The 72089-nt window shown below is 38.5% G+C and overlaps 1 long non-coding RNA gene and 1 pseudogene across 6 annotated transcripts; one reads left to right on the top strand and one right to left on the bottom strand.

Moving 5' to 3' along the window:
• Window positions 1-24961: 24961 nt before the first annotated feature.
• On the bottom strand, window positions 24962-26254 carry LOC135320771 (diphosphoinositol polyphosphate phosphohydrolase 2-like; annotated as a pseudogene).
• A 346-nt stretch (window positions 26255-26600) lies between these two features.
• LOC135320772 (uncharacterized) lies at window positions 26601-64885 on the top strand. 6 transcript variants are annotated; one of them, XR_010380100.1, is made up of 12 exons: window positions 26601-27001; window positions 27971-28095; window positions 28811-28921; window positions 29308-29452; window positions 43388-43528; window positions 46449-46622; window positions 51663-51756; window positions 53418-53530; window positions 58877-59231; window positions 59330-59452; window positions 62219-62319; window positions 64272-64885. It is a non-coding gene; the product is annotated as an uncharacterized LOC135320772 (long non-coding RNA). The 6 variants fall into 6 exon arrangements; XR_010380102.1 differs by lacking the exon at window positions 51663-51756 and having other exon boundaries at window positions 26603-27001; window positions 29323-29452; XR_010380099.1 differs by lacking the exon at window positions 51663-51756 and having other exon boundaries at window positions 26603-27001; window positions 29279-29452; window positions 64272-64884.
• The last annotated feature ends 7204 nt before the right edge of the window (window positions 64886-72089 follow it).

Raw genomic sequence — 72089 nt, 5'->3', positions numbered from 1 at the left:
CTGCAATTCATTGGCTGGGCACTGAGTCTGGGTGGGCTGAGCAGCTTTCCCCTGTGAATTTCCTCAAGTAAATCCTTTGCAATTGCCTATAGTTGGACTTAAATTAGACATAGGCTTTTGGCCTGGAGCCTGACAAACTCAATTCTGTCTATGTGAATGATAGTAGTGATAGGACATTAGCCAACTAGTTTGGATGCTTTCAAAAAGAGCAGAGACCTAAGATTGATGTGCTGAATAGATCATGTCAGGGAGGGAGTCTGTGTGTAGGGGAGAGCATTGTCTAACTTACCAGCCAGTGAAAGTCCCCAAGGGTCAAATGTAAAACTGCCAGTGAGGAGGAAACAGCTCCCTATTGAGTAACTTGGCTGAATAGAATAAATATTTCTCACCACATAAGGAAGAGGTGTTAATATACAAGTGGTTTGATTTAAGGAAATTAAAGCAACATAATATTTCTTAACCTGAAAGATATTCAGCAAAAATATACCCATTATACAACTATAAAAATATACCAGTGAGGATTGTATTCAGCAGAATATTACAACCTCATGTTCACCACAAACACAGGACTTTTTTTTTTTTTAATTATTTAACATCATGCCAAGTGATAGATTTTACAAAGGGGACCTAATTTATGTTATCCCAGAAGGGACTTAATGTCTCAAGGATATGTAGGAGATATTCTGAAAAGTGTATCCCAAGTGACAAATATGTGGACCACAAGATACCAAGGATCCTGGGCTGCTGGAGGGTCTGGATGAGGCCTCCCTGGGCCAAGTCTGATGGCAGGAGATAAAATTGGAGAGGCAATAAGATATTCTTTTCTGATATAAATTTAAAACTCTCAAAAAAAAAACACTCATGACATTTTCTTTTATTGTACCATATGTCTCCCCCCTTATAACTGTTAACCTAAGATATGAAATATTTTTTAGTGATATGTACTAATGATTTCCTAGAAAGGCATTATAATATATTCAGTCTAGAAACCCATTAGAATTGCTCTTTTAAGATTTATAGTCATGACTTTTTACTGTATGATTTTTCATGATTTTAGAAATGTGTCTAAATTTTCCAAATTGTGAAAATAGCTTGATTTCCAGTTGTTCTTTTCCTTCCTATTTTTCTCTGAATGTGAAGCTATCATCTGAACAATGAAGCTGTCTGATCCCTCACAGCCAAAATGAAAGAGACCCTTAGAAAAGTAGTCCTTCCCTGAGAAAGCAAGAATATGCAGCTTCACTTAACAGTCGAGCGCTGCGTTCTTAAATTTACCAACCTCACAAAGAATACAGGGATGTGATATTGGAATGAATGGCTAGAAGTAATTATAAAACTTTCATCCTTACAACCCTAACAGGTTTACTCCCATTTAGAAATCTCCAGTTCATGAGAAATCAAATATGTCAATTTATGAACTTTTAATTCCTTATCATTAAGAGAATATGCTTCACATTTCATTGTAATTTACTAAGTTCTTTCTGAAACTGCATTTCATGTTCTCCTTACACCTATCTGTGAGATAAAGTGAGCAAATGCTTTAATTCCAATTTTGTACATATGGAAATCAAAACAGAGAGAAAGGAAATAATTTTCTCCAATTTCTTGAAACCAGTCAGTGACCAAACTGGGTTTCAAATCTAAGTCTTCATTTTTCAAACACTTAATGTCCTAAATAAATAATTGGATCTGAAGGGCTGTAAAGTTAACCCAAGCAACAATAGATTTTCTCTAAGAAGCTTAATTTTCATGGGAAAATTATTGCACACATGTGGGTAGATAATATCATCCAATGTAGCTCAAAGAAGCGAAAGGATAGGTCAAAAGAAAAAACATTTAGAGATGATAAATAATCATCATCCAAGAATACTGTAAGTATCTTCTTAGCTATATAAGCAAACATAAAATTGGAGAGTTGAAATTATTTAAGATTAGAAGTAGAATAAGAATCAGATGGCTTTTTTCAGGTCCTCAACATCAATTATATCTTTTTCTTTGTGATTAGTTAAAAGGAAACTATTTCTTCCCATTCAACTTCTGAAAGGAGAGTTAGGCAGTCTTTGCCTTTGACTCATAGTAGCTGGTAAAGATGAGGTGCTCAATAAACATTTCTCAAAAATATAGTCTTACAGAATGTTTTTAGTGCTCTTCATTTTTAAAATTCTTGTTTATTCTTGTCTCCAAAACAGACAGACAGTTTAAAAGTAATAAAAAAAAAAAAAAGAGTCATTGTTTTGGAATATAATGTATGTTTTAGCTGTGGTGTGTGCAATTAGCAGAGCAACGCTCCCCATTCTCTCTTGACTCATGAATCACAGCTGAGCCCAACACATGGCATCAAGTGACACACATACAAATTTTCATAAAATATAGTAATACATTTCTCACATAAATTATATTTATTGGCTATTCGTCAAGTCACAGGTTCTTTCCCTGAGTTTTCACAATGATTCAGGACTTAGGACAGTTTGGTTTTGGCAGCTGTTCTCATAATTGCCTGATTGTCAGTCATTAAATTTGCCCTGTTTTTTTAATAACCTATGGGTTCACACACACTTGGTGTAACAATGATTAAGCCTACACTTATTCAATTATCACTTTTTTATTGTAAAATATTTCTAAATAATTTTGAAAAGAAATTCACTTAACTCTTGCAACATCTGTTAATGAGGGAATCAGATCACCAGTATTGTCTTTTTGGTTTTATTTTTGTTTGCTTGTTTTTGTTTTGCCAATGACCAGCACCAAGAGGTTGTTGGCTTTATTTTATTTTTTTAAATTAAAGTATAGTTGATTTACAATGTTGTGTTAATTTCAGCTGTACAGCATAGTGATTTAGTATATATATATTATTTTTCAGACTCCTTCCCATTATTGGTTATTACAAGAGATTGAATATATTTCCCTGTGCTATACCTTGTGCGTCTGTTGATCCCAGACTCCTAATTTATCCCTCCACTGCCTTTTCCCCTTTTGTAACCATAGTTTGTTTTCTATGTCTGTAAGTCTGGTTTAGTTTTGTAAATATGTCCATTTGTATCATTTTTAGATTCAGCATGTAAGTAATATGATATTTGATTTTCTCTGACTTCAGATAATATGATAATCTCTAGATCCAAAAATAATTAATAAAAACCATTCTTAGTTTCTAATCAATTCTCTCATTTGGTGGACTCAACACTTGTAGATTTTAACTTTAAACTTTTAACTCTTCCCAAGGAACCCTACAAGTTCATAGCTTGTAATATTTTGTATCTTAGTTATAGTGAAATTTAGATTCACAATTTCTCTTGCTGGGATGAAGAAAAATGTTTTTGAACTATAATAAATTCACATGACCATCTCATATAAGAATATCAGTGCTTTTTCTGGTTCTTAATTCCTTGTCAATGCATAAAACTCGAGAGGAGTGCTATGAATAATATTTCCTAAGGAACAAAAACATTGTTTTTAAATTTTAAAACATTGAGTGAGAGAGAAAACTTCTGCCAGAAGTGAAAAGTTTTGCTATGTAGATATTTTCCAATGACATATCAAAATATAGTGACTTAAAATCACATCTACCTGTTATTTTTTGCAAGGTTTTGACTCAGTTTGGAGGTCTTGCTAATCTGAATTGAGTTGGACTGACATTGCTGAAGGTTCTTTCTCCTGTATAATAAACTTATGAGTCAGTAGTGAACTGACCAGACTTGGCTGGCTTCAGCTGGGGTGACTTAACCCTGCTTGATGGGGTCTCTTAGCTGCCAGGAAGCTAGTCTCAGCTCATTCTCAGGTTGATGGTGAGGATTCAAGAGAAAGTAGGTCATGTCATGAACAGGACAATCAAAAGTGCACTCTTCTATCTTCAATTAATTTTCAGCTTATATCACAATTGTTAACATTGCTTTGACCAGAGCTTGCAATGTAGAAAAGTCCATTGTCAAAGGGAAGAGCAGAAAATTACAAAGTAAATAACAGGATTTAGAAAAGAATTAATGAGACCATGAATGAAATTAGCCTACCACAAAAGGTGATTCACTTGTTAATAACACTGTTGAAGACCTGTCTTCTAAGACAGGGACTGATTCTCCATTGAAGGGTGAAGACAGTAGTAATAATAATAATAATAATAACAATAACAATAATAATAATAATAATAATAATAATAATAATAATAATAATAATAATAATAATAATTAGAACAGATATAGCAAAGCAGAAACAGACTCACAGATACAGAGAATGGACTGTTGGTTGTCAGGAGAGAGGGGTGTGGGGTGGGGCAAAGCTATTATAGAGGATTATGTAATACAAGCTACTATGCATAAAACAAGATACAAAAAGACCTAATGGATAGCACAAGGAAAATAGTCACTATTTTATAATAGCTTTGTATGCAGTATAATCTATAAAAATATAAAATTTCCATGCTGTACACCAGAACTAATATATTGTAAGTCAAAAATACTTCAGTTTAAAATAAAAGAACTTAGTGAATGAAATGAGGGTCATTTGGTTTTTTACTATAAAATAATTACCATACAATAATTACTAGCTTCCTGATGGCATTTATAATGACTATAACTTTCAGTTAGAGGCAAACTAGGAACCTCTAAGAAGTCAAAGAAAACACATATTTTGCATGATTGACAAGTCTTTCCTTCCAAAATACACTCATACTTCAATTTAAAAAAAAATCTTTATTGAGAGCCTGGAAATACCGTTATGTTCAATTCAGAGTCCTTGCAGTTGAATTGGCAATTGAAATATAAAGAAATCCATGTGCCAATAGAGCTAAATACATGAATTCTATGGAGTGCTACATAATCAAAAACTAAACTTTGCCACATATATGCTTTACTCTAAAAGTCTTTATTGAAATATATAAATGATAAGACAAGTGCATAAAACTTAACTTTAAAGCTTGATGAGATTTCACAAATTGAAAACACTGACATAACCAGCTCTGGGATGCTTTTGAATGTTTTCTCTGTGTTGTCTCTTTCTTTCCCCTTATTATAGGCAAATACTTAGAATAGCAAGTGCGTGTAGTGCAAAATTTGTGGCTCAAACTAGACCAGATAGCTGACCATGTTTTTTTTTCCAGATGCATTTTTCTTGAGAGACATTAAACTGTAATATACTTGTTATCAGTGCATTGCCTCTCTGCTGCAAACCACCCTTAAATGACTGCTCTGAAATAATATATTTGGACCCTGTAGATGTTTCTCCTGTGGCAGATGGCATTCTTTGTTAGTAGAGAGTACCAGAGAGACACTAGAGTAAGAAAGGGGTTTCTCTTCCAAGTCTGCTGTGTTTTCCTAGGCAGGCTCCTGCACCATGTCAACTTCCAAGCTCAGCAGAGGGCATAGCTCCTCCAGTCCCTTGACTCCAGAAGTACCTGACTTATAAGCAGCTCAGGATATTCCTGGGGGGTAGATTTCTCCACCAACTCCACAGTGGCTTCTTAGTGGGGATTTTCCAGCAGGGTACCTCCTATTAAAAATTTCTTCCTGTACTCCCTGGGAGGCTTGTGGCCTCGGTGAACTTCTCCACTCTCTCATGAGCCATAGATATACCCACCCTCTAAAAAGAGGTCTGGGTGTTCTCCACACTTCAGGAAATGAGTCTCTCCCTGTGGTTCATGATCTTATCTCTAGGAGATCTGGTTGTTATTTTATCTGTTATTTCTAGATTTTCTATAGGACCCTTTACATTCTAGTAGATGTTTCCCTGTTATAGTTAATACTTTTAATTAAAATGTCCACATTCAAGGTACCACATGGTTCCTGCCTCTGGATTAGTGCTTGACTGATGTGCTTGCTTTCTTCAGGGTCCCAGAGCTCTTCTGATTCAAGACATGATTCACAGTAGTAAAGTTGGGTGCATTTTGCATAGTATTATTTGTCAGTTGAATCTATGAAATTTAAAATATCTGTCAATGAATATTAAGCTCAACTTAGTAGAATATTAAAATCAACCTGAGATATTGGAAAGGTAATTATTGAAATTACATTGAAAGAAAGAAGCAAATGTTATTGAAAAGCAAATCAAAAGGGAGTGGGAAGGAATAAATTGGGAGTTTGAGATTTGCTGACACTACTATGTATAAGATAGATAAACAACAAGCTTATACTGTTTAGCACAGGGAACTATGTTCAATATTTTTCAGTGACCTGTAATAAAGAATATGAAAAGGGATATATGTATGTATATGTCTGATTGAAATATTATGCTGTACACCAGAAATTGATACATTGTAAACTGACTATACTTACATTAAAAAAAAATCAGAAATGTATATTATTTGAGTACAAATACCGAGACATATTTTGTTTTATCATTTGAATATATAATAGCATCAGAATATAATTTTAAATTGTCTTTATTAGTTATTTATATATGTTCATACAGTTAATTAATTGATTCATTGATTTGTACACTATATATGACTGGGTGATCCAACTTCTAGCCAGGAAAAGCATACTTTACACGGGATAACTGACCTTGTTACCTCCCTTCTCTGATTTCTCTTAACCCCTTTGGCGGATCATTCACTCCTCTAAATTATACATCATTTTTTAGGCACGTTGATAACTTTATTCTGGTTCCACCTGGTCTCAAACACCTGGGAGACACCCCATTTCCTAAAGATGATCATGTAATTTTCTCTGACAGAGTTTAATGCTTCCCTTCATCTTTGGCCTTTAGCAGTATGAATTTATTTCTAGGTTGTTTTTTAATTCATTATTTGTTGAAAATTCTTGACCATTCATTTTGCAATTTTTTTTCCTCATTCTTTTACTTTCTTTTTCCTTCTGGGACTTCAATTAAATATATTTCAGACTGATTGGCCTACATCTCTTGGATACTTTGTTCTTTTAAATTTAAATTATTAAAATTTTCCAAGAATTTCCTCTTTTGTTTTCATTTGTGTAATGTCTGTTGACCTATATTCAAGTCCACCAAGGCTTTCCTTGAATGTGTCAGGCCTACTGATGAGCCTGTCAAAGACATTCTTCATTCCCTTTGCTGGGCATGTGTTTAAATTTATTCCTAGCCTGCTCTTTGACATTTTCTTATTGTTTCCATTTCTCTGCTGAAATGACCCATCTATTCATGAATGTCTTCAAGTCTTTTCACTGGAGCGTGTGATGTATTAATCATAGTGATTTTATATTCCCTGTCTGATTTTCACTTCTATTATTTGTTTTATCTTTCAACAGTGGATTCTTTTTTCTTTCCATTTCATAGGTCTCATAACTTTTAGTTGAAATCTACATATTCCATGTAGGGGGTCAGAAGCCTAAGTAAATAATGTTTAAGGCTGGAAATAGGCACGCCTCTTTTCCTGCTAGGCTTTCATTGAGGAGCTGAGCTGTGTTTCTGTTTTGCTGGTAGTTTCAATTACCTGCCATGCATGGCCAACCTCAGGTTCCTTCAGTGTCACCTTGTGGTTAGGGCGGGAGCTAGACTGATAGACTATCTGAGTTTTATTCTGGAATGTGCTTGGTCCACCTTCAGTTGTAGATGTTCCCTGTGACCCTGCATCTTGGTCCCTGTGTGCTCTTATCCCTCTGCTGGGGGTTGGTCTGCTGTTGCTTGTTTCTTGGTCCTGGTTACTCCAGGTGGTGAGGAAGAAAGAGGCTTTCCACATTTTCCTCATTTAGCATCAGTCTTAGGTAGCTCACGTGTCTCTGAGCCAAGTTTCCTTGGTGATCCTGCCCTGCCCTCCATGGTAAAAAGAAATCTTTAATTTTCTGAAACTAGGAGGATGTCTGCCTGTCTCCATTAACCAAACTCTGAGTTTTCAACCCCCTGAAAGTGACAGGATTTACTGCCCTTTATTTTCAGCATCTTAAGACATTATTCCACTGGGGAAAGCATCCAGGTAAGAATTGTTTTCTCCCTCAGCAGTGCCATCCCAGGGCAACAGGAACACACCAAATGTGGGAGGCTTTCTCCACTCTTTCCTGCCCCCAGGCTTTTTCACAAGCAAACAGTGAGGTCCATGGAGAAGGGGCTGTGACCATCTGTGCTCCCAGGACTCCATACTCTCCCAACTGGGAGTGCTCAGCTTTGAGCAGTTCATTAAGGAGTTAGTTGATACTTTTGTATCTGTTTGCATAGCCACCTTGTCTCCTTCTGTTACCCTAAAAGGGGGAAGGAAAAGGCCCCAGTTCTTGACTTACTCAAAAGATAAGAATTCACAAGGGAGATGAAAGCATTGTGCAGTGAAAGATTTTATTAGGAAAGGTGAAGTACCCCTCCAAGAACAGGAGGCAGGCTGATCCAAGTGCAGACAGCAATGGTCTTTGCTCCTTCCTCTTGTACCCTCACTTAGAGGTGGTCTTTTGATTGATTGATGGCTCTTGCCCCTGGAGTGCTCAGTCATGTTTGTCCCCTTTTGTGAATGCCCTTATCCATGATAAACACAGAAAAACCCATGGAGGGGCCAGAACCTCAATGCTAATTATATTACAATGAGAACTGGGTCATGTCCGGTTAGGTCCTTGTCACTACCATTAAGTTCCAGCCTTTTAGTTCTAACTGGTTTCTTGCTGACACTCACTTAAAAGAAGTAAAGCCCCTTTATGCTGGAGGCAGGCATGCCACCATCATCCAGACCATCCTCTCTCTCCTCCACCTGTCTGCCTGGTACCCCCACTTATCTAACTACCTAACACTTCCAGTGCTCTGGGACAGGTGAGGGATTGCCAGTGTCTTGTCTGTCTGGAGGCTCATGCCAGCGTTCCTCAAATTTTACCCTGATGGTAGCCGTTCAAAGTCAGCACTCTGATGGGTTCAGCAGCAGTGTGATTTTGCAGATTTCCCAGCTTCTTCTTATGGTTTGATAAGTATGACACTCTTTCCATGTGTCTATCCTTAGATGGAACCAGGTCTCTGTAATACATGTGATTAAATCACTAATTATTCATGGTTACCAAGATTCCAGGTATTATTGGTTATTATGTTATTAATATTTCATGATGAAACCAAAATAAAGTTGTGTTCTCCTTTGAAATATGCCAAAATATAGCTTAAAATCTAAATGTTTTATTTTTATTCCATTAAATTAAAAAATACAGTTCCTGTCTATTTAAAGCAATAAGAAAGAGATGTGGGATTTTCTATGTATACTTAGGGGAACCTATGTACTTTGAAATATGTGACAATTTTTATTGAATTTTTTATACGTATTGCACACATGAGGGTATCTATAAGCTACATACGACTTAAAGTAAAATAATACTCTGATAAATGTAGAATTAATAATCATTTAAAAATATACAATGGCAAAGACACTTGAAGCCCTTGGAGGCTCCTCCCTACTAAATTCTCCTTTTTCTCTAGAGGTAACTCCTACCATGAGTTCTATGTTAACCAGTTCTTTGCTAGTCTTTGTATTTTTACTGTAAATGTATGTATCTGTAAAACATGCCATTTGTTTTTGCCTGTTTGGAATTTTACATAAATTAAGCCATACCTCATACATGTATGACAGAGTCTGGAGTTCCATCTGTGTTAATATCTATGTCTATAAGTGTGGACTTTCAGAACAGGGACTCAAGAGCCAGAAGGCCTTGTTTTGAATATTATATCATTAACTTAACAGCCTTCATATAGAAGTTCCTTAATTTTCCTGTCCTGTTTCTTTGTGTGTAAAGCATATTGTCATATTAATTAAACAAATTAATGCAGTCGATTCATATAGCTAACTAATACAGCTCAAGGCTATATGACCCTTTAACTTTTAAAGCCCCTCCATTTTGAAGCGGCTCTATTTAAGAAATAGAAGACAAATTATAAATAACTATCAGTCACAAAATAAAATATTAATTACAATAAGAAAAAAATCACAATTATAAATATATTTCTAAATGTAACAAAAATAACTGACCATATAAACACATTCTAGGACTGTTTTCAGGTCCCTGGAACGGTTTGTACAAATGAGGTGCTCGGAAACAAATTCCATCAGCTTCATGGCAAGTCTGACTCCGCATATGTAAAACACTTTGAATAATAGTTCTGTAAAAGTGACTGATATTTTTATGTATTTTCATTATGCATGTTAATAGAAATTTTTTACAGTATTGTTTCCTTATGTGAAATAAAATTAATCTAACTAATTACATGTACCATCAAATAATATTGTCACATAGAATTTTCATAATTTTAGTTTTAGTTTTCTTTTGTTGTTGTTCTCAAAGTTTATTGTTGCAGGGATTAAAAAGAAATTGAAACTAATGCTGTTATTCACTCGTGCAGTTAAATACCTTCAGGCACATATGAGACACGGAGTGAAAATTTGAAGCTTATCTTTCTGCAGTCAGGGGTTGGGGACGAGGGAGGGAAGCACGCTCCAGTTCCGGGGGAGGGGGCTGTTTGCGAGTGTATGCGGTGCGCTGTCCAGATCCGGGGATGCCCGCGGGCAGCGGGGTTCCCGAGGGGCGATCACGTCTCCCAGGTGCCCCCCTGGGGCTCTAGATCCCGCGCGCTTGGCACGACCAGCAGCGCTCCAGCCCCTCCCGCTCCAATTCGGACTCGCGGTTGGGCGGCAGAGGACGCACATCTGTCCCGCTGGAGACATTTTCTCTCTCTGACTTGGACACCAAGCTGGGCCCAGTCAGCCCAAAGTCCCAGCTCCGAGAGCCAGGCTCTGACCCCGGATACCCGCCGGCCCTGCACTGAGGCCTGCGTGCCAGGACCTGACCCCCAACCTACCTGGAGAGGTTCTACCCGGGGCCAGGGCCGGCCACGCGGGCAGTCCCCTCTTCCACGCCAGGCCTTGATGCTGGATGTCCCCGCACCGCGTGTCCCGCCGCCCCTGCCCAGGGCCGAATCCCGGCTGGGCGACTTTCTGGGCGTCGCAGCCACGTTAGGGACAGGGGTGCGCATCGCTGAACGGTGGCGCCCGCGCCGGGCTTACGTTGGATCGGGAGCGGCGGCACAGGCTCGGGCGCAGCCACGCCGCCTGTGCCCGCGGCGCGGGGCGCTCCGGTCTCGTCCTGGAGTTACTTTCTCTCTCGGTCCCAACCCTGCCAGCACCCCCCGGCCTGGACCCAGCTCCGCGCGGCCCCTCCCCTCCCCTTACCCCCTCCTCGCCCTGCTCTCCGGCTGCCCTCCCGTCGCTCCCACCCCCTGTCCTCCCTCCCCTCTCTCCAGCGGCCTTCCCCGATGGCCTGCGAGAAAACCAGCCCCCACCCCAGCCGGTAGCTGGCGCCCCACGGCGGCCAGCCCAGGCGCGAAGGGCAGCGGTCCGGCTCCCAGTCACCCAGCGCGGCGCGCGCGAGCGGGAGCGCGCGGCCACTCCTGGCTGGGGGCTCAGCTGCGCCGCCTGGTGATAGCTTTTCTACCAGATAACGCATTTGCTTCACTTTTTGTTTGCTACCAATTTGAAATAAGAATTTTAATTCCTGTACATTTCGGTTTCTGCTGTGTTTCTTTGAATTGATACATGAAATTATTTTACTTTAGGAAAGAAAGTTGTTAAGAGTAATGTATCTATCAAATTCCATTTATATATTTAATTTATATTTCACTGTGCTATTTATTGATGAAAGATTAAATATCTAAGTAAATAGGCCAGTAAGAAATTGCCATAATTTTTAGAAAATCACATAAATTTTTAGATAATAGTATTTCTGTGACCTTCAATAATTAGAAGCTTGCCTAAATTACTTTTATTGCTATTTTATAAACATATATTTTGCGCACATTAAAAGCTAGGAAAATAGTTTTCACAATATTACAAAGTAAAAAGCATACTGACATAATCAAACTTAGAAAGGAAACGACTTTAATGTCACTGTATATGAAAGCAATGCATGTTACATAGAAAACTGCATTTAAAGTGTACTAATATGTGGAGACCATGTAATTTAGAACCGTGAGTACAAACCTAATATGAAATGGGAAAATAAACTTAAATTTACAATTGACCACATTGTAACAGACAGAATTTATCTTTTACATCGTAACAAACGCCTATGGTTAAATACAGGTCTGAAATTCAGCTGCTGGAGTCCGGTGTAATCACACCTGATGTTCACTGCCTTGTACATTCTGACTGAAAAGTGCTCATCACCTACAGGTTGTCAAACCTTGTGATTATTATTCTCACACAATATATTACAGTCAATTAGCACTAGCCATATAATTTTCAAAATTTTAGAAATGTACTACAAATTTTCTTTCCCCCCCCACCAGTTCCCTTCTGTGCTGTCTTGAAAATAAAATTAGCAATCAACTCAGTATAATACATTATTTTAGGTATTTCCTATTGACTTTCCAGATATTAGCACCCTGAGGCAACTGTTTAATAGTGTTGAGGCCTATAAAGATTTAATCACTGAGAAAATATTTATGGAGTGTCTATTAGCAGCAAGACTATAGAGACGTAATAAGGGTTCTGAATAAGTCAAGATTTTGTCCCTGAATATAAGAAGTGTCGGTTCTAAGGCCATAGCTCTCCCTGGTGACTAAACATCACAATCACACATTTGACTTCATCTGTTTATGATTGGGAGAATGCTGAGAAAATCAAAGAGTAAAAGATCAGAAATGCTGAATCAGGATGGAGGTAAAGAGTAGAACTGATGTATCTGTGTTAAAGAAAAACTCAACAGATGATTTTGATGTTTCGCTAAAGTAGTGGAGAATTGGGAAAGAGGAAGATGGGTTAGTAATTGTAATATCACAAGAGCAGGTCAGTTCTAGAGTCTGACTGGTTGGATGCCAATCTTAGACCATTGCTTTGACTTATGTCTTATTCTGCTGGGCTGCTGTGACAAAATCCTACCACATTAGTGACATAAACAACAAAAATGTCTTTCTCACAGATCTGAGGCTAAGTCCAAGATCAAGGTATGAGCACGTTAATGTCCTGGGTGAGGGCCTCACCTTATGGCTCATAGCCAGTCTTCTCCTGTGTTCTCAAATGATGGAATGGGTGAGAGATCTCTGTGGGGTCTCTTTTCTAAGGGCACTGACCCATTCCTGGGGGCTTCACCCTCACAACCTAATCACCTCCCACAGGCACCAGGATTTCAACAGATGAACTGTGGGGTGGGGCACACATTCAGCCCATAGCGGTCGATGACCCCCAAACTTAATTTAACATCAGTATATTTCAGTTTTCTTGTATATAACATGGGGCTAATAGTAGTGCATTTTAAAAAGATAGTTTAAAGGATGAAGTTTAATTATTTATTTAAATTCTTAATCACAGTGCCTGACATATTTAAGTGATCAATAAATATTTATCGAGTTTTACTTTAAATGTAGTGAAAAGATCCATGCTTTATTCAAAGTGGGGAGGCAATATTAAAATATGACTTATTCAGAAATGCTGTCTGGAATGGTGATTGTAAAGTTGAGTCTGGAAGATTCTGCTTCCACTTAGAAGAAAGAGAAAAAAACATGGAAAGATATATAAGTTAGAAGTGATCACACAATATTCTGATTGAGACAATATCTAAATTAAAGGGATTTCCTGTTGCAGAATGACACAGATAGCAAATTAAGATACTTTAATAAACATTCTCAAGGTTATATTCTTGGATAATTTTCACTTCACTGGGTGAAGGGATCTTGATTATAGCAGATAGCGAAGGGCTGTGCTTTCTAGATAGCCATATAGGAAAACGGTGGAAAACTTGTTTATTTCAGGTTTTAAGGGTTATTTTTAAAAGATTATTTGAAAATAGACTTTAAAAACATGTATGCAGTTTGGGATAAAAGAATATATAAATGTAATTACAAATATCAGATATACTTTGTGTTTGGATGATCGTTTCCAGTTATTCTCATCCAGCAAAGGGGCTCATCTTTGTTCTGATGTGGTCCCCTGAGCTGTTCTGCTTGTGAAAAAGCTTTCTCATACTTGCATCCCTGTGTGCTTGTCTATCTTACACACACTGGTTATCTTACTGTTACACTTCAGGTCATCGAGAATTCTTTTTGGCTTGTGAGATTTTTCAAAATATTTTTAACTTGAATCATCCTGAATTGGTATCTGCAGAAGTTTGACCTCTTCCTTATGATACCCGGCCATGTGTCCACTACCTGTCTTGGTGTTAACTGGAGGGATGGCTCTGGCCTTTCTGTTTGGAATCTCTGTTCTACTGCCTAAGTGCTCGCCCAGGAACCCTGTTTTTCATGATAGCCTACGGTGGTGTTGGGGGTGTTATCACACAGTAGTGTTACACGGTGATGTCTTTGTTAGGGTCTAAGCCCCAGATCTTCTCCCATTGTCCAGGTCATGAGGCTTTTCCTGTAAGTCCACAAAAGCTCCCCCTGGGAGCTGCAGAAACATGATATGCATAATCTTCTATAATATGACATTGAGAAATTTTATTTTGTTTGATAGTTATTAAGAATGTATTCTTCTTGAGCTAAATAATACGGAAGCCAGAACACACAGGATGTTTCCCTTTCTCTTCAGCCCCTCCTCCTCTTCACCCTCTCTTTGACTTTCTTGATGGAGAGAATATTTTCATCATTCGAGACCTAGATTCAACAGCCCCATAATAATTTTTTTCCTTGATTGCCATCAATCTGTGTCTATCAGTTGGAGGGAAGCCATTTTTAACAGAAATGCACATGTTGTGAATACAGGTAAATTCAGAAACACAATAGAGAAGATTTTTGGAGCCATGCTTTGTGGATATTGCTAAGTCCTTGAATACTACAATATTTTAAAGATACAGGGGTAAAAATAACAGATGAGGGAAAGTTTTCTTAAACAAATGATGCTGACACAATTAGTTACAGTTTAGAAAAAGAAGTAAAGATGGATACTTACTTCCTTAAAATAAATTTGAAAGGAAATGTTAAAAGGTTTGATGGAATTGTTACAACAATAAGGGAATGAGTGAAATGTATTGGGAAATGTATTAAATTAGAATGAAAAAGGGTTTTCTAATCATAAAGTTGACATAAAGAATGAAAAAAATCCCAATCAAAAATGTTCTACACAAAAATTAAAAGATGAGGAATACATTAAAAGTAAAATTGAAGAACAAACATGAAAAATAGTAAATTCAATACTTAAAAACTGGAAAAGATAATAAACAATTCTTAGAGGGTACATCCTAATCATTACCAAATATATGAACAAAAACCTTTAAATAACACCTATAGTAAGAGATACTGAAAATGTGCAAATCACAGCTTAAGAAGACAGGTGCACCATCCCCTCCTGGTCATCCTCATTCTCTGCTGCTGAGACAGTGAAGACACCACTTTTGACTCTAGTTTACAGGCTGTTGTTTCCTGACCTCAGGAGATCTGTCAACTTTTCTCCCCTTTACCCATTCATTTCCACTGTATTTCTAGCCTCTCGTCTTCAGCCCTATCAGGATATTTGACCTCCTTTGATTTGGGCATTTTTCTCTCTGCTTGCTTCTTTGTTCTCCTTTCCTGTCTTTATTCCTATTTCAGTTCATGATTGACAAGGTCAGCAGTGTGTGTAGGGGCTTAAAAGCCCGGCCTCTGGAGGAAACCTACTGTTGTCTGAGCCTAGCTCTGCTAACTAGGGGCCAAGTGAAACTAAGAAGATGACTTGACTTCTCAGTATCCCCCACTCTAAAATGGGAGGATTGTAGTAGTCTCTTGTCATTGGTTTGTTATAAGATCAAATATGTCAATATGTATGGATTACTTAGATTAAGTATCTGGCATATAATAGCTGCTATGTAAGTAGGATTCAAATGCACTGATGATCTGTTTTTTCATTTTGCATACATAGTTTGGGTTATTATATTTCAAGCTTACAGTGTTTTGTAATTCAGTGTTTCTTCTTTAGAGAAACATATTGATCATTCTTTCTAGATTTCTAATTTTTTAAAATTCATAAAGATTCCATTAGCCAAAGTGATATATGGCTTTATTTTAGTAAACTTAATTTTTCATTTTTATGGACTCCATACATAATTTATTTTTAATAACAACTTTATTGAAATATAATTCTCATATGATAAAATTAACCCCCATAAATGTGCAATTTAGTGGTTCCTAGTATATTCCCAACATTATTCAGGCATGAAAGCTATTAAACTTTAGAATAATAGGATTCCATAGCTATTAGTGGTTATTTCTAGCACCCCACCCCCTCAGCTCCTGGTAAGACTAACATATTTTCTGTCTCAATAGATTAGGCCATTCTGGTCGTTTTCATATAAACTGACCCCTACAATTGGAGGCTCTTTTCATTATCATAATGTTTTCAAGGTTCATTTATATTGTAGTATATATCAGTACTCTATTCCTTTTAATTGGTAAAAAAAAAATTCTATTGTATATAGGTATTCAATTTTGCTTTTGCCCATTCATCAACTGATAGCTTTTAGAGTTGTTTTCACTTTTGGTTACTATAAACATTCGTGTATAGTGTGTGTGTAGACATATGTCTTTATTCTTTTGGATATATGCCTAGGAATGCAATTGTTACACACAGAATAACTCTTTGTTTACATTTTGAGGAACTGTCAAGCTGTTATTTAGAGTGGGTACACCATTTAATATTCACACCAGCAAAGCTGAAGGTTCCAACTTTTCCACATCCTTCCAAAAGTTGTTATTGCACTTTTTTTTCATTTTAGCCATCCTAGCAGGTGTGAAGTTGTATCTCATAGTGATTTTTATTTTCATTTCCCTAATGACTAATGAGGCTGGACATTTTTTACTGTACTTATTTTTTATGTGCTCTCTGTAAATTTTTTTTGAACAATATCTATTAAAATCATCCAAGATGTACTGCAGATAATGGTTATCGTGTCTCTTTTCATGCCAATACTTTTTTTTTTTTTTTCCTGGCAGCACTTGCTAGAACTTGGGAGTAGCAGGCCCTTTTGTATTTCTGACTTAAAAAATAATGATTTTAGTGTTTCACTGGTGATTACTATAGGTTTTTGTAGAAATGCTTTTTCAGGTTAATACAGTGCGTTTGCATTCCTAGTTTACCAAGAGGTTTTTTTAAAAAAAAATTTATTATGAATAGATGTTGACATTTAAGGCTTTTTGTATATCGGCAAAGATGATTATATAGCTTTTATAATTAAGCTCCTAACACGGTGAGTTACATTGATATATTTTCAAATATTGAACAGTCTTTTATTTCATTCTTGAGGTAAACCCTAATTGGTTATGAAATATCAAGTACATGCTAAATTGTATTTGCATATATTTGGCATTTTTGTATCAATATTCAAAAGTGAGATAATTTTCCTTTCTTGTACTAGTTTAATCCAGTTTGTATATCAGAATTTTACTGGCTTTGTAAAATTAATTTTTTAGCTTTCTTTTTCTATTCTTTGAAACAGTTTATATAAGATAAGAATTATTTATTCTGTAAAGGTTTAGTAAAATATATGACATTATTTTGGGATACATATTGGATATTTTTATTTTAAAAATTACTATTGTCAACTGCTGTAGCAGGTGTTCTTAACATCCAGAATTTATATCTAAATCTTTAGATGAAATCTTCCTTAGATACATGGTCCCTAATAATCTTCCTTAGATTGCCCTCAGATGACTTTTTAGCACTTGGAGAATAGCATGTCTTTTCTGGTTACACACATTCTATTTTTAAAAAAAAAATCTTCAAAATGTTTACATTGTTCTTTATTGAGTTTAATCTCATTAGTTTTGATTCATCATTACAGCTAACTGAGGTGTTTTAATTTTTAATTTGTTTAAATCATTTAAAACTATTTTTTGTCTTTAAAATATTTTATTTTGAAACAACTTTAGAGCCACAGGGAGTTGTAAAGAGAGTTTAGAAAGTTCTATTTACTCTTCTTTCTGTTTCCTCCAAAGGTTACATCTTACACAACTATAGTACAACATCATAACCAGAGGTTTGACATTGGTACAATGTAAGTGCAGTTCTCCGTTATTTCATCCCATGTGTGGATTTCTGTAATCACCACTACAGTCAAGATACAGAACTGTCTCATAATCGCAAAGATCTTTCCTACGCTATTTCTTTATAATTACACACTCCCCCTCCCCTCCACCATTCCTGACCTCTGACAACCACTCATCTGTTTCCATCTCTATAATTTTGTTATTTTGAGGATTCTTGGTATATACTAGATATGAGTCCTTTGTCAGATGTGTGTAATTTCTCCTATCACATAGCTTGCCTTTTCACCTTCTTCCCAGGGTCATTTGCTGAGCAAAAGTTTTAACTTTTGATGAATTGTCTTCTTGATTCATTGATTTTTCTCTATTTTTTGTTTTGCATTTCATTAATTTCCTCTTTTTATTTCCTTTCATTTGCTTGCTTTGGGTTTACTTTTATCTTCTTCTAGGTTATTAAGGTGAGAACATAGATTATTGATTTGAGACTTTTTCTCTTTTCTAAAATTTTTCCTTTTGGCACTGCTTTAGTTATGTTCCACACATTTTAATATTTTGTATTTTCTATTTTCATCCTGTTCATATAGTTTTTAGTTTCCCTGAGCCCTCCTCTTTGATCCATAGATTATTGAGAACCATGTTGTTTAGTTTCCAAGTGTTTGGGGGTATTTTCTCGTTACCCATCACTTGCTGATTTCTGGTTTAATTCCATTGTAGTCAGAAAGCATTGTCTGTATGGTTTCAGTTCTTTTAAAGTTTTGAGGTTTGTATTATGATCAGTATTAAGTTTACTTTGGTCCCCTGTGCACTTGAAAACAATGTGCGTTCTGCTCCTGCTGGGCGGAGTACTCTCTTCGTGTTGGTTAGACCCTGCAGGTTGATAGTATTGTTGAGTCCTGTATCCTTGCTGAGTTCCCCTCTACTTGTGCCATCAGTTGCTGAGAGAAGGGATTGAAGTCTGCAGCTGTAACTGTGCACTCTTCTACTTCTCCTTTCGGTTTTTGCTTCATGTATCTTGCAGCACACTTCTTTGGTACATGCACATTTAGAATTGCTATGTCTTCTTGATGGATTGACTTTTGATCATTATTTAGTATCCCTCTCTGTTAGTGGTAATTTTCTTTGCTATAAATTTTACTTTTTCTGATAGCAATGTGTCCACTCATACTTTCTTTGATTAATGTTTATGTGGAATATCTTTTTTCATCTGTCTAGTTTTAACCTACATATAGGCATACCTTGGAGATGTGGTGGTTTTGGTTCCAGACCACTGTAATAAAGCAAATATCACAAAAAAAGCCAGTCATATGAAATTTTGGTTTCCCAGTCCATTTGAAAATTATGTGTATACTGTGCTGTAGTCTGTTAAGTGTGCAATAGCATTATGTCTAAAACAACAATGTATGTACCTTAATTTAAAAATATTTTATTGCTAAAAAATGCTAACCATCACCTGAGCCTTCAGTGAGTCATGGTAGTTACATCAAAGATCTCTGATCACAGATCTCCATAAACAAATTAATAATAATAAAGCAGTTTGAAGTGGTGTGAGAATTACCAAATGGTGACACAGAGACACAAAGTGAGCAAATGCTGTTGGAAAAGTGATGCTGATAGACTTGCTTGATTCTGAATTGCCACTAACCTTCAATTTGTAAAACTCAATAAACTGAAGTGTAGTAAAACAAGTATGTTTGTATACTGTTAAATTGAAGTGTTTCTTATAGACAACATAGAGCTCAGTCATTATTTTTTTAAATTGACTGTTATTTAACTGGTGTGTTTAGACCACTTAGATTTATTGTGGTTATTGATTGGTCCTTTTTCTGTTTGTTCTGCTTTTCACTTCTCTGTTTTGCTTTACGTGACTTCTTGTGGATTACCTGAAAATGTTTTAGAACTTAATTTTGACTTATCTGTGGTGTTTTTGAGTGCTTCTCTTTGTGTATCATTTTTTTTTTAAATTGAAGTTGAGTCAGTTTACAATGTTGTGTCAGTTTCTGGTGTACAGCATAGTAGTTCAGTCATACAGATTTATTCATTTTCATATTCTTTTTCATTACAGGCTACTACAAGATATTGAATATAGTTCCCTGTGCTACAGCTTTTTGTGTATCTTTTTAAGTGGTTACTGTAACCATTACATCATATACACATAACTTTTCTTAGTCTGCTGGTGTCAACACTTACCAGTTTGTTATGATAGTCTTGTATGTTTCCTCTTCACACACTGAGAAGTGCATCAGCACTATAATTATTGCTTCAACTACCAAACAAAATTTAGCAAACACAAAGGAGTAAGAAAGTGTAATTGTCCATATTTGTACTATTTTTATTGTTCTTTCTTCCTTCCTGATGTTCCAGGATTCCTTCTTTTATCATTTTCTCTTTGTTTTGTCCATTCTTTTAGAGTAGATATGTTGGTTGACAAATTCTGTTAGTTTTGTTCATCTGAGAATGCCTTATTTTGCTATTTAAAAAGTTTTTTTTATTAACACAACATTGTAAGCTGACTATACTTCAGTTAAAAATACATACTTAAAGTAAAAACATTTTCTTTTATTGAAGTACAGTCCATCTACAATGTTGTTACTTTCTGGTGTACCACAGAGTGATTCAACTTTATATATATAGGCCATTATGAGGTACTGAATTCCCATGCTGTACAGGAGGACCTTGTTGTTTATCTATTTTATAGATAATATTTAGTTGATTTGCTCTTCATTTTTGAAGGATATTTTTGCTGAATATAGAATTCTGAGTGGGCAGTTCTCTCAACACTTGAAAAATGTAACTTCCTTTTGGGCTCCCTGATTTCTGATGAGAAATTTGCTGGAGGCATTCAGAATTTTTTCTTTGGTCTTTAGTTTTTAAGTGTTTAACTATAATATGTCAGAGTGGATTTCTTTGGGTTAAGATCCTGTTTGGAATTTGTTCAGTCTTAAATATTTAGGTTTGATTATTTATTTATATTTATTTATTTATTCATTCATTCATTCATGACAAATTTGGCAAAATTTTAGCCATTATTTCTTTGAATACTTTTCTAGCCCTACTGCTTTATCCTCTCTGGGACTCAGAATGCATAAATGTCATATTCATTGATATTGCGCCCATCTGTCCCTGAGGCCCTGTTCATTTTTCAGTCTATTTTCTCTTTGTTTTTCAGTTTGGGTAATTTCTATTGTCGTGTCTTCAAGTTCAGTGATTCATCTGTTCTTTTCTGCTGTTGAGTCCATGTATTGAGATTTTTATTTCAGGTATTAGGTTATTTGGTTCTAAAATTTCCATGTGGCCTTTTACCTTTGCTGTGATTTTGTGTTTCTTTGCTGACTTTTTTGTTTGTTTGTTTGTCTTTCATTTGTTTCAGGTGTGTTTGTAGTTGCTCACTGAAGCATTCTGTGATGGCTTTTAAAGTCTTGTTTGGTAATTGTTACCTGTGTCATGCCAGTGTTCTTATCTATTGATTATCTTTTCTCCTTTCACTTGAGATGTTCCTGGTTCTTTCTATGTTGAGAGAATTTTTGTTATTCAGTGCTGGACATTTTGGTTATTATATTATGAGGTTCCAGATCTTATTTAAATATTATGTTTTAGTAAGTCATTTCTGTTAATGCTCCAGCAGGGAGAAGGGGATAATGCCAGTTAGGATTTGAAGCTCAGATTTTAATCTTGGCCTTTGCTGACACTCATCTGGGGAGGGGCTCCATGTTACTGCTGATTGTGGACCAGAGTTCGGGGTTCCCCCCAAGGCCTCTGCAGGTACCTTCTGGCTGGGATGGCAAGGGGTGCCCTACTGTCATTGGTGGAATTCCTGATGTTCCACTGGGCCTCCTGTCATAACCCCAACATGGAGGCAGTGAGGGGGATGGAGGTCCTCGTTCCGCATGTGGTGTCTACATTGCAGGTGGGGGCTTGTTTTCCTGTAATATTTGGCTGGAGTCAGGCAGTAACTGTGTAAGTTTTCTGTGTTTCCACTGTCCCTTCATCTCCTTTGGCTGGAGAGAGCAGGCTTTCTGGGGACATTTTTTATTTGCTCCCATTGGCGTTTCTGGGTTGTTGGCTTCCCTGGCACCTAGCGTGGGATGCATGAGACAAAAAGAAAACTCAGGAAGTCACCACTGTGTAGTTCCTCAGGTCCTGATCCCTGACCAGTCTGCCACATTCTCTTCACCTCTCAGCATGTTTTTGTTTCTTTCAAATATAAAGCCTAGGGAGTCTAGCCATGCTTAGTGGGAAGAACAGGGAAAAGTATGCTTATCCATCTTTCCAGAAGCAGAAGTCCAAATTTAATTAACTTTGAATGGGTAATATATTCATGTGACATACAAGTTGAGTGATATAAAAAGAAGTTACAGTGAAATTAACTTTCTCCCACCCACTTCCCCTCTTAGATGGCAACAGTGCTTCTGGTTACTGTGCTTCCTTCTGAGGTAACTTTACAGATACCAGCAAGACATACACAGATGCGTTGTTACCCAGATGGTGGCATACTGCATACACCGTATCCTGTTTTTTTTCTCATAACACTGCATTTTAGTGAACCTTCTGGATTCATACAAGAAGAACTTCTTTACTATTTTTCATGGCCTCATGCTGTTGCAGTGCATGGAGATGCCATGTGTATGTAACCACTTGCACTTTTTAGGTGTTGGTCCTGTTACCTGATATATTTATTTTCCCTTCCATCTTAGTGTCTTCTGCACATTTCTTGTGTTTTCTGTGTACACCTGAGTCAGGGTCCTGTGTAAGCTGAAGTGTGTTGGAGACAGCTGCTGGTGACTGAAGTCTTCATTTTATGATAAGTCATATGTATACTCCATAAGTATTTGGAGATACTCATTACAGCTGCTTTCCTAGACTTGGTTCTCCATCATGTTCACAAGGGCTCTTTGGTCCACAGCTTGCTTTTCATAGGTGTCAACAAAAGATTTTGGGTATAAGCTCTATATACCCTTATTCACTTTCATGAGTTTAGGTGCTTCCACATAACAGTTAACAGAATGTATGCGCTTTGTTGTTGTTATTTCTAAGGGGCATGAAAACACAGGTCTACTATGATTTGGGGTCATAGTACTTGTATCTACCTTTTGGGAAAGATGAGATTTACTTTGTTATCATTTAAATTTTTGAGCATGGTAGTTTCATTCTCACTAAATTAGCACTTTTTCTTTAGGGTGGTGATTTTTTTCTTTTGAGTAGAAATATTGCCCTCAAATTCTTGGTGAACTTGAGTAAAGTCATGAATTGAAGAACTTTTTGCCTTTGTCTCTTGATAGTCTTTCATGTTCTCTTGGCAGTTTAATGCTAAATCCATGCATAATTAAGTTTGATCTTGCGCAGAGGATGGAGTCTGGAACTTGCACTGATAGACTGGAACTTGCACTGACAGACTGTGTGAGGATTTTTTTTTTAATTTCAATTTTTTAATTTGATATTTCCAAATATATAAAACATCAAGATTCTTACACCAGTTATCTCAAATGAGACCATACAAAGCAATTTTAAAGTGTATACAACAATCATTCCCCCCTTCAGTTTTGCTACTTTATACAACTATGGGATCGACAGAAAATTGAATGGCATGTGCCTAGTTGGAAAATTTCACCTGTTTACAAAAAAAAAAGGAAGAAATTAAGAAAACTCAAAATCAAACATGTAGGATACTTGCTACTTTGTGTCTGCAAGTCAATTTACAAACTTTTTTTTTAATTTAGTAGGCACATGGGACTGAAAATTTTAGCTGCCCAGTTTTATCCAACTACCCAACAGAAAGCAGCACAAATGAAAGTCCCAACACTCTGTAAACTTTGAGGGACTGAGAGAGTAGACACTATTTTTTATCTGTAGTAGATTCAATTGTTGAGCCTGCAAATGTAGGCTTTTTTCTCTTAACAGAAATAAATATCCTCAGGGCCTTTCCTCTAGCTTCAGTGGGCTGAGTTCAAGAATAGTGAAGAACCCCTCATGTGAAATTTAAAGTGTGACAACTCTGAAGTATTCTGATGCATTATACAAAATTTTGCTAGTTGCATAGACCAAAGACAGATGTTTTGCTAAATGGCACTGAAGAAAATCCTGACCCAAGTGGCACTACTTGGTCCAAATGTTACTGACCAAAGAAAATGATACAACAATATTTATAGGCTCACCTTTAAGAAATGGTTGACATTAATACTGTACATATTTTACACATCAAATACATAGTCCAAGAGTTTATAAAAGAAATTCATGCATTATTACCTTTAAGAATATCAATGTACAACATACCCAGGCCCCCCAGTACTTGTGACATTTCAGGTGGACACAGTGTTATGTACAAAAACAATCAATTTATCTTCTGTGTTAAGTATATAATTTAAAGAAACTTCAGAGATTACTGAGGAAAAACTTAGTCCACTGAAGATTGATAACAAGTGTCAATCTGTGGGATTTTTAAGTATTTCCTATAAAAAAAAAAAACCCCAGAAAACATAACCTCTGTACAAAGAAAAATATAAAAATTCTGGAAGATCATGTCTGATCACACTACATAACTTAGAATGAAATGTCAGTGGTTTAAAGTTTTTCTGTCTTATTCCTTTGGCAGCCTTAATTTGTGAACTAATACTCGTATTTAGCTCAGCTGCTTTTATGGCACAAGAGCCCAGTTTTAAAATGGTGGCACTGATTTTCCTTATAACAGCACTATTTTCAGCAGCAATTATATTTTTAAAGGTTAACAATTTGTACAACAAATGTCTAACTATGCTTATTCCTACTTTATACTCAACAGTTATGATCTTTACAAAAAGCTAATATCTACATAGAGAACCATCTTTTACTTGCCCCATCTCATCTCTGACTTGGTTGAGGAAGTACAGGCATTTCAGATTAGGTATTTATGTGTTTTAGATGGGATTCTTGGATTTATGTGAATATAAAAATAAGACAAAATAATTCTTAGGTACATTCCAGTGTCCCAGTAATTAGTTACATGATAAATAGTACCTACCTGCTGACCACCTATAAAAGATGAGACATTCTGAGGCACCCTAAAAACCTAGGTCTGTAACAGCTGAACAAGAAGGCCATTTTACTCAATTCTGATGCAGTCAGCACTGACTGCTATTTAAGGTGTTTACTGGTAACCAGCAAGTTTAACTGAAGAGATGTCACTAAATTTAAACTGAAAATATATATTTAAAAGCAGCAATTTACATTGAGGGAAATATGGTTCTTGTGTGTTCTGTGTAAAGAGAGATTATGAATAAAGGGAATTGGCAACTGAGCACCCTAATTCAATTCCATGAATACAGGTTCCATGATAAGATATCTACTACATGCATTTTGCTTACAGTAACTGCCTAAAACTCACCAGCTACATAGAGTTAAACTCTGTATTAAAGGACTATTGAGTTACAGGGGAATTGGCCATATCAGGTAGCTAGTGACATAGTACCAGTTGTGAAAATTGAGATAAACGAGTTGACAAATGGATTCATTGAATATGTTAATATTGTGAATGAGAAGACAATTCACAGGGATAATATACCCACAAGTATGTTGATCTGACAAAAACCACAGACTGACATCAAATGGATAAAAAAATACTGGGGAAAAAGTGAAAATGCCAATCAAAATAACAAGGTGGGTGGGCTGGGTGGGAGAGCACATTTAAGGCATCTAAAAAAAAAAATCCACATGGCTTTGTCTTATTAAAATATTTTACACTATCTTTTTTCTTTTTAAAGAAGATTTGAAAGCACCTAAAAATCAAGCAGATTGTTAAAAAAAAAATCCCGCATGGCAAATTCAGTTTGTAAGCGTCCTTCAGATATTTGTCAAGGAAAATAAAGAAGCCTCTGCCCATGAGATTGCACATGGTGGAAGAGGTCCTTCCAACCCTGTCTATCTTATGCTGGATGGCAGCCCAGAGGTTCGCTGTGCAGCAGCTACAAACAAGGTGTTACTCTCTGGAAGGGAAGGGACTGTGGAATTTCCACTGGTTGGCGAGCAACCCAGCTTTAATTTTTCCAGATACTCTGCATGTACAGGCTTATGACACTGGAGAACTTGATGGCATCCTTTACTTTGAACCACTCTATCTCCCTTCCTGTATTAACAGAATCTTCCCAGTCTTCTAATATTTCAGTGACAGTAAGGACATAGACATATGTCCTGTGCTTTCTGTCTTGGTTCTCATATATGCCCAGGAGTCTGCCTGACTTTCCTTTGACTCCAGCCTCTTGGTAAGCCTCCCTCACGGCAGCACCGGCAGGCTCCTCCTGGGGATCCAGTCCTCCTCCTGGGCCAGTCCACTGGTCCGGGACCGACGCCTGCCCACCTGCAGCACCTCGTCCTCCTGCTCGCTCTGGAAGCACAGGGACGCCGCCCGCTTCTTGAAGCCCTCGCGGTCCTAGGTCCGCGGCCTAGGGGGGCTTGGACCTCATCCCAGAGGCGGGCTCTCGCTGCCGCGGCCCCTGCGGAGGCCGCCACCCCGCCGGGGCGCGGGGGCGAGGGCAAGTCGGGGCCCAGGGAGACGTGGCCGGTCAGTCCCAGAGCCGGCGGCCGCTCCGACTCGGGGCGAGGAGCGAGCGCCGGTCCCTGCAGCCCGGGCGCCCTGGAGGGAGCGCGGCCTCCGCCCGGGCGTCTGCGGCTCTCCCCGGAGCCCGCCGCCCGCTCGCCCCGGTTTCCGCCGTTGCCGCCGCCGCCCAGGGCGGAGCGGGGCGCGAGGTGCGGGGAGACGGCTGCAGGGGCTCCCGCCGGCCCGGCAGCAGCGCCGCGGCCGCGCGAGGCGTTTGGTGTCGGCTGCGGGCCGTCCCGCCAGGGCCCTCTGACGTGCTGCGTGTGCACAGGTGGCTGCGCGGTGCCCGTCAGTGCGCCGCCCGTGGCGGGGTCTGTGTTCGGGGACGGGTGTGTTTGTGGCTGCAGTTGCCGCAGTTCGTCCCGGCCCTCCAGACCTCCCCAGCCCCACTCTCGGCCTCGTGGTCCTGGCACGACCGCTGCTTCTGCCTCGGATGCTTCCTCTGGGCTCCGCCCCCAGCACGTCCACGTCACGCCTGCTGCCTTAGTCCTGCAGAAATCCTGCGCTTTGGATTTGTGTCACCTTCTGTAAGTTGAAAGCTTCTGGACCAACTGCGGCAGTGAGATGGAGTCAGAAGAGGAGGTGAGCAAAGTGATTTCTGTCCTGTACCTCTTTTTTTTTTCCTACCTTTTCAAGCTATTATTTCAAGATGCCTTTCTGAGGGCAAGGGTTAAAATTCACTCCCTTAGCTTTGCTGTTATTCTTCATTTCTAATAAATTGGGAACTACAAATACTCTACTTTTAAAAATGGTTGTATATGTTTACTCATTTGTTTTGGAATAAATTTGATGAAGATGAGTTTATGGGAAAGCAAAGTGTGACCAGGGGTTAGGAATTTAAATGGAAAATTGAATCTTCATGAAGCTTTCCACATTTCATTAGATGTTAAATTCTACAGTGAAGTTTCATATGATTATTAACTATAAGTATATTCCTAAATATCGTGGTTAAACTGTTATTAAAATAATATATCATAAAGCCATTAATATTTTTACATAATACAGTTGTTTGATTATTGAATTTTTCTTGTCAGATATTAGTCAGCAACCTCAGTTTTTTCTTTTAGTGATTTTGTAACAAGAATAAAAATATATTTTAAATCTGTGTGACACAGTTTTATTAAAATGACTTGAGAGTGTATGAGCATTTTTCAGTTTATTTTCTTCTTTCACATTATATTTTTAATTTTGTGTCCTTCTACATTGTATTCTAAAATTTGGAACCGATTGATATGTGCTTTTCACTTCACTATCATGAGGGATGTTTTTTCAGATGAAACTGAAAAATTTAGTAATTCATCTTTTGTCAGTATTAAAAGCAGACCAGCTAGGCTCCTTTGTGCCGCACTAAAAATAATACCAGAACATAAGAAAGGTTTCTGTATTACTTTATGTGCTCTGTGATAGCGTCTTTTCTGTGAACACACTCAACTCCTAATAAGACCATGGCATTGAAAATTTACTTGTACATACACAGGGTTATATTATGCTTCCTTGATCCTCGAAATGAGTATGGATGCTGACAGAAATCTTTGTGCTGTTCTCCCAAAGGTATTGCCATCAGAGAGTCAGCAAAGGTGGTTGACCAAGCCCAAAGGAGGGTGCTGAGGGGAGTTGATGACCTGGACTTTTTCATAGGGGATGAAGCCATAGATAAACCCACGTATGCCACAAAGGTAAACTCCCCACCGGGATTTGCTTCTGTAAGTGTATCACCAAGAACAGAGCAGTAGGATGAATCATGGAAAATGGTAGATTTCATAGCAATTGTACTTGTGAGCTGTGTATTTTATTCTTGTGTTGGAAAAGAGGTTTTGTTGTTGTTGGTTTTGCATGGGGTATTTTTCAAAATTGAAGTATAGTTGATTTACAGTGTTGTGTTAGTTGAACAAGGTATTTTTCATGTGGGGAATCAAGTGAATTTACAAAACCCCGGAATGCAGGATTGACTCTGGGAATGCTGGGTTTCATGTGAGAGCAAGACCTGCTTCTGTGGAAAATTGCAGGTTGACTCACTAACCTGTCAGATGTAGAAGAGCTGTAGATTGATTAATTAAAAAGAAGCACTAAAATTGTTTAACTAGGTATTTGTTCTAAAAACCTCCAAACTCCAAATGGAATGGTATGGCAGATTAGCTGTAGTTTTCCATCTGTTACTCCACTGTTAAGATGATACTTTGTACTTAGAGATGTGAAGTAGAATATAAATGATAATATAACTTAATATTTCTGGTAAAGTGTCTGTTATTTCTTTACATAAATTAACATTCACCCAGTGCAAAGGACCTGTTTTCTCTAATAACTCAGTCTCTTCTGGGCCAGTGCTTTTAAAACTGTTGCTTTTACTGACATGGACTGAAGCTTGACATAGTTTGTTTTCTCTTCCTTTAGTGGCCAATAAGACATGGAATAATTGAAGACTGAGATCTAATGGAGAGGTTCATGGAACAAGTTATTTTTAATTTTCCCTGAGCTGAACCTGAGGGCCATCACTTTTTGATGGTGAGTAACTGGGACTGAGAGAAGAGCCCTGTGGATTCTGGGTTGCTTAGATTTTAAACCCAGGATATTCTTCTCTGGGGAGTTTTTAATTCCCGCTAAAGCTCTTTGTATGAGTTGGAGTGCTTTTTGGGCAAATAACAGAAGGTTCAACCAAAATGTCCAAAACCAAAGAGGGCTTATTATCCCACAAAACAGGATGCCAGGGTCAGGCCACTCAGGGCTGGTTACTTGAGCAGCTGAGAGATGGAGGTGAGAACCCAGCCTAATTCACTTGTTTGGCCTCTTGTGCTGGTTCCCCTCAGGCCCCAGGGTGGCTGCCCGAGTTCCTGTACTGACTCTTGGTGTATTTACTTTCAGAGTTTTAGAATTAAGACTCTCTTCCTCAGAAACCTTCCTAGCAGATTTGCCCTGTCTGTCCGTGCCCAGTGTGGGCCCTAGAGGGGAACAAAATTACTTTGGTACATTTTGATGAGTCAAGATTCTCTCCTGTTGCTGGTGAGGGGACCACATCTCATCACCTGGCCCCAAGAGGTAAGTACCTAAACCGGCCTCCAGCAGCAAGGAATGAGGAGGGAGGAATGGGTTTGGGTAGGAAACCACCTGTGTAGTTAGGTGTCCTCCTGAAATAACTGGATGGCTCTGACCTTTGCTTCTTACAGCAGAGGGAGCTGAGTCAAGGTGCTGTTTTGCCAAGGTTAAATCTCACTCTAACACTGAGCTGAGTTACGGGCCCTGATATTGTGGATGTAATTGATCTTGTTCAGATGAAATAAAACAATACAGAGAAATGAAGAGAAGTGTCTCTTGGTTGTGGAGCCTGTTTTCATTGTTTTATGTTCTTTTTAAGTTAAAATTAATTACATGTATAAAGCACTTACTTTAAGGAGAGCAATTGCATGTAACATAAGCTGCACATTAAAACCTACATAATTTAGCTTTGCATTTTTTCTATGCTAGTGCATTGTCAAATGGTCCCTGATCCAATTATATAATTCTTCCTAATGTTAAATATGGAATATTCTTTAGAATTATCTGGCTTAAAATATGTTAAGTACAAGGCTGTTATGGTAGTTAGTGGAATCTATATATTTTGTGTCTATTAAATCAAGTCCTTGAAAGTGCTCTAAGCTTTTTCCTGGCTGTATCTTCACAACTAGGAATTGCCACATCCAAGTACTGTGTTTTACAGGCCACTGTGTATTTTCTCTCCTGTGTATCTATGATGGTTTATGTAAAATACATGGAGCCAGGAAACTGACAGTATGTCTGAGTGGCTTTGTCTTTACAGCCAAAACAAATTACAGACTCCCACCTGCCATGCTTGGCATGTTCCCTTCTCTCGTACGTCACATAACTACCTGTTGGTAGGACTCCAGGCATGGGCCTGGGGCCCAGCTTCCTCTCCCTGCCTGCCCCATCCTGCTCTGCTCAGAGGGAGTCTGAGTCTTAGGCCTGTGGAGCAAATGCAATCACCAGGACACAGCCCACAGGAAATTTTTCCTACCAGGAATTTTTCTGCTCTAGCTGGCATATACACCGCAGTACAATAAAACCAATTGCTGGGAACGAACTGGAGGTGTTTGGTATGAATATGGAAAAGCTTAAATTCTTTGCCAAAAATGAGTATCTGAAGTGAATGTTCAAAAATAATTGTTTATTACATTAAACATAAGAAAATATTGTGTTACATTTATTGTACTTTGAAGTTAGCAGGTGTGTTTGCTGCATGATGTGACAGAGGAAGTTATGAGAAGGGTGGTTTTATCTCAGGCTTATGTCCTTCCTCATCAGTTAATGGGATAATTGAAGGGGAGTGAAGCAGGTACAGGGATTTGTGGCCATGTCCAGAAATTCATTGAAGACATTTACTGAACCACTACATCAGCTAATGGCTTCTTGGTGTAAAAGAGTCTAAAAGTTTTAAATTAAAGTTCCCTCAGTAGCCTATGAAATTGTCCCTTCTGACTGCCATGACAGACATCTGCACATCCATGGTGGGAATGAGCTCAGTACGGCTCATGTTTTTCAAGAAGTTTCAGAGACTCAACTCATGTTGGTCACGTGGACTAAACAGATAGCAAATGGGAACCACACTCTTTTCTCTAATACTGAATTTCCCAGAGTTCAAGACAGAATCATATATTCTAAAGAACTGCAGTGCTCTTGAAGGGAAATTGAATTGTAACTGTAGAGGAGATTTTCAAACCTTTTTGAATATGAATCAGGGGAGAAAGAGCAAGCAGCAGTGCTGCCCAAGGATGCTGGGAACCAGGAGCACTGCCATCCACTTGAGAGCAGGAAAGATGTGTGTCCCAGCTCAGGGATGGAGGATCAACCTTCCTTCATCCTTTTGTTCCAATCAAGTCCTCAGTAGCCTGTGTGCTGCCCACCCACATTGGCAAGGGCAGGTCTCCAAACTCAGTCTGCTGCATGCTAAGCTCTTCCAGAGACACCCTCTCAGACACACCCCAGAAAGAATGGTTTACCAGCTCTCGGGGTACCCCTTAGCCCAGTCAAGCTGACACATAATATTCACCATGACATGTGGCTTGTCCTGGCTTACCGCAGTAACTCCCTTCCTGGTTCATGAGGGTGGCTCAGACCTGCTCTGTCCTGTACACTAGCACTGGCCGGTGTGGAGCTGGACATCCTTGGCACTGCTGAGTCTGTTACTGCTGGCCCGTGTTCTTCCCATTTTCAGTATATTGTCATCTCCACTCCTACTTGCCCTTCCTTGAGGATTTATGTTTTTAAAAATATTTCTTTACTGCAGTTATGGAGAGGTTTGGGACTGGAGCAATATTAGTTGCATGTGTTCAGCTTGCTTTCTTTATCCAGAAATATGGATTGATTTTTATATTACTGACTAATTATTCATTTTTGAATTAATATTTGATGATATTTTACCATTATTATGAATAAAATGCTTATGTAACTTACATTCATGTGAAGTTTTAATCATATACTTCAGTATTTAAAAAATAAGAAAAACTTGATATCTCCAATTTAGATCTCGTTATGTATAAATAATGGTTTTTGGAAGGTTTTATTTAAATTAGTCCTCTAAAGGAACAATTACTGGTGGTAAACATAGGAGAAAAGGAGGATTGAGGAAAACATAGATTTATGATTATGGTTCTGAGAACCCAGAAGAATGTGTCTTTAATAATGCTGAATTTGATTCAGGAACCAGGAGAACCTAATTTTATTGTAAACTTTCTCTTAATGGAAGTGTATAGATTTTAATGTTAGTTCTTCACAGATGGTGAATTGTTTGGCAGCAAGTACTAAAGTGTAAAAATCAGTGATTTAAGCAAGTTAAAGGTTTTATTTTTCTTAAAGTCATTTGTAGCAGGGAGGGCAGTGCTGTAGGTCAGGTTTCTGGTGTCATTAGGGATCTGTGTGCTCTAGTATATTTAGCATATGGCTTCCATTCTAAGATTGCCTTAGATCACAAGTTAGCTGCTGCAGCTCCAGTCATCACCTCCATATTCCAGGAAAGAAGGGGTTAAGAGCAGAAGTGGGCCTACTACATGAGTCTACCTTCAACCTTGTAAGGAGCTTTCCCAGAAGACACATCCAATAACTTTTGCTTCTTATTGGCCAGAACATACTTAGCCATCCCTGTACACCAGGAAGTCTCGGAAATGCTGTTTTCTGGGCCTGTGATTGATCAGTGGTCTGTCATTAAGGCAGAAGGCAGAATAGATACTGGGTAGGGAAATTGCAGTGCCTGCCATAATGATGTGACTACAGGTATGAAGACAGTGGCAGATCAAGAATTCAGCTGTCTTCACAACTGTGGTTGGATATGGAAAGTGTTTTCCACGTTACAGAGCCAACAGGCTAGGGAAAAGCCACACCAGGATGTGCTGTGGCTTCTGCCCTGGGGTGAAGTCTTTCTTCTGTTAGCTTCTCCGCCTGTGGAGAAATAAACCAGGAAGTTGTATTGGGAGTTTCTGTGGCCTTCGCACACAGGCTGTAACTCAGGGTTTCACAACTCTTGTAATGAATTTTTTTTTCTTATTATAGAACTATAAGGGCGATTTAGAAAATTTGGAAGATGCTTGTGGGGCTTTTCACACTCCTATCCCATTATCATAAATATTAACATTTAGTATAGATATACTTAATCTTTTCACTCATGTTTTTATATGATTTGCATTCAATATTGTGTCCTCCATCCCTCTCCCCCATTTTCTTGCACGGTTTTCATAATCCTCGCTTTAATGGTCATGTAATCATGTATCCAGTGGTTGTTTCCTGTCTGTTTAGCAGCCCCACTATTTTTAGATGTTTACTTTTGTTTCCAGTTTCTTGGTTTTGTAAGACATAACATAAAGTAATCTTTGCACATTTTTTCTATATTTAGAGAATTTTTATATTAAGAATATAAAAGTTATATATATATATAATTTGGAGGTCCAGATGTGTTAATAATTTTGAATCTCTGGTATACAATTTCACACTGAAAGCTTCAATGTACAAGAAGCCACATTATTTGAACTCTTAGGATTGATTAGTATCATTTTTGATTATTTGACTTTTTAATTTGCAGTTTGAATACCTTTGATCTTAAACAGTTTTTCATGTATTTATTAGTTGTATTTTCTCCTTTGTGAATTGCCTATTCATGTCCTGGGTTTTGTACATATCAGTGTTTTATTGCTTTTATTGTTGCTATGATTTCTTTGAACTTTATTCTACTTAAATTTTTCTTTTGTGATAAAATGCACATACCATAAAATTTATCATTTTAACCATTTCTGAATGTACAGTTTGGTGAGTTGTGTACATTGACATTGTTGTGCAACCATCACCACCATCCATCTCAGGAACTTCTTCATCTTCCAAACTGAAACTCTGTCCACATTAAAGAATAACTCTCTTTCCCCCTCTCCCAGCCCTAGCCCCCACCATCCCCCCTCTGTCTCTATGACTGTAACTATTCTGGGTCCTCATATAAGTGGAAACATCCAGTATTAGTCCTTTCATGACTGGCTTATTTCACTTGGTATAAGGTCTTCAGGGTTCAGCCACATTGTAGCATGTGTCAGAATTTCCTTCCTTTTTTAGGGCTGAATAATATTCTGTTGTATGTATGGCCACAATCTGTTTATGGTGTGAACTCTTTCATATAACAGATAAGAATTTTTTGTCATAAGCAGATACTTTTTCTCACTTGATTTTTTGTAGGTTATGTTTTTGAACATCTATAATTGTAAATTTTTATGTAAGTAAACCTACTTTCCTTTGATGTTTATATATATTTTTCATTCATCTGGGATTTATTTGGAACATCACTTGACACTGAAATTAAACCCAGGAAGAATCCAGAGCCAGGGTTAATCTACTTCTTGTTGGAATGCCTTCTATAGGCTCACATTTTTTTTTAAACCAGGCAGGAAGGAAACATTGCATGACTATGCTCCCACTTTGCATATCTTTCTAGCCTTCCTCTCTTCATCCTATTCCCCCCTCTAATCAGTTTAAATGTTATGTTTATAAAATTAACTTATTAAGGTGCTTGGATTCCTCTTCAAGGTAAGAGAAGACTCTAGGTCTCTGGAGTTAATTCATTCAATTTCTTCTGGCCTGAGATATATTCTTGATATTACAGTTGATTGTTGATATATTCAGCACTTGCTAAAGGCCCAGCCCTCTCCCCACCAAGCATTTGCATGAATTAACTCACTTATTTAATCCCACAGACAATTGTGGGGTAGGTAGTTATTACGCCTGTTTTTCAGGTTGATAGGAGGTGCCATAAGGAGATATATTGTAACCTAAATATTGGAATCCACAGCTATTCTTCATGTGCTTTAAATGAAAGAAAACTAAAAAAAAAATCTGATATAGTAATCACTAACACAGTGCTAAATGTGTACTGGGAACATTAAGGTATTAACTAATTTGATCTCAGCCCCTTGAGGTAGGCACATTAAAATAAGTAATGTGTTGTTGAATAACGTTTAGATCACTTACTTACAATCTGCTTTTGATGACTTTATTATTTCTTGTCTATGTCTTAAGATTGCTTTCTCTCTCCCATTCAGGGAGTGTATTGATTCTAATCAGAGTAATTAAAACTTACTTGGGGCATGATGTTTGAGCTTTGTATCAGACAGGAGTATAAACTAAAGCCCCCAGCTAGTTGATAGCCAGATTTGATTATTTGCTTGAAGAGTTAGCATACACACAGCACAGAATTCAAAAGGTGCAGTAGGATTTCCAGTGCAAGAGTGTCTCCTTCCCACTTCTGTGTTGCCTTCCAGATCCCCTTCCTGGAGGAAACCAACTTTACTGGTGCTTAACCAGCAATAATTATGTGCAGGCACACGGATTATACATAAACTTGCTTCATAAAATGGTAACAAAATTGACATACTATTGTACATTTTGATTTTTACTTTAAAAATTTTAGAAATTATAATTTGAAATATATGAAATTTACCCACTAAACACAGTTTTAAATATATCATTTGGTAACGTTACCTACATTGATATTGTGGTGTAACAGAACTCTAGAACTTTTCCATCTTGCAAGATAAAACTTTGTGCCCATAAACAGCTCCTCATTTCTCTCCCTCATACACCTTGCTTTTTAAAAAAAATGTTGTAGATACAGAAGTATATTTAAGAATGTGTATGTATGGAGAGGCCTATTTTCATGTAGCAAATTTATAGTAGATATTGTTTCATATCTGCAGACACACTGCCCATCCTTTTTAATTGCTGCAAAGTGTTACATTTTATGGATGTGACCTAATCTGTGTAATCAGTTCCTTGTTATGTGCAGTTATGTAGTTTCTGATCTTGGAAGCTGTGACAACTGTGCACCTCTCTGAGGCACCTTGTTTTAGATGTCCCTTGGCTTGACAATGGAATTTGATTTTGTCTCATAGTCTTTGTTCAGAGACTTTCACTTCAGTAGGTGAGTTTCTCACTGGTACATGCTGATGATTTTAGTGATAATAATGCACTTTCACTGAGTACATTCCCCATGCCAGGTGCTGCCATGAGCACTTTGTTTAGACTCCTGTGAAGTCAGTGCTAATTATGCATGGAGAGAGGAAATCACTTTCCAAACTTGGTAAAATCGAAGGTGGGGTGTAGCTGGGCTGATTGGAGTTGGAGCTCTCCCGTTGCCCGTGCTGAAATGGCCTGGGCTGTGTGGCAGGTGTGTGTGGTCACAGCTGCTTTTCTGGTGCTGTGCTTTCTGGTTTTAGTGTGTTTTATTTATGTATGGATATTTTAAAACTCAGGCTTGGCTTTCTCTTTGGTTTCTATTGGGTGCATATTCGTTCTGATAATTGGTAAAACATATTTTAACATAACTGTACTTTTGTATAAGATATTTACCTTTATTTGTTTAGGGATGATTACTTCCAACTGTGCTTAGTGACCACGTTGGTACATGGCCACATTTCTTACCTCCTCCTCCTTTCTTCTATCACCTGCTTTTGATTGTTTATGTTAGTGTACTTACTCTGATATTTATGTTTGTGACTTTATGTTTAGTGGTGTCTCTGTTGCTCTACCAAGAAAACAATATCTTTTGATTCCATGACACAAGGGCATCAGTGTCTTTATATTTTCCTCCTTTCCATCTGTGCCTGTCAACTTGATACTACTCCTGTTGTTTTAATTTATAATATTTACATTCTGTTCTATAGCTATAGATTCTCCCAGAAAAGAAAAGCATTTATCCCTACATCTTAAATGGACTACTTGCTCACTGTAAGTCTTTGGCTGTACTTTATGCATTCTTATTATTTGGCTAAAGCTTATTGTCTGATGGTTAATTCATGAAGGGTTCATAGAAACCAAATTCTCTCAAGTTGTTGTATGTTTAAAGATATTTTGTTTTTGCAACAGACTTGATTGGCAGTGTGGCCAGATATAGAATTCTGGGGTCATATTTTCCTGCCAGAAAAGTCTGTAAATGTGGCCCTGTGTGTCCCAGTGTCCTGCATGCAGCTGTGCCAATGGCCAAGACAGGCTGCCCTTTTCCTGCTTTAAGAGTATGTTGCTCTACTCAATAAGCCTAACAAAACACCATAGGCTGAGTGGCTTCAACAACAGACAGTTGTTTTCTCACAGCTCTGGGGGCTTTATGTCTGAGATCAAGGTGCCATCATGGTTGGTTTATGGTGAGATCTCTCTTCCTGGCTTGTAGATGGCCTCCTTCTCACCAGGTCCTTGTGTGGCTCTTCCTCTGTGTGTGAGTGAGAGAGAGCTCCCTGATCCCTCTGCCTTATCCTGCAGAGATGTTAGTGCTGTCCTGTGACCTCACTGATCCTGGATTACCCCTCTAGGGGCTTCATCTCCAAACGCAGTCACCTGAGTGTTGCAGCTTCAGCATAAGAGTTTTGGGACACACAGCTCAGTATATAACAAAGGGTAATGTGGATTTTTATTTATTTATTTTTTTGCCAAAACGCCTAGATTTTTTTTCCTTTCTTTGTTTTTTATTTTCTCCTTTTCTCTCTCTTTTTTTCCCTAGCTTAAATATGTGATGTAAATCCATATTTATTAACATGGAAAAATGTTCAACATATTGCTGAATGACAAAAAGCAGGTTTATTTATTTTTATCTTTATGTAATCCTGTTAATTTCCTCCTATTAGATAATAGTTATTATTTTAAATAGACATTTCAAAAAACTCGGATATCTATGTCGTGATTTTCATCTGCTTTATTTTTATATTTTTCTGGGTACATGTTTTTTATCTGCCATTTGTTTTTTCCTATTTTTCTCTCTCCCCTCTCTTTTTCTATGAGTGTTTTTATTTGATGTTTGGCTAGTCTTCTTGTGTTCTTTCCTCATCTTTGAGTGAGGGGAGATCTTTCTGAACTGGCTGTGTGTTGGGTTTAGGCTGGGTGGTGGGCAGTGTCTGGCTGAAGCAGCTTCTGTCCCAGGCTTGTCTTTCTCACAGCAGATGGTGGAGGTGTAACTTCTCACCTTGCCGCCTGTGCTCTGAGGGGAGGGGCCTGGGGAGCGAGGCTCCTGCAGCTGTGCTGCTCAGACTACTCTGACTCCAAGCAAGGGCTCTCTGCTTTTGCTCTTCTCTGGAGAACTGGATATTGCCTGGTATCTGAAGTCACTGGTGTTCTCTTTCCATGTCCTCACTCATCTGGTCTCAGTGGGGCTGTTATTGCCCTTGGCAGCTCAGTGCACGTCTCTTCAGGTTCACGGTGTTTGGGTGTTCTGTTATCCGAGGTGGAGTTTCCTTTTCTGTAGCTTGTTCTTGTTTTGGGGTGGATTAGTAAGAGCAGAAGTGTTTAGAGAGGCTTTGCTCTCTCAAAGATTTTAAACCTCACAGCCAAAATGTATTTAATCAATCACTCTGGGTGTACTCTGTCTGTCAAATTAAGGAGTTGTACAGCATCTTAATGAACATGCTTTTAGATTAACTTATTGCCGTTCTGATGTAATTACATGAAATTTGGGTGAACACTAAATATAGTGAATATTTCCTTACAGACAGAACCTCCTCTGAATACACCAGAAAATAGAGAATATCTTGCAGAAATTATGTTCAAATTATTTAATGTACCAGGACTCTACTTTGCAGTTCATGTAAGGACAAGTGACTTTCATGATTCCCAAGTGACCTTAGTTGTCTAATGTGGAAGAAATGGTGATTCTAGAGGCCTCTGTAAGATTGTGTGGTGTGGTTTCCTTTCCCATGCACTCAAGTGCACATGAACTCATCCCATTCAGGTCCGAGCTCAAACACTGTACAGAGCAATTTCTGTGATTTATGTTTTTACTGCTGGTGTAGAGTTTGTCCAGCTTTTGTCTGTTTACATTCATTAAAATCTAAAGTATCTTCAGGAAGACAAGATCAAGATGTAGGTGTGGTTCTTTGGCTTTTTTTTACTTCTGATCATAAAAAAGAAAATATACTATAGAATCTGTTAAAACAAAACAAAATGAAACAAAATAAATGTCTTTCAAGGGTTTCCCTTTGTGGATCTGAGCTCCTGTGGTTCCATGAGTTTGCAGAACTTCCCCTGAAGCTGCTTGTTCTTCATGGGGGGTTTTGTTGTTTTTAGGTGTAATGTATCTGCCTCTATATAAGGGAATTGACTGAAATTTGGGGGAATAAATGATAAAATTGTTTTCCAAAATGCTTCCTGCATATTCTATTCCCTTGTAGGAAAAAAGAGGAGGAGTTGCATAGATGATTAACTTGGAAGATTCCACATGCTGTGTCCTCTGTGTGGTGATTCTCAGTAGACAGTGATGTCTTAAAGACTCTGAAAATGCCTACATTAGAAAACTCTGTTTATTCCACCACTTCCAAATTTAACCAGAAATATTCCCCAAACCCTAAGCTGTTTCTGTTCCATGGACTAGGAGACACTTCAGGAAACACTGGCCCAGTGGTTCTCAAAGTGATCTATGCAGCAAGGTCTCCTCAAAAGTGTTTTTTCCAAAATACACATTTTCAGAATTTATATCAGACCACGGGTTTCCAGCCTCAAAATTTTGGATCGGGCAGTCCTCAGGGGAGTGGAGGGTACTGAGCTGTGTGTTGTGGGATGTCTAGCAGCATCTCTGGTCTTGACCCACCAGGGGAAGCACCACCACCAGCCTCCCCTCCCTCAAGTGTGACAGCGAGAAATGGCACCAGATATTGCCAGGTGCTCCTTGGGGGCAAAATTGCACCTGGTTGAGAACCACTATCCTGGTTCTGCCAGATGAGAATTTCTGGGTGCCAGGCCCAATATTTTGTCTTTCTAAAGTCCCCACAAGTAGTCTTATTGCAATCCATCTGTGGACCCACACTGGGAACCAGTGGATTAGAAATTAAAACCTCCTGATTCCACAATAAAATTCCTTTCTCTCTGGCTTTTCTTTGCAAAGCTTTGATTTATCTTACTGAGAAGTTGACTCCTCCAGATTAAGTGCACAGAATTTACATGTTAGTTGTCCACTTTGGAATTTGGATTTGGGAGGAAGATGGAAGGTAGGGAAGGGAAAGGTCATTCAGACTCAGTAAGAAAGAAAGGGCCTATTGCTCCAACCTGAAGATATGCTTGTGGAACACTTGAGAAAGTCCCCATGCTGATGGTCTCTGTGGTATTTTTGAAGGCAGTGCTGGCCTTAGCTGTGTACTGGACATCATGACAAGTTGGTGAACACACATTAACAGGAATCATCATTGACAGCAAGGATGGGGTCACTCACGCTATCCCAATGGTCAGCAGGGCAGCGAGTTCTGCTCTGTCTGTGGGCCTAACCTGATTTGAGGTGAAGGAAGCAGTGAAAGAAAAAAAAACCCTTCTGTTAATTAAAGCACCACTTTTGAAGACATACCTGTACTTAGCAAAGGTAACAAGAGCCTTTAAACACAGTTGTGTGAGAAAGTAGAAGATGCCTAGTGTCTGTGGCACTGGCAGTTGGAAATTTGCAGTAGCAGATTTGTGCAGTCTGGTGTCAGCAGTCGTCTGATGTCCCTGGCTCTGCTTGGCCCCGGTGTCACTTTGCCAGGAGGGTTTTCCTGACTTTCATTCTGAACTGTAATCTGGATATCAGTGGGTGCAGCACATGAACATTTGGAGGATGATTTTGTGTTCTGTGACAATCCTCTGGAGAGGATTTGTTTCTTGCTTTTTAAAAATTTTTTAAGAGCCAAGAAGGAGAGATTGTTCCCCTTGACTTGCAGGATGCTCTGCAATGTCACTTTTTGGTTTTAATTTTCAAAATATTACAGAAGTGATTTCTAATTCAGGCTTCAAGAGACTATATATATATATATATATATATATATATATATATATATATACATATATATTTGGTACAATGGACTAGTTAAATGAATTATTTAAAGATTTTTTTTTAATTAATTGAAGCTATCTGGAGGGGGTTACGTTGGGAATTCAGACCTGCCTTTCCTCCTCCACGTCCCTTCTTGGAGGCAACCCCTGATACTAATGTTTGTTATTTTGTGTATTACAAGTATCTTTTGTGCAAATATAGGTTTGTGAGTGTATGTGCTAAGCTCCTTTTAAAAATGCAATAAATGAATCACTATGCTATACACTGGAAACTAACAGAATTTTGTAAATCAACTAAGACAAATTTAAAAAATGCAAACTAGTTTTTTTAAAAAAAACAATTCATTTATTTCATTTAAAAAATAGTCACTGTTTTATTTCAGGACGTTGCAGAGATGATGTACTAATGCTGGTGCTTTAATACCTCAAAGTTCAGAAATCACTGCAGGGGGAGGCTGATGTGTCTACAGTCAGGAGGAAAAAGCCAAATCTTTCCCCTCTGTCATTGCACCCTGCCAGTGTCCCCTTTGCCCGGGGGTGAGGAGAGGCAGGAGGCCTGCAGAGCATGCTCTGTGCTCGCAGCCCCTTCATCCAGTCTCAGAACACTGCCCCCTCCTGGGTGTGAGGTGTTTAGGTGCCACTTGCTGTGTGGTCCTGCCTGGCTCCTCTCTGAGGTCACGTCCTCAGAGGTCAGTGCAGGCCAAGGTCAGGGTCTGTGCCTGTGGGTCTGCTTCCTGGCCTCCCCTGTGCATCTGAAACAAGTTTCACACTACGTGCAGGCCCACAGAGAAAGTTGTTGTTCAAATTTTTCTCTGTTTCTTAATGCAGTTTTTTTCCCCCTATTTATAAAAATTTCATTTACTGTACAAAATTTAGGTAAAATGGAGAAATGTAAAGAAGAAAATAGAATGACCCACAAACCTGCCCAGAGGACTGTGCCACACTTTTTTGGTATAGTCTACTGAGCTCTTTTTCTTAGACACACGATACACATTTTAAGCACAGTTGGGATACCCTCCATCTGATTTCATGTTCTAATTGTACAATGAGCTCCTGAGGTTGTATTTTGCATATTGACTTATCCCTGATGTATCTTTATGGTTAAATACTCTGTGGAAAGATATTTAGTAACTACCTGACAGGCCATCATGTGGGTGTAGCACAACTCACTTACTTGTTTTCCTACCATTGGCTGTGGGTTGTTTTAATATATTTAATCTGTGATGAAGCTGATACTCAACATGGGTTGAATTAATTTTAGAAAATGTTATATGTAATGTATTGAGTATAGAAATTGTGAATAGTTTCTGTTTGCGAGAGCTACTGTTCTTATGACTTTTTTATTTTAATAATGTGTACATATCTTTTATCTTGATCTTAAATATTTTACAATTGGCTTGGGCTCCTGAGAAAGGCTACACACTCTCTCACTTCTAGAAGTTGGGCACCTCAGAAGACATAAGAGGAATTCAGTCACCTGTTCTTGTAACTTCAGTGGTAACTGTGCTTGTACATAGTGGAACTGATCCATCTGTCAGATGGATGAGGATTTGCTCCAGCCTTCTGTCTCCATGAGTGTGTGACAAGCAACCAGTGCCATCAGGGAGCTCAGAGTGCCTCCTCTACCTGGTGCAGGTGGGGACATTGTCCACTCTGCACAGCTACTCCCACCAGCATGAGCTGGACCTTCCCAGCCTGTGGCCTGCATGTTGAGTGGCACCCCAGGGGGCTGGTGAGGACCTGGGACCACACAACAGCTCCTGGCCTTCTCCTGCTGGTGACGGCTGACAGCCTGGTCACTGGTCCGGGAGGGCAGCTGGGTGAGCGGATCCAAACTCCCCCCAGCATGGATCTCACATAGCATAGGGTTGAGGGGAACCTGCCAGACTGTTCCTTCCTACCAAGTGCAGCTCTTACTAGAGTGAGCAGATCGGTTATTGAGTCTTTAATGCATGCCTAAACCATGCTGTGTACTTGACCTGCTGCCTGTCACTGGGTCTCTTCTGTGCACCCACTCACCGCATATGATGGGTGAAGGTGCCAAGGTTGAAACATATGTGTTAACAGATGTGGCCATAGTTACTCTGCCCACAGATGTGGAACCAGGTTCTGAGTCCAGGTTGTCACACCCTAAGTCCTGCATGCTAACCAGGTGGTTGATTTTTAAATGCAAGCCAATTTGTAGTTGGTTTAAAAATTAATAGTTAAACAGCAAAAAAAAAGTGACAATGAATATATATATGTTCATGTATAACTGAAAAATTGTGCTCTACACTGGAATTTGACAAAACATTGTAAAATGCCTATAACTCAATAAAAATGTTTATAAAATTAATAGTTAAAACTTTTTCCTTTTTGTTAGAGGAACAATAAAATGACCCATTATTCGGACAGACAGCAGCATTTTGGAAATTAACTGCCTTCTGTGGTTTTCTCTTCACATTCCTAATGGAAAGGCCACTTTGTTTGCTTACAGAGCATCTCAGGTTCTCCTAATGGAATTTCATGCATGGTCATTTTATTCCCCCTCCCCCAGTCCTGAGCTTTGCACAGAGCGGAGATTCAGTAAATGCTTGCATTGCCAGGGCAGGTGGGGGCAGGAGTCTAACTTAGAGTCCAGGGAGGGCTTTCCTCCTGGAGTTACTCACATGGTGTTTTGCCTCTCTGTCTCCCTAGGTGGAAGGTTAGGTAATTGGAAGCTGCATCAAACACATCCCTATTGCAGGTAGAGATATGTATTTCATTCAACAGCTGCCAAGGGAGAGGGAGGTGGGAATCCCTCCTGAGCAACCACTGGAGACCGCAAAGGCCATTAAGGTAAAAACAGATGGGAAATGGGCCAGTTTGGTGGTGAGAGAGAAATAGTGTTTGCACACTTCCCCTTGTGGCCACCACCCCTGCTCCCACTGTGCTTTCCCTCCCCTCCCCATGAATGTGGGTCTCCATCTGTTTACCACTTGAATTAAGGGGCTGAAAGCTTAGCCTCTTCTCTGAACATGGATGCTTGTGGAGTTCTCCAGCTGTAAATGAGAGCAGCTTGATAACTGGTATTGAGCATCCTGCCTAGTACGATGTCATTTAATTGGAGCCTGATTAGACAGAACCTTCAATTAGCCAATGTGTCTTGCACCTCTCCCTCCAGGCTTCATTTCCCGAGTAAGGAGCAGACAGCAGCAGCAGTGACTGTGAGGAATCCTGTGCAGTCAGCCAGAATTCAAACTCATTTCCAGCTCTTGCTGTGTGTGGTTCTGTACCCTGAGAATTACCATTCAGAGTGATGCTGTTCTAGGGTGAATCATTGAACAGAGTCCACCTGTGTTTTCCAGACTCTGTTACCATGCTGGAGGAGTTACAGGAAGCTCTAAAATTAAATCAGTAAGATTTGGAGGAAAATGGCTCATTGGTCCTTATTTAAAATGCCCACTTGACTGATCCATCGGTTTGGTCTTTGTGTCACTCTGTAGGTAGCAGTTGACAGACCCCTTTCAAAGCAATTTTCTCTTCAGGTTGCAAAATCAGGACAAATTACTGTTTTGTTTTTGTTTTGTTTTAGTCAAAATGAAGAGATTCTTAGTAATACAAGGATAATTATTATATAAAGAGCAAAGATTTTGTTTTTGGAGAAAAATTTAAGCATGGAAGTGACATGTGACCTTGAACACATAGTTTCTGAGCTGCAGGGGAGTTTAAGGGAGGTTAGCCTCCCCCCTTCCCTCCCACTTTTGCACCCAGTAACAAGCTGGTTGAAGGAAAGCTAGTGCCTGGGGGGAGTCCCACATTTTGCATGACACTCTTGGTGGATGGAGAGGTATTTTTAGGACAGGGTGCACAGGTGCGAGTCAGGGCCCCTGTGAGTAGGGTGGCTGGGTGCCCGGGTGTGCCCAGGACTAGAGTTTCCAGGGATGGGTCACTTCACAGCTTGGGTGTGTGGTCCTGGGAAGCCCATGGGAGTCAATCCTTTCCCCCTGGGGGAAGGTTTACAGAAGTAGCATAAGACTTTCTTTTTATGTTAAAATATTTCCTAGAACTTCCCCTAGTCCTTTCCTTGTGTTTCTTCAAGGAAATAAATTTGGATAGTTGACCCAAGTTCCCTCACCTCCCCATTCCTGTTACCAATATGTCTCACAGCCTCTGGCTCCTGACTGTCGGGGTGGCCATGCAGGTGAGCAGGGCCCTGAGTATGCTGACTGTGACAGAGGCTGCTCTCCTAGTCCTCATGGTGGGCTTTACCTTCCTCACTGGCTCTCTGGGGTCCATCTCTGACCCTGAACCAGGTTTGGCCCATTTGGGCAGTGACAATGTATCACTCAGCCATGAAGGTAGGCAGTGGAAGAGCTCCTTGTGTTCCCTGCAGGTCAGCCACCCCAACCCTGCTGTCAGTTAGTTCTTGCCCCACTTCTCTCTGTGGGAGTGGGTCAGAGTTACCCTGTGTCTTGTTGCCCCTGTGGGCAGGAGTGGGCCTGTGGATGCGTGGATTCTGTTGGTGGGGGCAGTGGTGGTCCAGGACTTGTGGCTGACACACTGCACACCATCAACTCTGTGGAGGCACTTCCTGCCTTCTGTTAAGCCTCTGAGTTGCTGCGAGACATTGACCTGGTGTCTTAGGACAACTTACTGTTTCTGCCCTCAGCCTGGTAGATTTGAAGTTGTATGGACTGACCCACTCACTCAGTTATCAGTGAGCACAGGGGTGTGTAGCAAGTCTGGCCCATCAGTCTTACAGTTGTGCAGAGTATACCAAGGATGGTATTAGGTTTCATTTCAGGGATTCTAAGAAATTTTGAACTTAGTATCATGAAAATGCCTTCAGAGGTCCTCCTGAGCACCAGCTTTGGGCCTGACAAAGTGCAGGCATTGAACAAAGCCCACCTGGCCCACAGGAAGCTGACTTTCAGAAACCGGTACCCAGGGGCCAACTGCTGTTCTTGTGAGGTTAGCTCTAAGGACAGATGATCAACCCAGAGACCCCCAGTCAGGCATCACCAGCTGAGGAAACACTTTGCACAGCACAGGCTGGGGCTGGCACTGAGTGGGTTCTCATGCCCCAATGTGTGGCAGATCCATCCTGTCAAAGTCGGGCTTTCCTTTGGTTCATGGTCCCAGCACCTTATAAAGTGCTGTGCCATTTACTTATTTATCACTGTCACTTGTTACTCTGACTCTCAGCTAGTGTATGGGCCAGTGGGCAGGGGTCTGTGTGTGTTTTATTCACTTGTGCATCCCACGTGCCTAGGCACTCACTAACTCTCTGTCATGTAGCTACTGAGTGTGCTGTGTCAGACCGCAGAGCAGGTTAACCACCTGCCAATCGGATGTGGTGACCACAGGGCCAGATCTGCTGCCTTCAGATCTGGGTTGGGCTGCGATGCGGGTCTGCTTGTCCCAGTGGGTGGCAGCGAGTGCCTGGGCAGGTGCCACGTGGGGGCATACAAGGAGTAAGAAGAGAGGAGATGGAGACTAGGGACTTGATAGGCACTGTCAGACATCATCTCAGATAGTAGGCAGCAACATGTGACACAGTGAGGCTGGGACTAATAGCAGAGCTGGAAAGAAAGCAGAGTACATGGCCAGAGCATAGCTGTTAGACATCACTGAGCCCAGTAAGTGTCCCTTGGAGTTGTGGCCTTGGGCAGGACTGATGTCGGGGGTTTGTGGTGCTGGAGTTACTGGGTGTTTGCTGGAGGGCAGACTGGGTGGTCGCTAATGCCTGGTGACATCTCTGTGTGTGCATCTGCAGGAGAAGTACTGTCACATTTGCCCCAATATAGTCAAGAAGTTTGCCAAGTATGACGTGGATCAGCGGAAGTGGATCAAACAGCAAACAGGGAACAATGCCATAAGCCAGAAGAAAATCATTATCGATGTTGGCTAGGAAAGTTTCCCAGGCCCTGAAATTTTCTTTCACCCAGAGGTAAGACATTTGCTTTCTGAGTGTGCAGAGAATGACGTGTGTGGAGCAATGCTGTCACCTCGTGTGTGCAAGAGTGGCTACCCGTGGGGCTCCCGAGTGAGGTGGCCACCTTTCAGGGAGGACCTTGGGAGTGTAGGCTGCAGCTTCAGTGGCTGCTCTGGCTCCTGCATGGTCCACGCACTTGACTGGGTGTTTCATCGTGCTTCTCTTTGGGTCTGGCTATCTGTTAAACAGTTAATGGTTGGTTAAACCAAGAGCAGTTAGGAAGAAGCTTTAAGAGCAATAGAAGAGAATGGATTTGAAATTCATCTCCTACTGATATGAAAACTAGTTTATCTCAAGGACTGATTGGAATTTGCCTCTGTATAAGAGTACGATAGTGTACATATAACCTTCCCATCACACATGACGATCCATCCTCAGTCCAACATTTAACCCAGTACAGCTGGTCCTGCTGTGTTCCCTGCTGCAAGTTAGATAAAACTTCTGTCTGAGGACAGCCTTGGAAAGAAGAATTAAAGATATCATCAGTTTAGCAAGTAGTCACAAAGAATTATTACTGCATTTGTAAAAGCAGTAACTAAGAGGCAATATTTTAAGGTTTAAGTAAAATGGACTTTATTTGTATTTTGGTATATTTTTCTGCCTCATTCAGTTTACATTTAATAGGTAAATACAAACCACTGCCTGTTCTTCGATGTGTATGACTGTTCAGGGAAATGGCACACAATGTATGTCTGACAGTACCTGATATCACGGCACTCATTCACTCGTGATAGTCTTCAGTTAAAATACACATAAACCAGCAAAGTCCAGTGAACAGCTGCATGGCGCCTTCTTCTTCCCTAGAGCACATTGACACTTTTCATGATTTTTAAAGCATTTTTAAGAATTTTGTAATTGAATTACTTATACTTTAGCTTATTTCACTTATGGAATTGAATGTAAGATTTTTTAGTTAATAACATGGTTATTACCATATTGATTGTTTCACCTAGAAGCCACCACCATTCCCCATTCCCAGTCTTCTAGTTCAGATTTACAGTGTGAGTCACTGACTAGGTTTTTTCTTATAACCTGGCTAACTTTTTCATGACATTAGTGTCTATACATCACATGCTCATTATCTACAATATTTTTCATTACATGTCACATACACTGAGCACTTGCTTTTTACAATCTCATATAAAGTTTGAGTCACTGTGTATTCTAAGGCAGGGCTGGTCTGTCTTTGTTACTGTTTGATTTATTTTCCCTCTCTAAACCCACACATTTCATCTCTTGAAGGGACATGTCACCATCACTCCATGCACAGAGTCACTTGGATTAATTTGACACATTCATTCCAATGTGATGGTTTAAAAGGCATAGTGAATTCTGTATTTGTTAAAGTTACATTTTAAAAAAGTTGTTGAGAGAAATGTGTATTGTTCCTTTTATATCTGTACAAAATTCTGTTCACCAACCCGGATTTTATGCAATCCATCTCAGATGTTGACAAAGTAACACAGAACTGTCCCATTGATGTCCACCATCTGCTATATAAGATATAAGCTGCTTGGGTAACATGCTTGGATTTCATTCTGAAATTAAAGGCCCAGCATTCTGAGAATAATAGACCCTTACCACCAGTCTGCAGATAGTCCTATTTGACTTCTGTTTTATAGGATTTGTTAAGGGCCAGATTCCTGGTAAAATATTTTTCTTGGAGTGAGGGTGACTTAAATGCTTGGCAATATAACTCAGTTAGCCAGAAGTATTTGATTTAAATATTCTAGTATCTCTTATTCTTATCTGCCCAGCTGTATTTTTAAATTGGACAATTTTAACCCTCCATGTTGACTGAAAGATCAAGGGGTTCCTTCCCCTCTTGCTTTCTGTGAGTTCACTGGTCTTGCTTCATGAGTATTTAGATTAGTGACAGATGTGTTGTTGTCAGAGAGAAGGAGGAATCTGAAATGAACAATCAGAAAATGCTCATGTAATGTTTCTCCAAAATTCTTTGAGTGCAGGGAATTTTGAAACTTGAAAGGAGAAAAAGGCAGTTCATGTAACTGTAGGATGAAGGAAGCGTTGCTGAAAGCCAGAGGGGAGGGGCAGAAAGTGGCAGTCAGCTGGCCCTGCTTCCCTGCCTGCTCACCTCTGTCTGCACATCCTGCTCTTCCCCCAAGACCACATCTCCCCTTCACAGATGCAGGGGCCTGCACCGTAGGGAGGAGAGGACCAGGCTCAGTAGGGAGGGCTTAATACAGTTTATTTCATCTGGACAGTAGAATACTATTCAGCCTTTAAAAAGAATGAGGTAAAGCAATGTAAATTCAAATGAAAAGATGTCTACAGTATAAATTGTCAAATGAAAAAGCAAGTTGTAAAGTTTACACATTGTATTATTTCATTTTATTTAAAATATACTTTATGTATATATATATAAGAAAAGGTATTGTATGATATGTGTTAAACTCCTTAAAGGAAATAAAATATATCTGGGCAAGAGATGGATAACTCTTACTTTCTACTCTTTGTTTTTTAAAATTATTTGAAATTTTATGATTAATAAATGCTATTTTTATTATTGGAAAACATTTTCTATATAGACAAATTTGATGGGTAAAAGCAAATAATAATTTGGTTTTTATTGGTATATAACCTTAATTAAACACATCTCACTTCCAATAAATGTGCAAGGAAGGGAAAGCAAAGGCAGATGAGAGTATTAAGTTTAGTGCAGTATGTGGTTTGTTCTCCCTACTTCTTAAATCTCACATAACATCAGCTGTGTCTTCCTGTCCATGAAAGCAAGGAACAAGTGTGCACTATCTAGTCCTCATTTCATCATGGTGGAGATGGAACTTCTGCCAGCAGTAAGGATTGCTCATGCTGGGGTTGAGTTTTCTCATTTGATCATTTAGTTTGCTTTCAATAGATTTACAGGATTCTTGAAGTAGAGCTGGCCTTCTAGCCTGAGTACCTTATTTAACAGATGATGACACTGAGCCCTACAGATAGGAAAAGGAGGCAAAACTGGAGGGACCTGGGTCACATGGGGCAAACTGGTCTTTGACGTTTTTCTAATTGAGGTAGGGTTGATGTACAATATTATATAAGTTCCAGGTTGCAGTTTTTAAAGGTTATACTCCATTTATAGTTATTATAAGATATCAGCTATATTCCCTGTGCTGTATAACATATCCTTGTAGCTTATTTATTGTATAAGTAGTAGTTTGTACCTCTTAATTCCCTATCCCAGTCTTGCCCTCCCCTCTTCCCTGTCTCCATGGATACCCATTAGTTTGTTCTCCATACCTGTGAGTCTGTTTGTTGTTGTTGTTGTTGTTGTTGTTATGTTCACTAGTTTTCTTTTTCAGAGTTCATATATAAGTGATATTCTACAGTATTTGTTTTTTCTGTCTGACTTATTTCACTCAGCATACTACTCCCCAAGTCCTCTATATTGTTGCAGATGGCAACATTTCATTCTTTTTTATGGCTCAGTAATATTCCATTTTACATATACCACAACTTCTTTATCCAGTCATCTGTTGATGGACACTTAGTTTGCTTCCATATCTTGGCAATTGTAAATAAGGTTACCATGAACATTGGGGTTCATATATATTTTTAGGTTAATGTTTTCATTTTCTTTGGATGAATACCCAGAAGTGGAATTGCTAGATCATATATTAATTCTATTTTTAGTTTTTTGAGAAGCCACCGTCCTGTTTTCCATAGTGGTTGTAATAGTTTGCATTTCTATTGTTCCTTCTTTTCCTAGTTTGGGTGTATAAACTATACTGACTAAACCCAGAGTGAACTAGTTGCTCACAGTGTCTCTCAATGTGACTACACATTGAATCAAGTGGGAAGCTTTTCAAATCTGGATGCCTGGGCCAATTATATCAGAATCTTTGGGTGGGGGTGTGTGATTTTGGGGGACTCAGCTCCTGAGGAGACTGATGCACATGGACAGCCAGGGCTGAAAACTGGCTTCAAGCAGCACATGCTGCCTGCAATGACTTGACCTCCTGGATAAATCACAGGCCTCCAGGACTCAGCTCTCACACACTAGTCTCTGTATAAACTATACACCAACAGTATATATGGGTTCAATTTTCTCCACATTGTTGCTGAATGTTTGTGGTTTTGTGGTCTTTTTGATGATAGCCATCCTGGTAGACACGAGGTAATATCTCACTGTGGTTTTAATTTGCATTTCTCTGATGATTAACAACACTGAATGTCTTTTCACTGCCTGTTTTCTTGGCTCAGTGGCAGGAACTATAGGTCGATTTTCTTTTGATGAAGCAAGTAGGAGGAGGCTTGCTTTAGGTCCTGCTGACAACACCTGAGATCTTCTTAGTCACTGAGTGAACACCTTACTCAGGCTCATTGACAAGAAAAAGGTGGTGGAGAATATAAAATGTGGCTTTGAAAATTCAGACATTTTAGAAAACTAAAACTTTTATTTAAGAAGTAGTCATAATCTAATTTTTATTTCAGTCTGTTCTGTAGATAAGGGTGTTCACATGCTTTCTTTTCTTAATTTATTTTTTGTTCAGTTTCCAAGTGTGTTGGAGGTTGGGTCTGGGAATGGTTCTTCTTTTTCATTTTATTATAGCTCTCTATCTTTATGGGTTAAAGATTGTCAGTTATCTGTTGTAGACTTGAAGGGCTTTTTTTAAGTGGAAGATTTCCTATGTTGGCTGCGCACATTTCCATGATATTGCTGTGAGAACTGTTTTTGGTATGGTGTGGTGCCATGTCATTCTTGTGAGTGCATTGCCTGTTATTTCTATGATTGCCAATGTGGTTTTTGTTGTGGTGAACACAATCTACTTTTGTAGTTTAACAGAGCCTCATTTTGATTAGGTGTTTATCACAGATTGGAGAGTGGCTAGGGCTTCTCCTTTTATTGGAATTGAGACTTCCAAACCATTTCTGGGGTGCAGGCTGTGGTATGTGGTGTTGGAATGTTTCCAATACACACTCATAACACTTCCTTTGTCCTTTCTATTGCCATGGGAATGTCCAAATTCTACACAGAAACACCAGTGGAAACAAATCTAAAGATGTCATGCACTAGGGCCTGCTGTAATGATCCTTCAGTCCCCCAGCTGGGTCCTCAGTGAAGTACCAGGTCAGTGCCATCCCTATTGTTACATTTGCATGTGGTAGACAAGGCTGATGGAAAGGCTTCAACTTCCCCTTCTGTGCACCCAGATCTCTGCTCTTGGCTCTCTCTTCCTTGTGGCATGGGACTTCCAAGACAACCACAGAGCATATCCACACCCTCTGCCTTGGACCCAATAAAAATCACATTTGTGCCTATGAAATATGCAGGTTCTTTGGCCATGGATTCTGATTTCAACCCGAACTTCCCCTGGGTCCCTCAGACCAAAATTATGATGGTTCTGATAGAGCCGTGCTTCTCTTCTATTGCAAAAATGCCAAATTTGGTCCTGGACCTGCAGAGATAGTGAATATGTCCATGAGATACCTAGATAATCCACACCATGTGCGTCAGCAATGTTGCTTTTTGAATTCAGGTCCCAGGCAGTTCTGTTCTGTAGACACTACCAATCACAGAAAACAACACACTCCAACCCCATGAGACTCAGTCTGTGCCATCAGCCTCAGCCCTCTCCCTCAGCTTCAGCAGACATTCCTAGCTCAGCATCAGCAGCTCAAGTCAAGGTCTGGGGATTGATTACAGGGATATTTTGTGCTGGTTTCTTTCAGTTCTGTCAGCCAGGCATCTGCTGTGCACTCCTCTCACCCTCATTGGATCTCCTTCAATCCCAACTGATCTCTCTGTGTGTGTCCCAGTAAAATAGTGTTTTCCCCTTTTTAGCTCCCTCACCAAAAGTCAGGTCCTGCACTGATTTCCTTTTCTACTTTTCTTTTTCCTCCTTCCCAATTTTGTGAGGACCTTTTCTGTCTCTTGAAGTAAGAGACAGAAAAGGTGAAATTGATGTTCAACCAATGTCCAGCAGGTGTCCTGAGCCAAGGGGTGGGTGTACATGGATGAGAGTGAGCTAAGAATGCACTTGTAATCAAGAAAAGATATCAAACACAAGAATGTTATATGGGGATTAAGTTTTATAGGAGAAGAGGAATGAAATGAGTTCTGCAAGGGAAACAACTATGTAAAATTCCTGGCTTTTCTAGAAGAGTTTGTTTATAATGTGTTTTTTTTTTTTTATATGGATGACACGGTAGATACAAAATCACTTTGGTATTTAATTTAGCTTCCATTGTGTACATTAAAAAGAGTGGTTTTTGTAAATCAATATTTATAATGTAAGAAGCACCATCTTTTATAATGATTTAAAGTCAAGATAAAATTTTTACATATTATCTTTTTAAATGGATGAGGAAAGGACACAGTGTTTCAAAATCCTTTAAGAGGGTAGTGGGTGAAAAAACATTCAGGCACTATGTTCTAAACTGCCTGGAAGCTGAGAACCTGTGCTGACCATTTAACATTTTGACCCAGTGAAATGATAAAGCCAGAGTCATTTCAGAAATGTCCAAAAGCTATTTCAAGCATCCCCTGCAATTGGCCACATCCAGAACTCTGAACACAGTAAATGTTCAGTTAACACTAGCTCATTGACAAAATATTTTGGCCATTCAACTGATATCTATTAACAGCATAAATACAATATCCCTTCTTCCTAACTCTAACCTTCAAGGAGATCTTTCAATTTTTCAAATATCAGTCAAAAGTATGTTATTGAATGAAGCCCTCTACTAGATAATAAGTACACTGAATTTGGTTGTTTTGTTCTTTTCCAGATACTGATTAACATGCCAAGTATAATGCCTGGCCCAGGAAGCTCAGGAGATGAATCAAATAACTTGACCATGAAGGAGCACTGAGGAGGAGGCAGAGATGATCTCTGGCATGGGTATTATAATAGGCATACTACAAGGCTCAGAGGCAGTGCGGAGGAAGAAATGAGGAGCTCTTGGAAGTGGTGGGGAGAGGGCAAGTGTTTGGAATGTTCTTTAAGAATAAGTACACTTGAACTGACTCTTAAAAGATGGGCAGGTGTTTGACAAGGCAATGTGAACACCACAGATAGAGGGGAGTGAAGCCACCTGGAATCCTTCCTCTCTGCACTGCAAACAGTTTGGGATGGTTGGTGCATATGGCACATGACTGTGCACATTCTGTCCATGTTGTGTGCACTGATGATTTAGAAATGACAGAAGGGCAAGTGGTGAAGCTGGAGAGTTGCAGAAGCACACAGAGGAAGACTGCCTTACATGGTTCTTCAAGGTATTTGGACATGATCCTGTGGCAAAGCAAGTCATTACATGATTATTAAACTAAGCAGTATTGGTGTGGAATTTGCCTTCCACAACAATTATTTTCCTGCAGTGTGGATGACAAATTTGGGAGGTGGAAGAGGGGAAAGAATACAAACTGAACTGCTGGTTGGAAGACAATTATCAGTGGTCCTGGAAAGACTCAAGGCAATCAAGAGGCTGTGAAGGAAGGGTGCTGAAGGGAGGGACCTTAAGGATATGGCCTCTGGACAAACTGATTACTATTGTTTAAGGAATAGTTTAGTGGGGAGCAAAGCAAAGACAAGCACAAAATGTGTTCTAAGTCTTTTGGGGTTATGTAATTGGGTAAATGGTATTGATATTTGCAATATATCCATATATATATATGGAATCAAAAAATTAGTCACAAGTTTCTGGGAGAAAAAGTATCTTCAGCACCCTAACTCCAGGTCCTCAGTTTTTCTATGAGGCAGGAAGCACAGGTGATGTTATCCCTATTTTATGTCCAAAGGGGTAAACTTTTTGCCTACTATCACATGCAGCAGGTTGGGAAGTTTACTCTCTACCAGGCTTAAGAACAGGTAAACAAGGGAGACAAGAACCATGCTTTCACAGAACTTATATTCTTGTGTTTGTGTTGGGGGGAACAGAATATGAACAAGTCAGCAAGCAATGAACCCAGGTCTGAAGGACTATGATGGTAGCAGGCAGTGGTACTTTATCTAGATATTAGGGAAAGTATCCCTGAGGTCACACTGGAGCTGACCTTCCATTGAGAAGGAAGCAGTCATTCAGATTCTTAGGGGAAGAATGTTCTTGGCAGAGAACAGCAATTGAGAAGTCCCTGAGGTCGAAACAAGTTTGCTGCACCCTGAGGGAGGAATTCCAATTACAGAGCAATTGAAGAGCTGGGGAAATTCCTAGTTCCAATGGCATTCCTGGGAAGGTGAAAGTGAAAGGCTTGTGACGCCTTAGGGTAAATACCTAGTACAAATACTCTTGGGGAGGGCTGGGAACCTGCCCACCGTGCACAACACTATGCCTCTAGAAACTGCATCATGACTCACAAATGCTTTTGGAAGACAAGCCCTTGCTCAGTTGCCTATTTTGGTACCTCATTTAACTAAAACTCATTTAGGTTTGCCTACAGAGATGAACTTAAAAATCTTTAGATGAATGGAATTCATCTTAAATTTATCAGCTCAGAACAAGAAACCACCTATAGTCCAATGGCAGGCAGCTCTTCCCCCGAGGCTCAGTCATGCCCTAACATGTTACATGGGAACAGAGCCTCCCAGCCAACTTCCAAACCCCTAAAAGAGACCAGAGAGGCAACATTTTCCCCAAAGGATGCCCCGTTAGCTCAGCTGGACAGGACAAGGAGAAATGGTACCCCACTGCCAAGGTGCCAAGCTGGGTTCTTGTCTATGTGAACCTGGAATGCCTTGGAGAGATGGGACACTGGGGCTGCCTGCTGGCTCTGAGATGGGCCATCCCAAGCACAGTCCTGCCTGCTCTCTGGAACACACTGCTCACACCTCTCATCCTGTGGTCATCCTCCACTGCTACTTTGTGGGCTACCTATTCTTCTGCCAACAGTGTTTCTTATGCCACCCCATTCAGCCAAATGGCTTCAAATTCAAATTCTCACTACAGGTAATGCAGATCAACACTCTGACCCTCTCTGAAAAGATCCTACTTTACAGCCAATTTTCTCAGATATCTCTGCTTGGTGTATCAAAAAAAAAGTATGTGAATTTAATATTTATCAATATAGCATGAATAAATTATGAAATAATTAGATTATTCCTAAGTTATGTAGCCCCTTTCAGAGTATCACATTGAGAAGTTATATATCACGGGCACTTATTTTAAAGACAGCCCCAAACCATGAAATGCATTCTTTGGAGTGGTGCTGGAGACTGTGGCATGTTTTGGTCCATGCCAAGGGCAGGCTCACCTTGTGTCTGAGCTCATTTCAAACCATATGCTCTTAACATCTCTTTACTTCAACTGACTGGTCAATTTTTTGTTCCTAAAATCACCATTCAACCTTGGATCATAAGATGTTCGCACTTACTTTCACAGCACCGGTATGTCTCCTTCCTAACAACTTTAATAATGGCAATTTTTCATTTATTTTCAGTGATTGATTCACCTGTCTCCCTCAGTAACTGCGACTTCCACAGCAGCAGGGACCATGTGCATTTCTGCTTACCAATATGTCCCCAGAAACTAGCACAGCTTCTGGGACACAGTAGGGGCTTAACAACTAGCCACTGGGGAAAAGATGCTATGGAATATACTCATTGGTGGAAATGTTTCTGCTTCTAAGAGTGGATCTGCCAAAAATCATTCAAATCAAGGCTAAATAAGGTTAAGGCTCAGCTATGCTGTTTTTTTCTTTAAAAAAATACAAGAAAGACTTTGCTGCTATTTGGGTTTAAACTGATTTTGGAGACAATTATCAAAAGGTTTGACTAACAATTTAACAACACTCATTTGGATATGTATGGCGATGACCAATTTTAAACCTTTTTTTTTAATGGAATAAGAGTTCATTTTCAAGAAGGTTCACCCAGATTAGGCCAAATTTAAAAAGATAAGAAAAACTACCACTTACTTTGTCAGGCGCTCTCTCTCTATTATTTTCATTTAATCCTCATATCTGAATCTTACCCCAGGTCACAGATGAAGAAATGGAGGGAGCAAGAGGCTGGGGTTAGACACTGACTAAGAGGCAGAGCCAGGATTCACATCTAGGTCTATTTGATTCCAAGAGCTATGTCTTAAATCTAAGCCAAACTTTAAGCTAAAAAATAAATGCTGACATTGAATAATAATGTATTTGTTGCTCCCTCTTATGAAAAGGTACAAGACTACAGCTTAGTACCATCAACTGGGGCAAGTATTTAAAATAGAATTTGGATGCCAATGATGGGGTATAAGGGAAATGAGAAAATTCACAAAAAAGGAATAAGGAGGGATATTAACTGACATTAACCGAAAGCTTGTTTTATGCTATATACTGTATTAGATGCTTTCATAATAACATTTATTTTAATCCTAAGACTCCTGTGAGATGGGTAATAACAGTCAAGAAAAAAGTGGTATAGAATAACTGGTATTTGGCTACTCCGATGCTCCTTTCCCCCTTTCTTTCTAAGGATGTGAACCGCCCACATTTCAGCTGAGTATTGTCTGGAATAAGGACAACATTCCCCAGTCTCTATTCCAGCTTAGTGAGGTCACAATATTAAATTCTGGTCAATGAAATGTAACAGGAAGTGTATGACAGCCTCTGGGAAATTTCCTTAAGAGACCATAGATGCTTGCCTTCCTCTGTCTCCTTCCTTTCCTTCCTTCCTCCTTTCTACATTGCATGTGATGGATAAAGCTCCATCTAGGGCCATGAGATTGAGGGCCTCATCTGATGTTTAGCAAACCTAAAAGGTGGAACCAGCCTAAGCCTCAGGAGATTTGTGAAATCATAATACCAGTTCTTGATTGTCTCTCTAGAAATTTTTTTAATGTGAAAGAGAAACAAACATCACTTTGTTTATGCCACTGTTCTTTGCAGTCTCTGTAACTGGCAGCTAATTTTAACTAATCCAGAAACTTATCCAAAGTGATCATGTAAAGTTCAAACCCAGGCCCACCAGTCTGCAAAGTCCACACTCTTAGGCAGAAGCCTGAAGAACTCCTGCTTATAATCTGCAAAAGATTGGTGGTGGGGTAAGAGTGTGTGTGTGTGTAAAACTGCTGACAAGAATTTGACAGAAGGAAAGAAGGAAAGTTTGAATATGCTCGCAATTCTGCATACCTAAGAGACAATCAAAGGGAATATGCTACTGGACAGTAAAGAATGTAGTCTCCATCAGAGGTGGACAGAGAAAGATCTGTCACCTGCATGGATCTGGAAAGAGAAAGGAAAGAGAAGCTGTGTCTCTGAAAGATGCTGCTGTATTTTATTTCCCATCTATATTTTATAAATTTCCTATATACATTTATTATTCTGTTCATAGAAAATTCTAAAAGACTCAGTCACTATTTCCACAGCCAAATTTGTCAAAGTGTAAAATTGTGTTTAGAAGTCTCATCATAATTATTAAGCACTCATTCTGTGCCCATCAGTATGCTAGATATCAAGCACAATATCAAAAAAGCATCAATCTTGGTTTCTGACCTCAAGCAGCTCAGAACTTAGGTGAACACATAGAAAACAACCAAGTACTACTTACATGAAGAGATGGATCAGTGCAGGTGATAATAATCAGAAAGAGACTCATGAAAGAGAAGTAAAATTTAGAAAGACCTAAATTCTATATGTTTGCCTTATCTGCCCCAAATATTGTCTTAAAATGACCAATCCACCCTCAGGGCTCAGTCAATCTCTTTCTGGTAACCTGAGAAAATCCAGAAGAAAAAGACATAGAAATACTCTGTTTTCTACAGCATCCCATTGGTTTGGGGCAATATCTAGTGGTAGGCTCCTCACATTCATATGATAAAGGAGATGACTGTGAGCAACAATGTGGCTGGTTCCTCTGCCCAATGGCACAAGCAGAGTCACAAATAACAGAAATGAAAGGATCACTACAAATTGTGTTATTGAACTGCATGACCTACATGGAACAATCAACTCACTCCTAGGTTTGGCAGGGCCTTTCTGAGTTGATTCCCTGAAAAACAAAACAAAACAATAAAACCCAAACCAAACCAAAAAATAAAAAAAAAAAATTTAAAAAAGAGAGACTCTGAGTGTCATCATCTCTGCTCCATGTGGCTGCCTTGATAAGAGTTCAGATTTCTCTGTGTCATGAGAAAATTTTTATGATTAATGGAAGACAGAATATTATCCAGTATTAACAGTTATTTTCCAATTCTGTATTATAAAATTATTTCTGATAATGGAAAATTCTCTATTTCTTTAAATTAATTAAAACATTGAAAGTCTACAGTGTATAAAAGAAAGCACTGGAGTTCTGGAGAGGTGAGGCAGAATATGAAGGTAAACAGGAATCATTATTCCTTTTCTCAGAGGTATGTAATCTACAGGGGAAGCATGCAGCACCTGAAAGGGGAGGAGAGGTTGGTGGGCCACGCAGGGTTGAAGGAGGAGCATAGGAACATGGGTCTGGGAAAGTTTGGCTAGCTTTACAGTGCTCAATTGAAATACTACTTTGCAATATTTTCTCAACACCAGGGTTCAAGTTTGTTAGTCCTACTGAGACATCAGGTCAGAAGAAAAGAACAAAAGTGAGAAGGCATTTATGGCTTTGCATTCTCAGAAAGTCATCCTGCTGGTTCAGCTGTGTATGATTGAGCATATTATCATTGATGAAGAATTTTTATTTATTTTTGATCAAAGACTGCACCATGTTTTCCTGACCTTTTCAATCTCCTGGTTGCAGAGTTTTAACGTGAGCTCTCCTCGGGCCTGGGAGAAATTCTGAGAATGACCCCTGAGAATGAGCTCAGTGGTGAGAAGTCCAAGGACAGGATGAGGTCGACATTGCAAGTGTTTTTGGAATAAGGTAGCTTGACTAGAAACTGTAATTGTGCAAGGCCAGCTGTGCACTTCTGTGTGAGCTGATCCCTTATCATGGTCCCAGTCTTAAATATTCACGACCAATTACTCTGTGTTCTCAGCCCACTGTGCTGATTGACCCTCTGCCTTAACTATATGACATCCCTTCCTTTTATGACAAGTGTTAGGAAGGTGATCTTCCAGGCTCTTCTTCAAGGGAAAAACACGATTTCCTGCAGCAGGATGCCCGCCATCTCCAGCTAATCTGTCTTCTTGGAAGATGTCCAAATATTTCTTTGAAAGTTTCCCATGCATCCCATTTAAAGAATATGTACTGTCATCTGGGTCCCATATTGGAATCTGCCACACAGGAGCCAGCCAGTTATTGACTATTGTCTCTTTCCCATCCATAAAATGAAGACTTCTAAGAAAATATTTGCAAGTGAAGCCAGGCTGAAAGCTTAGAATTAAAGCAGAGTTAGTGCTCCTTAGCTCCTGTGAAGTGATATAAAAAACGCCCTGATGGGTTCTGCTAGTGACTGAGACAGTGCTTGCTGGGATCCCTGTAAGAATTCAATCTGTGTTCCCTGGACCATGTTGAAATCTGGGCAAAAGTTTTCCTGATACTGTGAAAGCAGCTGGTTTCTGAGGTTCCTCATAGTCACCTTTTTCATTTATTTGATTTGAAGTAACCCAGGTCTAATACCAGCTAGACCTTGATTCCATGCCCCTCCCATCTTTTTTTCCTCAATGACTGTGTGAGTATGTATTTGTGCATATGTGTTTCTTGGCCTAATATTAGGCTATCTGTTAATTGTAATACACATTTAATACTGAACTTCAATTCTAACCTTAACTGATTCTCTAAGACTAGGACATAATATGTATGCACATGTATGTGTGTGTGTGTGTGTATGTATGTATATATACACACATATATATATAGTTTGCTAAGAATTTTTAAGAATCAATATAAATTGTAAAAGAACAAGATTCAGAACATTTTAGAAATAGAGGAAAAGAGATATGAGTCAGAAAGTGTATGAGAATTGGTATCTTGGCTTCTGCTGGTGGCTCTTCTGTCAGTGAGATCTGGGGCAAGCCACTAACAGTCTAGGCAGGAGTTTCTGTTTTCTATGTGTTTAATGTAACTATCCTGGACTATATCAGAAAAGAAGATAGGAGTATTTCATGTTCCAGATATCTCAGACTTCGTTTCATCTTACCACTCATTTATCATCCAACAAATGTTTATTCTATGCCTACTGTGTGCAAAACACTGGACTGGTTTCTGAGGATACATTGGCCCATTTGATGGATGTGGCCTTTGCCCTCCTGGGGTCCACAAGTCTCCAAGCATTCCTCCAGGGACCGTTAGGCTGGACATGATAAATCAGTGGGGACTAACTAACCAAACCCCAGTGTGCCCCCACACCACAGTTCTCTTTGTCTTTGTCTCCTGAATCCTATGTATCCAAATGCAGGCACACCTTCCAATTATCCACTTATTCTACTAATTTATCTCTGCTAACTTCTTTATCTCCAATTCAGTCTCTCCACCAAATTGTTTTTGGAGGATATAAAAACAAATAAACATGTGCCCTCAAGAAACTTAGAGTTTTTAAAAAAAAAATAGAGGCAAATATGTAGCTGGATATATGAGCAAATTCAGGGCTGATTAAAATCTCCTAGTACAGGATATTGACATGTTTCAGAGACTATGACTCAAATATGCTTTATAATAGCTGAATATAACCAGGTCACCTTATGAAAAAGAGCAGTATGATAATAACTCAGGGATCCTTTATCTCATTACAAAATTGAAGGGCAAAAGTAGTTGGGTCTTACATTGGTAGATGAAAGAGTGGGCTAAAGTGGAGAGGACTTCCCAGATTTCTCAGAGAAATTGAGACCTAAAGGGCAAATTAAAAAAAAAAAAAACTTAAGGCTTAAGGAAGCCTGTTGTTTTTGTGAGCAGAACAGCTTTTGGTGTCTGGCAAAGGCCTCTGTGTAACTGGGGGAGTTACAGACAGATTGATTACAAGTAAAAATGAGGGGGGAAGCATACTAAAGGATGAAACAAATATGTAAGTGGGTGTAAATTTTATAATTTTACCTTCATTTTTGAGTGAACTTGATTATCAAATAAAATGCCTGGATTTGCTTAATTTACTTAACCAATTCAATAATCAGATACAAAATTTTGTTCTTCAGGGTCCTCAAGGACACAAACACACAAAAAAAGATGTGTGCATTCTGACAAAACATAATCATAATGCAAATAATTTCTATTTATAAACTATTTTATAGTTCATGCATATCACTCAAACAGTGTATTACTGTCATTTCAAAATAACATGCTCTCTCCTCTGTAGTCTGCACACCTGAGAGTGACAGCATCTCTTAGCAGTCCCCAGTCTTGCTGAGTCATTCTGTTCATCCTCCTGTAGCTCAGGCATCATTCAGAGGCCCAACAGGTTGAGAATTGACAAGTGCTTAACTATGGATCCCTAACTTACTCTGGAGGAATGCTGTAAGACTGTGGACCTCAGGAGGGTAAAGGTCACATCCATCACATAGACTAGCTCATCCCCAGTGCATTGTTGTGCATAAGGCAGGCACCCAATAAATATTTGTTAGTTAATAAATGAATGGGTGAAATGAAGTCTGAGGCTTCTGAAATGCACATCTTCTCTATCTTATATAGTGCAGGGTCCTCTCAAGATTTAATCCCTAGCTCTGTCTACATTAACATGTTCTTATTTGATTGAAGAATCAACACACTTAAAGACTGGGATTTGGAAGTGAGAAGGAGTACATGGAAGTGATTCAGGAAGACAAGGAAATGAGACACAAGTGGCAACATTTGTCAAAGTAAGATAAAAGAATACTTATTACAAGATTACTTATTATATTTCTCATGTCTGTGCATGTCTTCATCTTCACCTTCTGGTAACATATACATCCATGTTGAATTGAGCCATTTTCCCCAAATCGAGGATCTTGTGACTTTGAAGTACCATAATATCTTGAGATTTCTTTGATAATTTTTGACCAATGGGTTCTAGAGATGCTGGAAACCCTGACAGTATAAAATAACAAGACAGTGTAAAAACATGAGTCAGAAAATCATGACTGGCTTTAGACATAGCTACTTAAATATAGCATGGTGACTAAAAGTATGGATTCTGGAGCAAGACTACTTAGATTCAAATCCTGACTTTGCCCTTGTGAGCTGTTTGATTTTTGTTGTTAATTAATTTCTCTGTGCCTTAGTTTTGTATTTCAAAAATGAGTTGTGGTGAGGATTAAATAAACAATACTGTTAGAGCAGTTCTAGGTGTATAGGAAGTGCCATATTAATCTTAGCTCTTGTCGTGATCGTGGGTAAATCACTTATCCACTCTGGGTTTAAATTTTCCAGGTATAAAATGAGAGATTTTGACTAGATTTTCTCTAAGGCCCTCCTGAACCTACTGTTTGCAATGCTTACAGTCCATGTGCTTTTCTACATATATGTATGTAGTTTGTGATAGGAAAGTGCATGATTAGTAAATGCTTTCCTTGATTGATGCAAGGAGATGTTATTAGGGGATTGAGACAGTCTTCTTCACTAGGCCAAATTCCTTGAGGGTAAGAGTGTATCTTTTCCTCCTCAGGATCCCAAGGCCTAATGTGGTGCCTGGGGACAGTGGGTGCTCTGTAAACTGTTAATAGATATGGAATAAATGCCTATGTCTTGTGTACCCAGATATATGGGAATGGGAAATGGTTGTAACTCCTTCCTAGGCCTTATCTCAATTAAAGCTACTTACACCGAATATTCAAAAAGCATTAGTGCTCTCTACTGGAGACATTCCTAGTACAGGAATTCAAGTTTGAGTTTTTGATGGCAAATTCTGATTTGAGTTCATAAGTCCTGGATTTGAGAAGTAGGGTATAGCAGATACACATAGTTTACTGTGTTGCAAGCACAGATTTGGTGTTATGGCACTGAGGATGGCATGATCAGCATTAAAATGCCAAGTCTCATTTCTTTGCCATGTATTTATGCATTTTTTCCAGAGCAGCTTTATCTATAGATTTGTACACATGTTGTGTTTGCTCTGATTCATTTTAAGTAAAAAAAAAAAAAGAGAGAGAGAGAGAGACATTGCATTAATTGAAAAAGTAATGTTAAGAAAATGAAAAGACAACCCACAAAATGGTAGAAAATATTCACAAATAATATATCTGATAAGAGACTTGTATCCAGAGTTCATAAAAACAAAACTAAGCAAAACAATAGGATTTACATTTCTCATTTAAGTTATTATTTTCTCTACACCTCAAGTCTTTTTTTTTGTCATTACTGTTTTCTTTTTCATTAATTGAATATTTTCTAATATTACTTTTTAACTTCTTTAATGATTTTCTTGCTATATATTTTTAGTTATTTACTTAGTGATTGCTTTAGGCCTTACCATATATGTCTTATCAAAAACAGTTTCACAATTACACCAGCAATTTCAGAGAATGTAGAAACAGCATTCCCATATAGCTCTACTCTCTTTTCTTTCTTACTGTGGTATTCTTGTCATAGGTATTATCTCTATGCATGTTATAAGCCCAACAATACATCATTATAATTATTATTCCTTTATGTAATTTTATGTCTTTTAAAGAAGCTGAGAGGAGAAAAGAGAGCAAGTTTATACGTATAACTTTTTTCTTTTTTTTTAATTGAGTTATAGTCAGTTTCCAGTGTTGTGTCAGTTTCCAGTGTAGAACACAATTTTTATGTTATATGTATAATTTTTCTCATATTAGCCTTCTTTCCATTTCAGGTTCTATGCATTTGTTCCTTTGGATTCAAGTGAAACATCTGGAGTCAATTCTTAACCCAATGTTGGTTTGTTCTCACCAACCTCTTTGCCCTGCTATTGGAAAATATATTACATTTCTGTATGTTATATGCCCACAAATACAATTAAATGTATACTGCTTTATGATTTTTAAACAAGATAAGAAAGGATAAGAAATAGGCAATTATACTCCTTTATAATTGCATAATTACCTTTATCAGTGTTCTTTGTTTTGTGTGTGTGTGTATTCAAATTACTGTCTTGGGTCACTTGCTTTCAGCCTGAAGAACTAACTTTAGTATGTCTTGTAAGGTAGGTCTACTGGCAGCAGATTCCTTCAGATTTTGTTTTCCAAATGTCTTTTTATTTCATCTTCATTTTTAAATGATAATTTTGCTGGATATATGATTCTTGATTAAGAACTTTTAAAATTTGAGGGCTGAGAATAGGTTATCCTATTGCCTTCAGCCCTCTATTGTTTCTGATGATAAGTCAACTGTTAATCTTATAGGAGTTTCCTTAAGCAAGATGTCATTTTCCTCTTGCTGCCTTCAAGATTTTCTTTGGCATTTTTACTATGTGTCTATTCATGGGTCTTTTTGAGTTTATCCTACTTGCAATTTGTTGAACTTCCTGGATATGTAGATTTAAATTTTTTAGGAAATGGGAATTTTTTAGCCACTAATTTTTCAAATATTTTTCTGCTCCTTTCCTTCTCTGTTCTTCTGGTGCTGCCTTTACATGTCTGTTGGTATACATTAGTGTCCCACATTTCTCTGAGACTTTGCTCATTTTTTCTTCATTCTTTTTTCACTCTGTTCTTGGATTGCATAATTTCTATTGATCTATTCTTAAGTACTTTTACTTTCTGCCCGTTTAAGTGTATTATTGATTCCATCTAGTGAATTTTGAAATTTCAGTTATTGCTCCTTTCAGTTCCAAAATTCCCATTTGGTTATTTTTAATAATTTCTGTCTCTTTATTAATGTTCTCTATGTGATGTGACACTGTCATCATGCTTTACTTCTAAAATCATGGTTTTCTTTGTTTCTTTGAACATATTTATAATGTCTTCTTTTCTCACATTCGGTCTCTCCTACAGGTGGCTTTATTGCCTGCTATTCTTCTGGTATCTAGGCCATAATTTCCTGCTTATTTTGCATGTCTCATATTTTTTGGAAAATGAACACTTTAGATATTGCAGCAACTTTGGGTACTGGCTTCATCTCTCCCCTCTTTCAGTGCTTGTCATTGTTGTTAGCTTGTTTACTTGTTTAAAGACTAACTGGATTATTTTAGTGTTGTCCATTCCCTTCTCTTCCTCCTCTATCCCCTAAACAGACACAGGGTAAAGCCTCTGATGTTTCTCCTCAGGGATTCATCCTTGGACATGCCCAGCCACTTTGGGATAACAAGGTTTTAGCAGGACTTAGGCAGTGTTTGTCTAGTTACCTGACCACACTAACCTATGAAGCTCCACTAACTGCTGGTTAAAAGCTCTATTGTTCATAACAATGCCCTGGAGAATAAATTATTTACACCCTAATCCAGTCAAATTCAGGCTGCTATGAAGGGACAGTTCCTGATGGTCAAAGTTTGAAATTTATTCAGACTCTAGTTCTTGCAGCTGGTTTCTTATTTTTCTCCAGCAACTAGTTGGCTTATCATTTAGCCTGTATCTTCAAGGATTTTATCAGTCTCCTCCCCATTGCCTCTCACCAACACTTCTACTGTTTTTGAAAGCACACTTAGATTTGAACTTCATATGCTGTTGCAAATAAAGTTGGCTCCTTTGGGGAGATAATTTGAACTCTCTGTTCTATGGTCTGCCTTTCCTCCCAGGGAAAATCTCTGAGCCACAACTCTGGTGCTGGAGTAAGGAACAATAGGTCAATTCTAAGTGACAGCCCAGTTTGAAGAAGTAAGTGCTCAGTGGATATATGGGCAAGAGCCCCAGGTGTCCTTGGCTTGTCTCCCTTGGCACAAGCCCCTGTCCTATGAGCTGAGTCAATAGCAATTGGGACCTCAATGTCCTACCATGCCCAAGGTAGAACCTTTGTCTCATGAGAGGAAATGTGGTGGAAGAATGGGGCCCCCACCTGTTGGCTGCAGTAGTACAGAACTTTGCCTCAGCAACAAGTATCTAGGGGCAGTATGAGAAATGCTAATGTCATGTCCTTCCCAGGAAGACAACCCTCCAACCAGGACCTGGGGGGAGTCAAAAACTTGTGTTCTTGGTTGTACAAGTCTGGGTGGAGTTCCCAGCTCAATGAGTGGAGAGGGGAAAAGTGCGGATCTTCAAATACTAAAGACTCATCATTTTATGGAGCTTTAGTAAATATTCTTGAGTAAATGTGTCCTCATTTGCTGTATATCTGTAGCGGCATTTCCATTTGTGTATGCTCATAAGGCCAACTATTTTTAAATGTGTTTTAAAAATAGTTTTCATCAGTTTTTTTGAGGAGTGATACTGAGTTGCACACCATCGTGCCAGAAGTGGAGCCAGGAAGGGGAAACTGATACAGTATAGATTAGCATTCTCTTTAACTGAAGGCTTGCTGTATCTTTGGTTGCTAGTGGAAGGCCTAAGATATATTTGTAGTATTAAAAATAAAAATTAAAAAATAATTTTCTAATGTTAGTATGTTAGAAGCAAAGCCTAAGATGGCAATTCCTGTAGATGATTTGTTGCTTGAATCCTCTGAGAAGAAATCTTTAGAGAAGTGGAGACATAGGAGGATGCAAGTTCCCAGGCATTTCTCAAGGGAGATCATGTAAGCATTTCTAGAAGCCAGCACTCAAAGCATCTTGGGATGGATACTCTGCTGTAAAGAGATTAAGAGAGTTCAATATCAGCTATCAAAATCAACCTCATAAAAATATTCATATTAAAGAGTATGTAGAGTAAAGAAACTCAGTGTAGAGTTTACTAACAGCTGCTCCAAGAACCCAAATCAACCACATAAACAAAATTGTAGCAACAGTAATAAAAACAATATAACAGCCACTCTTATTGGACACTTTCTACCTTTAAGGAAGTACACTTACTATCTCTAATCCTCATGATCACACAGTAAATTAGATATTATTCCTACATTTATGCAAGTGAAGAGATTAGACTTAACATATTCTAGGTCACTTAGCTTGGTTCTAGAGCTTAGTCTCAGATGCAAGCTCTCTGACTCCAAGGCCTGTCCTCTGTCCATTACTTACACAAAACTGTCCAAAAAGGGGTGAAGAAATGAGAAAAGAAAGAAAAACAAAGGGTAAAAATAGATAAGAGAATAAAGTGGTAAGGAAAAATGTATGAAAGTATAGTCATGCATGGGAGTGCCAGGGCAGGATCAACAGGTTCCCCTGTAGCTCTTCATTAGCACAAATACCCTCCAATTTGGTCTAAGCCTTCTGAGGCGAGCTTCATCAAGGCTCAACAATGCTGAACCCACAAATCCTTTCAATGTAGCCCTATTTCTACGTTGGGTTTTTGCTGAGAAGTCTGAGGAAAAACTCCCTTAAACTTTCCAGAAGCCCAATTGTTTGAGAGCATCTATGATACATACTGTATCTCCTCAGAGAGTCTTTTTCTGATTATGTCATACTTCAAGGATGCAACCATAATGATTCTGAGGTTTAAGGAAAAGAATCTTCAGTCATGTCCTTCATTTCATATTTGACCCCTCCATCTTTTTTCTTTTCTTTTCTGGCAACACCCTGGATTTGTTCTTTGCTTGGAAACCATTTATGAATTTAATTTTAGGATCATTTCCCTTCCTGGGAACTGCTGCTTTGTGTCTTCCTATTCCCCTTCCCAAAATTGAGTTTATGGTCTCCATAAGATTATATATCATGACAAAAGTATCTTACAAGTCTCCTTCAACTTTCACTGCATTTTGCAAATTTTGATGAGTTGTATTTTTATTTTTATTTCATTGAATACATTTTAAAATCCCTCTTGAGACTTATTTGACCTATGTATAACGTAGAAGTGTGTTGTTTACTATCCAGGTATTTTAGGACTTTCCAGCTATCTTTCCATTGTTGATTTCTAGTTTAATTTCACTCTAGTCTGAGACATACATTATAACATTTCTGTTCCTTTCAATTTTTAAGGTGTGTTTAATGATACATAATGAGGTCTATCTTGGTGAATGTTTTATGTTAGCTTGAGGAAAATATGTATTCTGATGTTTTTGGTATTCTATAAATGTTGATTACATCCTGTAGATTCCAAATAGAAAAATCAATCAATATAATATACCACATTAAGAGAGCAAAGAAAAAAAATGGTCATCCAATTGATTCACAAAAATCCTTTGATCAAATTTAATAATTTTTCTGTTAAAAAAATACTAAAAAATTAGGAATAGAAGAAAACTTCCTCAACATGATAAAAACCATGCATGAAAAATCCACAGCTACATCCTACTCAATGATGAAAGACTGAAATCTTCTCCCCTAAGATAACAAAAAAGACAGTAATGCCCATTTTTCCCTCCTCTATTTAACATAGTATTAGAGGTACTAGCCAGTGTAATAAAACAAGGGAAAGAAATAAAGAGATTTAAAATTGGAAATGAAGAAATAAATTCTCTCAACACACGACAAGATATTAAATATAGAAATATCAAAGATTTCACCAAAAAATAGAAAAAATAAATGAATTCAGCAAATTTGGAGGATACAAAATCAACAATTAAAAATCAGTTGCATTTCTATACACTAACATGACAATTCAAAAAATTAAGAAAGCAATCCCATTTAAAATAGGATCAAAGTGATTAATTAAAAATAAATTTAGCCTAGAAGAAGAAAGATTTGCATACTGAAAACATTGCCAAAAGACATTAAATAAGACATAAAGAAATAGACATCCATGTTCATAGGTGGGAAGTTTTAATATTGTTAAGCTGTCAGTACTACTCAACAGATTCTACAGATCTCATGCAATTCTTATCAACATTCCAATATTTTTTCCAGAAAATAAAAAGTTCTAAAATTCATAGGGAATTTCAAGAGATCCCAAATAAACAAATAAAAAATCTTGAAACAGAAGAACAAAGTGGGAGATATCATACTTCCTGATTTCAAAACTTAGTACAAACTATTGTAATCCAAATAGACATATAGACGAATACAGTAAATAAATCTTCTCATATGTGGTCAAATGATTTGGTAAAGGTGTCAAGACCATTCAGTGGGAAAAGCACAATATTTTCAACAAGTGATACTGAGGAAAGTCTATATTCACATGCAAAAGGATGAAGTTATACCCTTACCTTCCTCCATATTCAAAAATTTACTCAAAATAGAACAAAGATCTAAATGTAAAAGCTAAACAAAATCTCTTAGAAGAAAACATAGGGGAAACTCTTCATTCTATTGGGTTTGGCAGTGATTTCTTGGATATACACCAAAGGTGTTTGTAGACAACAAATGAAAAAATAGATAAATTGGTTTTTACAAAAATTTAAAACTTTTGTGCATATCAAAGGACAATATCAAAAGAATAAAGGGTAACTCACAGGATGGGAGAAAATGTTTACAAATCATACATTTGATAAGAAATTAATATACAGAATATATAAAGAACCCTTTAACTCAGCAACAACAAAAACAAAAACGAAGAGCTCATTTCAAAAATAGTCAAGGACTTGAAGGCACCTTCCCCAAATAACAAAGATAAATGGCCAATAAGTACCTGAAAATGTGCTCATCATCATTATTCATTAAGGAAATGAGATACATTTCACACACATTAATATGGTTGACATTTCTTTAGAAACAGAAAACAAATTTTGGTAAGGATGTAGAGAAATTGAGAATCCTGTACATCATTGGTAGGAACAAATTGAACAGCTAATGTAGGAAACAGTATAACTATTCCTCAGAAAATTAAACGTAAAATTACCATTTGATTCAACAGTTCAACTTCTAGTTATATATCTCAAAAGAACTGAAAGTAAGAACTCAAATATATAGTTGTACACCAATGTTTATAATAGCATTATTCAAAACAATACAAAAAAATGGAAACAATCTAGTTATCCAGTAACATATGAATGGGTAAATAAATTGTAGTGTATTTGCTGGTCAGAATGGCTGTCATCAAAAGAACACAAGCAACAAATATTGGCAATGATGTGGAGAGAAGAAACCCTTGGTGGGCTCTTGGTGGGAAAGTAAATTCATGCAGCCACTGTGGAAAATAGTATGGAGATTTCTCCAAAAATCTCAAAATATAATTACTATATGACCCAGATTCCACCCCTGGGTATATAAAAGCAAAACCAAAACCAAAACCAAAAACACTAATTTGAAAAGATACATGCATGTCAATGTTCATAGCATCATTATGTACAATTGCCAAGGTATGGAAGCAACCTAAGTGTCCATGAACAGGTGAATGGATAAAGAAGATATGATATACACACACACAGAGATAGATAGATATAGATAGATATAGTATGTATAGATATTTATTGTATACTACACACACACACACACACACACACACACACACACAATGGAATACTACTCAGCCATAAAAAATGAAATTTTGCCATTAACAGCAACATGGATGGACTTGGATGGCATTATGCTAAGTGAAATAAGTCAGACAGAGAAAGACAAATACTATATGATATCACTTATATGTAGAATGTATAAAATACAACAAACTATTGAATATAACAAAAACAACAACAAAAAAAGAAGCAGGCTCACAGATATAGAGAACAAACCAGTGGTTACCAGTGGGAAGTGGGGCAGGCAATAAAGGTATGGAGGAGTGGGAGGAGTGGGAGTAACACTCTACTGAGTATAAGACAGGCTACAAAGATGTACTGCACAACAAAGGGAACATAGCCAGTATTTTGTAATAACTGCAAATTAAGTGGAAATGTGAAAGTTCTATAATAATTAAAAATTAAAAAAATAAAATAGAGTGTAGTACATTCTTACCATGGAATGTTATTCAGCCTTAAAAAGAAGGATATTCTAACACATGTTACAGTCTAAATAAACCTGAGGACATTATGCTAACTGAAATAAGACAGTCACAAAAAGAAAAATACTATATGATGTCATTTTTATGAGGTATCCAGGGTAGTTAAATTCATAGAAACAGAAAGTTTACTCACACTTACCAGGAGCTTGGGGAGAGGGAAATGGAGACTTGTTTATTGAATACAGAGTTTCAGCTGAGCATGATGCAATGGGTTGGAGGTAGATAGTGATGATGATTGTAACATCTATGTGAATATACTTAATTCCACTATATTGTACACTTTAAATAGTTAAAATAGTAAATAGTTGTGCATATTTCATCAAAATAAAATAATTAGGTACTTTAAGTGGGAGGGAAATAGAACTTGATTGTCTGCATTTTCTATATTAATGGACAGTCAGCAGGGGCAGAGAGAGATTGGGGCCTTAGACCAAATATATCAGGGGAGGAATTCATTACTCATGTTTTATCAGGGACTGTTTCCTGGGCTAAGAGTGAGCACCATATTCAATGCAGCCTGGGACCACTGTCCACAAAATAGTGGTCAGGAAATAAGATCACATTATCTGAAGTAAAAGGAATTCCATCCAAATAACACTGTTGAGTGGCACAACCACACTTCCATGGAAAAAGAGACACAAGGAAGAATATTCCAGAGTTGTCATATCAGTCCTAGTACAGTCATAGAAACAGAATCCACTTTAGTTTGTTTAAACATAATAAATTTGTACAGGTGATAAAGGAATAGAGATCAAAGAACACAAAATTCTTCATCAAAGCCTTTACTTTTTGGC

The sequence above is a fragment of the Camelus dromedarius genome, unplaced genomic scaffold (assembly GCF_036321535.1).
Source record: "Camelus dromedarius isolate mCamDro1 unplaced genomic scaffold, mCamDro1.pat HAP1_SCAFFOLD_121, whole genome shotgun sequence".
Lineage (NCBI taxonomy): Eukaryota > Metazoa > Chordata > Mammalia > Artiodactyla > Camelidae > Camelus > Camelus dromedarius.
This window is presented reverse-complemented; position numbering and strand designations above follow the sequence as displayed.